Raw genomic sequence first — 72089 nt, 5'->3', positions numbered from 1 at the left:
CTTGACTCATATCACCTTCCAAAACCAAATCCAGAACAGACAGACTTCCTAAACAACGTATTACCTTTAACAAAATTGAAAAAGTAATTTAAAAAATTCTCCCCCCAAAAAAGTCCAGGGATGGAGAAATGACTTGGCAGTTAAGGCACTTGACTACAAAGCCAAAGGACCCACATAAGCCAGATATACAAGTTGGCACATGAATACAGAGGTTCTTTGCAATGGCTACAGGCCCTGTCATACCCATTTCTTTATCTGCCCCCTCAAATAAATTAATAAAAATAAAATTTTAAAAAATACTTTAAAAAATTTCCATACCCAAATGGATTCACTGCTGAGTCCTACCAAATGAAAATTCCACCAAATTCTTCACAGAGATTGAAAAAATTAGTCTCGAAATTTATATTTAAGAACAGGAGGCCTCAGATAGCCAAAGATATCTTTAACAAAAGAAATACATCTGGAGGTATCACCATACCTGACTTTAAGATGCACTACAAAACTCTAGTAACTAAAACAGCATGGTAGGCACAAAAACAGACACATTGATCTAATAGAATAGAATATGGGAGTAGAACAGAAGACACATCTCTAAATTCAAGCAACAACAACTACCTGATCTTCTACAAAAAGGCCAAAAATACACACTGGAGGAAAGATAGCATCTTCAACAAATGATGCTCAAGAAATTGGATAACCACATGTGGAAGAATGAAATTAGACCCACTTCTCTTACCTTCCACAAAAATCAACTCTAAATGGAGTAGTGATCACAATATAAGATCTGAAACTCTAAAACAACTAGAAGGAAAATCAGGGAGAGCCAAGCACACTAGCATATGCCTTTAATCCCAGCACTTGGGAGGCAGAGGTAGTAGAATTACTGTGAATTTGAGAGCTCACCTTAGGACTGCACAGGGAATTCCAGGTCAGTCTGGGCTAGAGCTAAACCTTATTTTGCAAAACCAAAAAATGAAAAAGAAAAAGTAGGGAGAACATTCCATGATATAGTTGTAGGGAAAGTCTTCCTTAATGAGATCCCAGTAACACCGATCAGCACTCAATCACTGAGACCTCATGAAACTAAAAAGCAAAAAGTAAACCATCAACAGAGTCAATACACATCCCATAGAATAGGAGAAAATCTTCACCAGCTATAATTAGATAGATAGATAGATAGATAGATAGATAGATAGATAGATAGATAGATAGATAGATAGAGATATAGGCTTAACCTTAAAACCAGGGAATCTGGCAGGTAACTTCCAGATCCAGATTAGATGCCCCCACAGCTAGCTGTTGGCCAGGGTGACCCATTAGGTCCCCAAAACAATGCAGGTCATTGTCAAAACACTTGGTTACCTGCCAAAGCTAAAAGATAAGACCCTATTGCTGAAGACACCACAGGCTACAGTCACAGAACATCAAAATATCATGCTGGAACTAAAAGGAAAACTAGCTTTCTCCTAGATAGCCTCATAAGGCTGGAAATCTCAATGGGAGTCACTGAAGGACAATGGTCACCAACAGCATGAATAAACAGGGGACCCTACAGACTACAAAATCAATAGCTGGACAAAAAATACATACTTGTGCAATAGTGGCACAAAGCCTCTGTGGGTAACCGACTGTTCTCTGATTGAACATGAAGCCCCCTCAGTGGGAAAGAACTCATATCTGGTAATGGCAACCAAGTCAGAAGCCCATGATCAGAAAACTCAGACTTCATAAAGAAGCCCCCCACTTCCCTCTGGAGAAAAGAGGGGGCTTACACACCAAAAATCTCTCAAATAACTTTGCATACCACCTTTAACTCAAGCTGCTCTCACTCTTGGTTGGAGAATTTGCTTTATTTCACAGATAGCAGAGACAACAGAGGAGAACCAAAATCCATTGCTAAAACAAGAAAATAGCCAACTGCCCACCAGGAGACTTGTCACCTCTACCACATCTGCCAGGGCCCAGGAGAAATTGCAAAGGAAGTGGTGACATGAACACTGCTCTTACTGCTAGCCTGACAACCAGCTCCAGCATGATGGTAACAGACATGGTGATCACTCAAAAGCCTATCAAAGCAGAAATCCAGAGTCTACAAAGAACTCAACACTAAATCAGACTGCCAACAGCCCTGCTATGGCTCAGGGAACATTGTGGAAGAGGGGGCAGAAATATTTTAAGAGCCACAGAGTGGGTAGGAATATCCTGAGGCACGGTCCCTCTCTATCCCACAGGGACTAATGTAGGCCTCCTTGATCCCAGAGTGCAGACCATTACCCCACTGAGGAAGGGGCCCCAGGGTAATGGGAGATGGGGTAAGGTGATAAAACATTATAACGTGTTATTATATATAATATACACTTTTGTACATATATGCGTATATGTACATAAGTGTATAGTACATTATATATTATATTATAAGTGTATATTACATCAAGTAAAAAGCGAAAAAAGAGAAGATATTTCTAGGGCCAAGAGAGTACATGTTTAGATATTTTTTCTAAATTATAATCTTTTTTTTTTGTTAAATATTTTTTGTTCAATTTTTATTTATTTATTTGAGAGTGACAGACAGAGAGAAAGACAGATAGAGGGAGAGAGAGAGAATGGGCGCGCCAGGGCTTCCAGCCACTGCAAACGAACTCCAGACGCGTGCGCCCCCTTGTGCATCTGGCTAACGTGGGACCTGGGGAACCGGGCCTCGAACCGGGGTCCTTAGGCTTCACAGGCAAGCGCTTAACCGCTAAGCCATCTCTCCAGCCCTAAATTATAATCTTAAGATGAGACATGACTCCCAACACAGGTTTGGTTTTTTTTTTTTTTTTTTTTTTTTGAGTCAGGATCTCACTATGTAACCCAGACAACCTAGAACTCATGATCCTCCTGCCTCAGCCTCCTAAGTGCTAGGATCAGAAGTGTTAGACACCATATCTGACTGGTTTTGTTTATATGGAAAATAATAAAAATGTATTCATGACAGAAATGGCAGGCAAGTATATCCAGTTTTTCTATACTTAATAAAAAAAAATGCTGCTTTGTGGGGCTGGAGAGTTTGCTCAGTGGTTAAAGGAACACACCTGCAAGCCTGACAGCCCCAGTTTGATTCCCCAGCACCCATGCAAAGCCAGACACGGCAAGATATGGGCAATGGGAGATGGAGCTGATAGACTCCTGAAGCTTGTGGGCCAGCCAGACTGTCGCATATGCAGTGGCAAAAGCAAGAGAGACCCTGTCACAAAGAAGGTGGAAGGAGAAGACAACCATGTGCTACGGTACGTGTGAACCCATGCACACACACACACACACACACACACACACACACACACACGCATACGCCATACACATCCTCATGTACATACACACGTAAATAATGAATAAATACACTAGCCTGCATTTACAATTCCATACAGGTGGCAATAATGCCTACAAGTTGTATTGTCTTTACTAGTTCTTGTCTTTACTAGCGTTTGCCCACTTTACCTTATACACATACTTGGCTGAATTGAATGTTTCTTAATAAAAATGAGATCACGTGACTAGTTGCAATTTGTAATGGGCCTACAGATCAGCTTTCCATCATTCTAAAGTCTCTGACCCAGGCTACTTATGAAATTAAGACAAGCTTATTTCACTCACAGTGTGGTAAGTTCAAATGCCAAGATCAAGCAGCCCTAGTGGCTTGGTCTTTGGTAAGGGTGACAGATGTTGCCACACCATCATAAGGGTCCTGACTGGAGCAAATGATCACATCTCAAGCTGGCGACAGAGAGCAAGAAAGGTCCCATGGGGCATACCCTCAGTGACCTAAAGACCTGCCACCTCCTTAAGGTCCCAATACCTCTCAACAGGGGTAACCTGTGGACCAAGCCTTCAATTGCCATGGGTTCTTGGAATATAATTAAACAATTAGATCACATCCAAACCACAGTGGACTACAATGACCTCTTCATGCATCATAGGTAGTTACATCTTCAAACTTCATTGATAAAGCCCTAATTTCTCAAGGATCCTTGATTTTCTTGAGCCAAGCAAGCGATTTCAAAGTTGTAGCCACTGTGGATGAAACATTGCAAATTTATACCAGCTCATTTGTTTGTTTGTTCTGGTCGTTTATGATTCTTTTCAGTGTTGGGGTGGAACCCAGGGCCTTGTACTTGCTAGCGAAGCACTCTAACCACTGAGCTAAATGTCCAACCAAGTCCCTGCACATATGTGAATAATTCTGAAGCTGTGTTGATACAGTGTAATTTCAAAGCTTTATTTGATGAGAATCTATACACAAACTGACTGTATTTGTCAAATTCTAAATTACTTGCAGTATGAACTAATCATTCCAAGCATTAACACCTGGCCTTGGGATGAAATTAAAGGAGAAACACTGGGGAGTTACCCTAAATATAAGATTGCTAAATCCATAAATACGTTCCTAAGGGAAACTAGGAAAGTATCAGTTCCTAAGCAGAAAAAAAATAATAATATTCTGGGACCATAGAAAATACACGGGTTTCTGCTGGAACATTGAATTATGTTTTCTCACCTCTCATTTTCACTGTAACTAATGTTTGATAATATAGTCAACAAAGAAATGTAAAATAGAAATATGCCTTACAAGTCTCTGACTTATCTACAGACTAGCTAAGGGAACTGTCCAGATACACGGGGAGGTATTACTGGGGTGTCCCTGACCCAAATACACAGGAGGCATTTCTGGGGAATCCAAGGTGTCCCAGCAAAGGAGTGCAAGAGGGAGCAACCAAATGACCTTGACCTTCGCTTGCAGCATTCCCTGCGTGCCAGGCAACCTCCTATTTCCCTTTCAACACTCAACTCTAAACCAGGCATAATGGCACATTACAGGTGTCCAGCCTGAGACCCTTGCAGGGGCACCTGGCATTCTCTTCCTCTCTGCTCCTGTTACCCAGTGTGATGGTTTATGGTGACTGTCAATTTGACAGGACCTAGAATCACCTGTGAGGGACTGTGTAGCTGAGGTTAGCCTCTGTGCATGTCTGTATGAGAGTACCTTGATCAAGTTAAGTAAGGTGGGATGCCCACTTTAACTGTGAATGGTGCCATTCCATGCGCTGGGAGGTGGCTCAGCAGTTACGTGAACTTCTTGCTCAAGCACAGGACCTGAGGGGGCTGAACTGTCTGAGCTCAAATCTCCAGATCCTGTGTAAAACAGCTATGTGTGGCGATGCATGCCTGGAACCCCAGGCCCACAGAGACCAGAAAGCCTTCAGATCCCCCTAAGCTCTGAAAGCCGTGAAAGGTGAGAGTCCAGCTGGAAACAAGACCAGGTGGAAGAACGCTGGAGCAGTGTGCCGGATGATCCACTCCGGCTGCCACAGCGACCCCTCCACTGCGGGCAAGTGACCCCGCAACAGATGAGCATGTAGGGTGCAGCGAGGGCACATGCTTACCTACACTTACCTACAACACACACAAGCAAAAACAAATAATAATAATAATAAAAGAACAATACCCTCGGGTGACCAAGCCAGCCTGCCTAGATGCTTATGGTACCAGCTTGCTAACCGTTGCAGACAGTGGCTTTCTCTGCCTGAGGTCCTTCCGGTTCTCTTTGTTAACTCCCACACTGCGCCTCGCATTGCAGCCAAGGCCCGCTTCAGGCTGACTGCACATATCACTGTGGCCACACTCCCCTTTGGACCCTGCATTTCCTTTTTTCTTTTTTAACGTTTATTTATTTGAAAGACAGACAGAAAGCTGGGCATGGTGGCACATGACTTTAATCCCAGGCAGAGATAGGAGGATCGCCATGAGCTCAAGGCCACCCTGAGACTGCAGAGTGAATTACATACAGGTCAGCCTGGGCTACAGTGAGACCCTACCTTGAAAAACCACACACACACCAAAAAAAAAAAAAAAAAAAAAAAGTACTGAAAGAGAGAGAGAGAGAGAATGGGTGTACCAGGGACTCCAGCTACTGCAAACTAACTCCAGGAACATGTGTTGCCTTGTGCAGCCAGCTTTAAGTGGGTATTAGGGAATTGAACCTGGGTCCTTAGGCTTTGCAGGCAAGTGCCTTAACTGCTAAGCCATCTCTCCAGCCCTGCACCCTGCATTTTCATCCCTGCCTGGCCCTTCAGGAGATGCTCCGTTGACAGAATGCTTTCTGTGTTCTACACCATCATTGCTCCCATTTGAAAGCCAGGCAGGTCTGCTAAGGAACCAGGAAATGAAGGCAGCTGCATCAAAGCTGAGGCATCACTACCTGAAGCCTGGCCAGGTTCCTGCAGTCATAAGACACCTTCTGTTTCTGGAATCAAAGTGAACTTGTCACAAATAAACTTTGGAAATTTCAAAACTAAAATAAAAATCACTAATTGGGCTAGGCTAGCTGGCGAATGAACACCAGGGGTCCTCTGCCTCCCAGTGCTGAGGCCACGGGTTCCGTGTGCCTTCTAGGGATCTGAATTCAGTCCCTCATGCTTGCACAGCAAGCACTTTAAAACCGAACCATCTCCCCAGCCCCTATTCCATATCTTGATTTTTTTTTTCACTTAACAATATTCCTCAGAATTCCTTCCTCATCTGTTCCAGAGATGCCATCGTCTCTTTTACAGTGTCCTTTGTGTGGCAATGTCAAAGCTTCTTTAACTAGTTCACTGTTGAAGACCATTACTTTGTTTCCCATTTGCTGTGGCACAACGTTGCAATAAATATTTTGCCATACATCATTTGTTCACAAGGGCATGCAATCATAGTAATGCCCAGACTTGGAATTGCTGTGTCAATGGGTATGTGCTTTCTAATTTCAATATGAGGTATTGCCCAATGACTTTTGACTGGCCTTGTATGAATTTAAAATCCAACCAGAATTGTATAAGACCACATCTGATCATGTGCAAGTCTCTTTTACACATCTGCCATCACGATAGTCTAAAGATTCAGCATTATTATAATAGCATTATTCACAAAGAAGCCATGAAGACAGCTCTGATAAATTTAAAAATAAAAACCAGGGGCTGGGAGATGACTCAGCAGTTAAGGCACTTGCTTGCGAAGCCTGACAGCCTGACTTTAATTGCCCAGGACCCACATAAAGCTAGATGCACAAAGTGGTGCATGCATCTGGAGTTCATTTGCAGTAGCAAGAGGCACTGGCACACCCATTCTCTCTCCCTCTCCCCCACTCCCTTGCAAATAAATTAAACATATTTACAAACTGGGTGTGGTGTCACATGCCTTTAATCCTATCACCTGGGAGGTGCCATGAGTTTGAGACTACATAGTGAATTCCAGGTCAACTTGGGCTGGGGGAAACCATACCTCCCCCAAAAAAAATATTTATAAGAAAATGGATGAGCTGAAAGAGAAGGGAGGGATGAGCAAGCAAGACTAGTGTGTATTGTTATATGTAAACAGAAGGAAGGGAATACAGGGGAAGAGAATTGGGAGGAAGAGAAGGCGGGGTGGGAGAAAAAATGAAAAGCAACACAAAGCCACAATGTGATACCACTTTGTACTCACTGAGCCAACCATTACAAAACAAACAGAAAATATGTGCTCGTGAACCCTTGTGTATTTCTGGGAAAGATGTAAAATGATGAAGACACTTTCAAAACAAGTAGTGTCTCAAAAAATAAATAAAATTACTATATGACCCAGAAATTCCACTCCTCAGTATATACTTAAAGGAACTAACAATAGATGTTTAAACAAAAACCTGCACATGGAGGTCTGTAAAAGCATTATTCACAATAGACAATAGACACATTCATCAAAAGATGAAAATAACTTAAATATCCATCAAATGGAAAGATAAACAAAATGGGGTATTACCACATTGAAATATTACTCAGTTATAAAAAGAGATTCTGGGGCTACGGAGAAGCTCAGTGGTTAGAGGTGCTTGCTTACAAAGCCTGCTGGCCTGAGTTACATTCTTCAGTACAATTCTTCAGTAAAGACAAATGCACAAAATGGTGCATGTGTCTGGTGTTCATTTGCAACAAGAGGCCCTGGCATGCCCATTCATTTTCTTTCTCTCTCTCATAAATCAATAAAAATATTTTTTTAAAAAACTCTGAGACATGCCACAACCCAAAAAAACCTCCCTCAGAAAAATAAACTTGCGTCAAGGCAAAGAAGCCAGACATCAAAGATCACATGTTGAAGCCAGGCATGGTGGTGCACGCCTTTAATCCCAGCATTTGGGAGGCAGAGGTAGGAGGATCACAGTGAGTTTGAGGCTACCCTGAGGCTACATAGTGAAATCCAGGTCAGCCTAAGCTAGAGTGAGGCCCTACCTCAAAAAACAAAAAACAGGGCTGGAGGGATGGCTTAGCGGTTAAGCGCTTGCCTGTGGAGCCTAAGTACCCCGGTTCGAGGCTCAATTCCCCAGGACCCACATTAGCCAGATGCTTAAAGGGGTGTACACATCTGGAGTTCCTTTGCAGTGGCTGGAGGCCCTGGCGTGCCCATTCTCTCTCTATATCTGCCTCTTTCTCCCTCTGTCGCTCTCAAATAAATAAATAAAAATAAACAAAAAAAACTTAAAAAAAAGATCACATGTTGTATAGTCGCATTTGTAGAAAACTTTCAAAATAGTAAATGCATTGAGATAGAGACAGACTTGTAGTTGCCAGAGACCTGGGGAAATTGTGAATGGCCACATGAGGAGCATAGAGTTTCCTGCTGAGATGATGAAAATATGTTGGAAGGGGAGCGAGGTGGCAGATAGTATTCTGTTCATTTTTTATTTATTTATTTATTTGAGAGCTACAGACACAGAGAGAAAGACACATAGAGGAAGAGAGAGAGAATGGGCCAGGCCCTCCAGCCACTGCAAACGAACTCCAGACGCGTGCGCCCCCTTGTGTATCTGGCTAACGTGGGACCTGGGGAACCGAGCCTTGAACCGGGGTCCTTAAGCTTCACAGGCAAGCGCTTAACCGCTAAGCCATCTCTCCAGCCCCAGATAGTATTCTGAATGCACACTGAGCAGGACAGTCACATGAAGGAAGAGTACCCAGGGCCCCTGTCCCCAGTATTCTTGCCCACTTCTTTCTGAATCCCTCACTGTGAGCTGCTCCTCTGCGATCCCGCCCAGGTCAGTGTACACAGAAGGCAGATGGGATGCGTACTGGTAAGGGAAGTCACAAATATTAGTTAATAGCACATGCCAGTGTCTGTTATAGGGGAAACCAACTGCTCTCTGATTAAATTTGAGGCCTGCTCCATGGGCGGGAACGCATGCCTGGCACTGAAAACATATGGCTGGGGAAGTCATAAGCCCTGGGGGGAAGCTACTACCATTGTTTGGCTAAATGGATACATCATGCCCACCAAATTGTGCTCTAAATATTTATGTTTATGCCCATATATTAATGCTCTCTCTTAGAGAAGCTTCTCTTTTCAGATGATAATGACAACTGGGAAGACTCAAAACTCACTGAAGCGCGCATGGCTCAGCAGCTGAAGGTACTTGCTTGCAAAGGTAGGGTTCCTGAGTACCCACGTAAAACCAGATGCATCTGGTGAGACATCCCGGATTATCACACCCTCCAAGACTCAGGAGCACTGGGGAAGAGGTGGTGGAAAGAATATAAACTCCAAAAGAAGGGGAAGAATGTGTTAGAATCCATCTTCCAAACGTTAAGTGGCCTTTGCACTGCTGACCTCAGAGTGGTTGATAGCGTCTACACCACACCTGCATAATGGGAGGGCAAAAAATAAGGATGACATCAAAATAGAAGAGGGTCTAGTTGGGAAAAAGAGGCTCAGTGGAGAGGGGATAGAAAAGGGAGAACAAAGGAAGGTGGTAAGAGGAGATTATGATAGGGTCCAATGTGTATATGTATGGAGGTTGTCCCTGAAACGTTAAAAAATAAATAAAAAATAAAAACCGGCTGGGTGAGGTGGTGCACGCCTTTAATCCCAGCACTCTGGAAGCAGAGGTAGGAGGATTGCCATGAGTTTGAGGCCACCCTGAGACTGCATAGTGAGTTCCAGGTCAGCCTGGGTTAAAGTGAGACTCTACCTTGAGAAAAAAAAGGAAAACCTGAGCCAGGCATGATGACACACATCTTTAGTCCCAGCAATCAGGTGATTGAGGTAGGAGGATCACCATGAGTTCAAGGCCAGCCTGGGGCTGTAGAGTGAGTCCCAGGTCAGCCTCGGCTAGAGTGGGATCCTACCTTAAATAAATAAATAAATAAATAAATAGGGCTGGAGGGATGGCTTAGTGGTTAAGGCATTTGCCTGCAAAGGCAAAGGACCCAGGTTCGATTCCCCAGGACCCACATTAGCCAGATGCACAAGGGGGCACACGTATCTGGAGTTCGTTTGCAATGGCTGGAGGCCCTGGCATGCCCATTCTCTCCCTCTCTCCTCTCTCTCTCTCTCTCTCTCTCTCTCTCTCTCTCTCTCTCTCTCTCCCTCCCTCTTTCTCTGTTAAATAAATACAAACTTTAAGGCCAGGATTTTGGCTCAGTGACCATTTTTCTAGTGTATACAAAAACCTGGGTGCCATGACAATCACCACAGACCCCCAAAAAAGAAAACTAGAGGAAAAAATTCCCATTGTTCTATCAATCTTTCATTTTGTTTTGTTGGGAAGGGGTACTTATATATGACAGGATCTCATTCTGTAGCCCAAGCAATCCTAAACTCACTATGTAGACCAGCCTGGCCTTGAATGCATGGCCATCCACCTGCCTCAGCCTCCCGAGTGCTGAAGTGTGAGCCATGATGGCCAGCTTCTACCAATCCTTACAATATACACTCATATCTCATTTAAAAACATCTTCTCAGGCTGGGGAGATGGCTCCATGGTTAAGGTGCTTGCTTGCAAAGCCTACTAGCCTGGATTTGATTTTGTTTTTTTTTTTTTTTTGGTTTTCGAGGTAGGGTCTCATACTAGCTCAGGCTGACCTGGAATTAACTATGTAGTCTCAGGGTGGCCTCAAACTCACAGCGATCCTCCTACTTCTGCTCCCAAGTGCTGGGATTAAAGGTGTGCACCACCACGCTGGGCTTTGGCCTGGATTTGATTTCCCTGTCCCCACATAAAGCCAGATGCACAAAGTGGTGCATGCATCTAGAGTTCATTTGCAGCTGCAAGAGACCCTGGCATGCTCATTCTCTCCCTCTCTCTCTGTCTCTCTTTCTCTCTCTCTCTCTCTCTCTCTCTCTCTTCACAAATAAATAAAAATCTTTAAAAATATTTTCACTTAAGCCGGGCGTGGTGGCGCATACCTTTAATCCCAGCACTCGGGAGGCAGAGGTAGGAGGATTGCCATGAGTTCAAGGCCACCCTGAGATGACAGAGTTAATTCCAGGTCAGCCTGGACCAGAGTGAGACCCTACCTCGAAAAACCAAAAATATATATATATATATATTTTCACTTACAAGCTTCAGGTCCTTGGGGCACCTGCTATATCCCACTTACAGCAGGCATTTCCCGGAAGTACCACGGCCCCTGTCTTGCTCTCCTGTTTAACAACATGCATGAGTTCGTGGCATGTCATAAGCGCCACACAAATCATGTGGCTGTCAGTAGTTGGAGCGAATGGAAGAAGAATTCATAGCATTCTGACTGAGGCCTTATGAATTCAAATCAAGATGCTTGATTGAGATACCCTCACCTTGTTCCTGATGTGACGTGTAGACGCTGGAAGGCACAGCATATACGCAGCTGCGCATCCTGGGCCTGCCAGCCCCCTGCTTTGTGATTGGAAGCTCAGTTTCTTCACCCATAAAATGGAGTTGCAAGACTGTAAGAAATTTTCCAAAGGAAATCGGACCTCGTGGCGTGCACCTTGAACCCCAGCACTCAGGAGGCAGAGGTAGGAGGATTGTCCTGAGTTCCAGGCCCGCCTGAGAATACTAGCAAATTCCAAGCCAGCTTGGGCTAGAGTGAGACCCTACCTCGAAGAAAAAAAAAAAACTTAAAAAGGGTCTTCAATACTTCATGCAAAAAGCATTCATTAAGTGGGGCTATAAAATTAGTCAAAAGCCCAAGGCTGGGGGGCGTCATAGGCCCTAGTGGGGGACCCACTACTGTTGTTATGCTAAAGGAAAGGTTGTCAAACTGCCTCCTGTATTTACGTTTATGCCCCTAGATTCATGCTGCTCTCAGCCTCAATCAGAGAAACTTCCTTTTGCAGTGGGCAGAGATGAATGCAGAGACACATATCTAGGCAAAGTACTAAAAAGTGACAATGGTATGCTCAGCCCTAAACAGAATGAAGAACCAAACTAGAGTGACAGACACCATGACAGGCCTCAGAGTCTTATGAGACCTAAGTTTCTGTTTCCTAGTCAAGACACAACAGTTACTGCAAAAACCACAAACTGCCCCACACCCCTAGTATGGGCCAATCAGAAAGGACCAAGAAGATGTTATACGTTCCTGCAGTTATAGATAAGTTTGCTTAATGTCCTTCAATTGCTATGTAACCAATCAGTTTGTAACATGTACACGCTTGCTAAATGTCAGCCAATCATGTAACTGCCAAGCTGGAAATTCCCTTTTCCCTGTTTGAACCCCAATAAAAGCCTCCCCCAGCCGCCATTTGGGGCTCTTGGATGGACCCACTGCATTGGTAAAGTCTGGAGGCTGAGCTTAAGCCCAAAATAAAGCTCTTTGCTGGTGCCTACGGGTCTGACTCTCTTGGTGGTCTTTGGGGACTCCGTGATCTGGATATAACACAGAACATCTGTAACCCCTGCTTCAAGGCTCAGGGAACCTCGCTAAAGAGGTTGTAGAAAGAAGGTAAGAGCCGGAGGATGGGGATAGATGGTGTGGAATACTGTCTACTGGACACGACCTGGACATGGCCATTACACTCATGACCTCACAGCAGCTGCGGTCACCTGCATAAGACTGAGCCCAACAACATTCCATCATGGGTGGGGGAGGGGCTCTCGAGGTCTCACCGTTTTCCTGGAGGAGAGATTGGCAGTTAGTGATCGCCAGTGGGGAGTCGTGTTCTCGAGGGCATTAGCCACTGGTAAGCTGGCCACGCTCCAGCAGCTGACCCCTCCACCTGCACTCATGCAAACAACATCAATTAAACTTGGTGACCAAAGAAACAAAGAGGGAGGGAGGGAGGGAGGGAGGAAGAAAAAAGACATGAGGGCTGGAGAGATGGCTTAGCGGTTAAGCGCTTGCCTGTGAAGCCTAAGCACCCTGGTTCAAGGCTTGATTCCCCAGGACCCATGTTAGCCAGATGCACAAGGGAGCAATGCGTCTGGAGTTCGTTGGCAGTGGCTGGAAGCCCTGGCGCACCCATTCTCTCTCTCTCGCTCTGCCTCTTTCTCTCTCTGTCTATCACTCTCAAATAAATAAATAAAAATAAATGAAAAAACATTTAAGAAAAAAGACATCAAAGTAGGAAGGGGTCTAGCTGGGAAGAAGGGGTTTAGCAGGAGAGGGAGAAGATAATTGGGAGTAAATATAACCGAAACACATATTCATACATATAAAAAAGATTTAGTTCCTATAAAAACTGAAATAGAGGGCTGGAGAGATGGCTTAGCAGTTACAGCACTTGCCTGCAAAGCCCGAGGGCCCATGTTCTACCCTTCAGATCCCACGTAAGTCAGACATACAAGGTGAGGCAAGTGCTTACGGTCACACATGCACACAAAGGTAGCACATGCGTCTGGAGTTTGATTGCAGTGGCTGGAGGCCATGGCGTGCCAATTCTCCCTCTCTCTCTCTCTCTCTCTCTCTCTCTTATAAACAATAAATAAAATAGAAAAAAATTAATTTAAAGCAGCATCTGCCAAGCATGGTGGTGCACATCTTTAAACCAAGTGCTTAGAAGGCAGGATCACTATGAATGTGAGGCCAGCTTGGATTATGGATTGAGTTCCAGGTCAGCCTGGGCTAGAGTGAGACCCTGCCTCAGAAAATGAAAAATTAAAAAATAAGAAATAAAGTAACATCCTTGTGAGCTTTAAATTAATAAAACTACTTGCATAGCCCTTAACAATATTCACTAAAGACCGACTGTGTACAAGGCAGCATGCTCATGTTGTTTATGGTTTGTTATTTGTTTGTGATACAAGGTTTCACTCCATACTTCTGACTCATAATCCTCCTGCCTCAGCCTCCCAAGTGCTAGGATTACAGGTATGCACCACCATATCCAGTTTAGCATGTACTATTTTTTTATGTTTATTTATTTATTTATTTATTTGAGAGTGAGACAGAGAGAGAGAATGGGCATGCCAGGGCCTCCAGCCAATGCAAATGAACTCCAGATGCATGCACCACTTTGCGTATCTGGCTTATGTGGGTCCTGGGGAATCAAACCTGGGTCCTTTGGCTTTGCAGGCAAGTGCCTTAACCACTAAACTATCTCTCCATCCCTATTTTTTAAGGTAGTTTTTTTTTTAATGTAAAACAGGCAATAAATAACAGTACAATTCAGGGCCTCACCTATTATTTGTAGTGACAAATATCTATAAGAAGCCTTTCTGAGGGCATGATATTGGCCCTGAGACTGAAAGATAAATGTTTAGTTGGAGGAGGTTGTTTCAGTGAAGGGTACAGTAGATACAAAGACCTTGTGCGGGAAATGAGCTCAGCATTGTGGACCTGAGCAAAGGCCCACGTGACTGCCAAGACTCCCAGGGGAAGAGGGGGAAAGAACTGGCTGCCAGCTACTCACTACCAAGCTCACAGAATAGTCACCTGGTTCTTCTCATCTCTGCAGCCACCCTGAAGTCTCTTACCACCCCTTTAAGCATCCCTCTGCCAGCAAATTGCCACAGTGACTTTTTAAAAGAAGTGTCCAGGGTCCACATGCCTTCCATAGCTACCTAATGTTTCCTGGAGACTCTCCAGACATCACCCTCATATGGCTGTGAATGGTGGATTCCTATCACCCCTGGCCAGTAAAGGAAGCTGCCCACTGTTAGCTCTTGCCTCCAAGGCAGCCATAGATTGGCAAGCACACTGGCACAGACCCAAGGAAGCTTCCTGATGGTCCAAGGCTATGGAGAAAGTGTGGAGGGAACTGGATGAATTAAAATGTCTCTCTCAGGAGTTTTGAAATTAAAAAAAAAAAAATCCACGACAATGACAAGAAATGGAAAAGGTGCCGTGATGTCAAGCCAGGGCCTTGAAAAGACAAAGCTGAGTGAAGCCTGACACCAGGCAAGAACAAATACTCCCACTTAACAAGACAGGAGGAGAGAGAGAGAACTGGAAAAGTCACAGGGAGAAAGAGATGGGGGTTCTTGTCCCAGGATGCCTCTGCTTCTGGTAGCCCTTAACTTTTGCCCAAACTGGGCAGCTCTGACCCAAATTAGCCACAACACTCTTTTCTGTCTTACCAATGCCCAGCACCAATTTCTCATGCTTAAACTAGCCTGCAGCTCCTGCTGCTTGTACCCCTAATGTCTAAGACAGACAACGCCTGGCTTAGAGTCCAGCCTCTTACACCTTATCATCTCAGCCCACAGCTCACACTCACTGTATTCCTTTTGAGGAAAATGAGTGAATGAAATTTTACTCCAGAACAGTAGCTGGATAGAACAGTGCCTGATGAGACATTTGGGAATTGTTTTTCTCATTAAATATCGGTGTTGTTTCTTTTATTTACTTTTGTGCATATGTGAGGGGTGCACATGGCATGAGACCTGCATAGAGGTCAGAGGACAAGATGACTCTGAGACGTCTGTGGTCCCCCTTTTTGGAGACAGTCTTTTGCCAGCGCAGGGGGAACTGTCAGAGTGCAAAGGAATGTCAACCTTGCTGGCCGGGCTGCTTTGGGTTTTCCTGGCTCAGCTCCCATTGTCACAGGCGCACAGGGATCTTAGCTGCATCTTGACTGGGACGGGCCGCTTCGCATTAGGTTTTACAAGGGTGCTGGGAGATTCAGAAATTGAACCCAGGCTTGCAAGCTTTGCAAGTAAGAGCCTTTTAACCACTGAGCCATCTCTCCAGCCCCAAGTGCTAGGATTAAAGGCGTGTGCCACCACACACGGCATGGATCAAACTTTCTAAACTGAGACAGTGAAAACACAACTGCAGCCTGCCTTATATCCCTCTCTTGTCTCTCTCTCTCCTCTACAGTTTCATGAGAGCACAGCCACAGGTGGGAAAGAAAGGCTTAGTGTACATGTGGCTGGACAAAAACAAGACTTTTGTGCATTGAGTCATTGAAAATCCTGGGTTGGTGTGTTAACAGCAGCATCCAGCCTGCCCAGTTCCTTCCTTCTCCGGACCTCACGCTGCAGGATTATATGTGAATCACTAGAAGGTAGGAAACAGCCTTCTGGCAAGGAGTTTGCAGACGAGATTAGGAGCCCAGAATGGTAAATATTCCACATCCAGCAGAGTTGGCAGATGGCTATACCCAGCATTCAAACAACCAGCCCCCACACAAGGGCAACGTTTACATGTGAGAGAAAACCAGGTAAGGCCTGGCAGATATGATATCACTGAACGGGAGGGGTGAGTGTGCTGCTCAGTTGTCACACCAGCTTCTCACTTGGTGAGAAAGCAACGTAGAGGAACAGTGTAATGAGCAATGGATGACAAGTGGAGCTCTTAATATTTATTTATTTTATTTATTCATTCATTCATGAGATATGGAGAGAATGGGCATGCCAGGGCCTAGCGACTGAAAATGAACTCCAAATTCATGTGCCACCTTGTGCATCTGGCTTATGTGGATTCTGGAGAGTTGAACCTGGGTCCCTGCTTCACAGGCAAGTACCTCAATCACTAAGTCCTCTCCCCGGCCCAGTAAATGGAACTCTTTTTCCACTTATCACCCAGCTTTACAATTACCATCATCTGACAGGGCAGTGATTCCCACTCCATGCCACTCTTTCCCTGCGGTGCTTTTGGATTATCTAATAACCAGCTAACATCCCAGATAATTTTGCTAGTTGACGATACCTTTGTTGTTGTTGTTGTTTTTGTTATTATTTTTGAAGCAGAGTCTCACTGTAGCCCAGGCTAGCCTTGACTCCTGGCAATCAGCCTACCTCAACCTCCCAAGTGCTGGGACTAAAGGTATGTACCACCATGTCTGGATATCTACATCTTTTTATAGTTAGTTTGTTCTAACCAGGACCCAACCAAGATCTGAATATTGAATTTTGTTGCTATGTCCTTAAAGTCTGTTTGTAATAATGGGGCACGATGTCATATACCTGAAATCTCATACTAGGGAGGTAGACACAAGAGGGTCAAGAATTCAAGGCTGGCTTGTGCTACTTAGCAAAAACTTGTCTTAACAATAAGTAAATAAATAAATAAAACTTGTTATAGCTATAATTTATGCATACATACACACTTTTTACCTTTTTATTGATAATTTTCTTACATGTACATAATGTTTCTGATTATAATCCCCTCGCATTACCTTCTTTTGTTCCTTCTTCCCCATCCTTGTTCTTCCCAACTCTTCTTCTTCTGTTTTTATTTCCTCTTTTGCCCTCTTCCATTATCTGTGGTGACATGTTGATGGTCCCAGTATTGTGCAGTCTTGTGCATGTAATGACAGCAGCTTTGAGGTCACACTGGCCACTACTTCTTCTAGAAGACATGTTTCAAAACATTCCTCCCACCCTCTGGCTCTTGCATTCTTTCTGTGCCCTCTTCAGCAATGTTCTCTGAGCCTTAGAGGACCAGCCATGCACATTTGTAGAAGGCATATATACATAATGTCTTCATCAGCACAAAGTAATGCACGTAAAGGCCTTGTTTACTCTCACATAAGGGAAAAAGACATCTTGTACATTAGCTGAAATGCCAAGAACCACCAAATCAAGTTGGGTTTACAGAAGACAAACAGGAAGGTGTCCAATCAGACAGCATACAGCAGGCATGCATGACGTGATGTGTGACTCCTCAAGACAGGGTGATTGAAGGATCCATCTCCTTAGCTTCTGAGATACATCTCAGGTGCCACCCTGAGACATGGGAACCATAAGGAGAGTGTGCCATGCCATGTTATGACCTCGATCCCCATTGTTGACTCTCCCCAGAAAGAGGCCACTTCTTTGGGGCAGGAGTGGGGCAAGGCATTTGGCCTGTGCTTCTGGAAAGGAGTGGCTGCCATGTTAAGGCTGAGCCTTTGGCATAAAAACTGTTCTGCTACCAACCAGGTGGGGTATCGCCGTCAAACTGCCTCTCAGCCAACTCACATTCAGATGATGACTGTGTATTGTTAGTGCAGAATGGGAGAGGGGTCTGGAAGCTGGGAGACAGACAAAGGGGAAGGTATAGAGGACAAAGGAAGGGAAGAACTGCCGGTTGATGGAGCCTCACAAGAAAGCAGCAACGGTAGCGAGAAGAAGCCAGCGGGAGGGCTGGGCAGAGAGCGGGCGGACAGGAGGCAGAAAAGCACAGGGTGGAGGCAGACGCCATTTTTCTAGGTCTGACAGTCTGCTAAAAAGCACGATGTCAGGAGAAAGTCACAGGTAAGTCACCACCTCCCTGTGATTTCACACAAAGAACACTTCCCAGCCAGCTTTGTGGATCGCCCATGCTGTGCTCTCAGGATGGGGTTGAGCAAGCAGCCTTTGTTCTGTTTCCCTCCAAGGTGGAAGGGAGCAGTCAACATGGAGCACAGAAGACATGGGTTATTGGTTTCAACGGGGATCCAAATCCCAGAAACCCCGCCAGAGAGAAAGTGGAAAGGGCAGAGGAGAGAGCAGAAGGCAGTTCTGGGGGATGTGCCAATTAAGTCGCCTTGTTTGGAGAGACCACATGGCAATGTGATCAGGGCACGCAAATGATCAAAAGCTTAAGCTTTTGAATGCTGTTTTAGTAGTGGTCTCTTACAATACATCTTAAGGAACATTTATACTGTGTTCACTGTGCATTCAACTGTGGCCACTTCAAAGGTTTAGCCAAGTATTTTATGGCCATGGTAAAGGGTTCTTATTGATTTAAATTACGAGCTTGGCTCCTGTCAGCTCCACTTGAGGGCAAAAATGCAATAAAATATCCCACAGCACAAGAGACAGACATATCGCATTGAAAATCTTCTGAGATCCTTTTCACCATAATCACTTTCAATGATATTTATTTATATGGGCAAGGTTATCAGAGAGATTTGTCTGCAATCTTTAGACTGTGGGGATTTGTCTTGATTTGGGTGTTTGCTTTTTGAAATATCTAGTCAAAAAAAAAAAAAGAAAGAAAGGAAAAAGGTCATAAGTGCACCTCTTCCTCCTCTTCCTAGCTACTGAAGAGTGGCTTTTTCTAAGAACAGCGACATTAACATACTGGCCATCATGGCTGAGGGATTATGGTTTTCAGTCCTCTGATCATTTGCATATCCAGCAAGCCAGTCTCAGATGAATGAGAGTTGTCAAAGCATGAATGACAAGCCTATCAAGGCGATGGAAGGCTGTCCCCAGATTAACTGTCAGGGAGACAAACTTCACTCTGGAGACAGACAAGAACATGCTTTCTGTTGGAAGACTGAGAAATTGAGAGGGTGGGGGGGAAAGAAGCTGTCGATATGCAAGCCTGCTTCGGCTACTCAGGAAACCCTGTGATGACCAGCACAAAAGAAGTCGCCTGTGCTAAGAAAGAAGCAGAGAGCCGAAGCAAGGTATTCTGGTCCGCTTCATTCCTTGGTTCCCTGATAATAATTTGCCTGAAACATACCCAAGATGGAGCTAACCCCTGGACATCCACAGAAAATAGCAAATGACTATTATGTATCTGACATTTGAAATAACATGTTTCTGGAGGGTTGGCATTACAAGAGTCATTTCACTTCAAAATGTTATTCCTAATGTAATTTTTTAAAATTCATAAGAGGCACTTGCCAGAATTCAGTGTAGCACTAAAGTCACTCAAAAGACAGAGGTCAAATTCATTTCATTTCTTTTATGTTTTCTTCTCTCTGCTAGATGAAATAAATGATTAAGCCTAGAACACTTGGCAGTTCCGCGAATGTGCTCCGTGGCACCATTACAAGATCGATTTTCTCAATACAGGAGTCTTTCTAGGGTGCACATTGCTTAGCTGACATCTGTCGCCGTTGTCATGGTAGCGCTCTCTCCAGCATAGTGAGAGGTCAGGCCTGACAGGGAAGGCCTCGCCAGCTCTACCCCAGTCACTTCAAGGTTAACAGCCAATGGACCAAAGAAATAGGCAATTATAGTACAGTCAATTCCAGTTAAGGAAATATCTGAGAAGTAAATATGTCTGATAAGCGGATGGAAATGAAATAGCCAATGCTATTGGTGCAATCCCATAATATCAATACCATTTTGTGGTGCAGTTTGGTTGTTCCTTGTAAAATTCCCACAATCAAGGAAATCCAGTGGGAGAGATGAGTGAAACTTCATTTTGCTGCCAGTAGCCTCTGCACCTGAAGACTGGAATGCTCACAGACGAATAGATGAACCAGAGAGAAGCTTCTTGAAGGGAAAGCGCATGAAGACAAGCCCTGGATTCTGGCCCTGGTGGTTAGGTCCCCTCATAGCTCAGCTGTGTGTCCAGACTTCCCAAGTGAAATTGACTTCAATAGTTCTCATTGCTACTTCACATTTACTAATCCTTCCTGCAGCTCCAGTAACCCTGAAAAACATCAGATTATTACAAAAACTTCAAATCATCAATGTGCCAGAATTGATAACTTCTAATATGCATTTCCACTAAAGTGTTTAACTTTTGATAGAGAAAAGATACTATTATAAAATATATATTTGTTGACTAGAAGTAGAAAACTGGCAGGCAGACCTAAGATGTAAAGAGTTCTCAATGACAAGTAGCTTGGGAATTGAGTTGCTGACACTGTCTCGAGATAGCAATGTTTGATTTTTTTTTTTAATATTTATTCCTATTACCCATCTCTGATTAGGTCCTATAATCTTTAGGCATCATCAGACATTTGAAAAAATGCCCAATGACTGACCTTTGGCTGCTAGATTTTGCTGCAAAGAAAAATGAGAAGTGATGAATCTATGTTCATAAAAAAGAATGTATGTGCATATGAATATTTTATCACTATGCTTACTATCTCAGATTTTTTGGTAAATATTTTATTTATTTGAGAGAAAGAGGCAGAGAGAGAGAGAGAACGAGAGAATGGGCATCTCATGGCTTCTAGCCACTACAAATGAACTCCAGATGCCTGTGCCACTTTGGGCATCTGGCTTATGTGGGTACTAGGGAATCAGACCTGGGTCCTTTGGCTTTGCCAGCAAGTGCCTTAATCTCTAAGTCATCTCTTCAGCTCTCAGATGTTTTGATCATGGTATCTAGCCTGCCAGGTAAGTATCATGTCAGGATTGTTGTAAACATTTCTCAGCTGTGGTCAGCATGGACCATGGTGAGTGCTGAAGTCTGTGGTCCACCTTAGGTCACATCAAGAGGTGAGTCCCTGTAAAGTTTACACTTTGCCAACTTGTTTCCACAAGTCCCACTTGCAGACTGAAGCCACATGACTTCCTTCCATCCAGGGTCTCTTGAGAACCCATGGTTCCATCTGAAAACTCAACAATATTCAAGAAGGCTTGTGTGGGGGTGTAGCAAAGAATAACGGATGCAAACTAGCTTAAGAGTAAAGAATTGTTTTAATTTTTTTAAATATTTTTGGTTCATTTCATTTATTTATTTGAGAGTGACAGAGAGAGAAAGAGAGAGAGGCAGATAGAGAGCGAGAGAATGGACACGCCAGGGCTTTCAGCCACTGCAAATGAACTCCAGATGCGTGCGCCCCCTTGTACATCTGGCTAACGTGGGTCCTGGGGAATTGAGCCTTGAACCAGGGTCCTTAGGCTTCACAGGCAAGTGCTTAACCACTAAGCCATCTCTCCAGCTCAAAAGTAAAGAATTTTAACATAAGGGTATAGTAGGCAATTCTGCAGGAAATTGGAAACAGATAAGAAGCAAATTCTATGCAGGCCAAATTAGGAGTGAGAACTGGAATTGGAGCACCAGAAAGCAGGATTGCTCTTCCTACATATTTCGTCTCTGCCATGTCTGCCTTCTTTCTTCTTGTCCCTCCTGACCAGCTTCCTCTGCTTTGAGCATGGCTAAACTCATGACCTTTCAGCTCTGGTGCCTTCTTACCTAGGTCAGTTACTCAATATGCTAATTCCAAGTTTCCAAAAGAGGGAAGCAGATCAGTTCACTCAGAAAATGATTTGGTTTTCCCACCATCACATACCTAGTTGGATTTAGTCAGCTGTGATGGGGTAAGAGAGCATAAGGGGCTATAAGCAGGGTCATGTAGCTTAAATGTGACTCCTACGCCCACCCTTGAACAAATGCAAGACACATACTCAAAACATATGTCTTCTACAAGAAACAATGGTAGTACATGACTTTAAAATTCTCCATGTTGGGCTGGAGAGATGGCTTAGCGGTTAAGCGCTTGCCTGTGAAGCCTAAGGACCCTGGTTCAAGGCTCGATTCCCCAGGACCCACGTTAGCCAGATGCACAAGGGGGCGCATGTGTCTGGAGTTCGTTTGCAGTGGCTGGAGGCCCTGGCGCGCCCATTCCCTCTATCTGCCTCTTTCTCTCTATCGCTCTCAAATAAATAAATAAAAATGAACAACAAAAAAATTTTTTAAAAAAATTCTCCATGTCCAGTGCTGAGATCATCGTGAATCTGTTATGTGTGACTTGATGCACCATCAGAGTGATCCCTACCAGTATACAGCTCCTCATTAAGGAGAAAAGCAGAGCAAACACAGAAGAAAGGCAAACAAACAAAAATCTCATTCCTTGGGCTGAAGAGAGGGTTTCACGGTTAAGGTACTTGCCTGAAAAGCCAGAGGACCTAAGTTCAATTCCCCAGGACCCTCGTACGCCAGATAGATGTACAAGGTCTAGAGTTCATTTGCAATGGCTAGAGGCCCTGGTGCGCCCATTCTCTCTCTCTCTCTCTCTCTCTCTCTCTCTCTCTCTGTCTCTCTCTCTCCCTCTCCTTATCTATCTCTATCTACCTCTCTCTCCCTCCCTCCCCCCTTCCAGTCCTTGCCCTTCACAATGAACCTAGGAAAGCTTTGCATCTTAATGTCCCACTGCCCCCGACAGCTATACTGAGCTGCTTCCTGTTCCTGTAGAAATATTCCATCCTTTACTCTTCTCTGGGTCTCCCTCCACACAACATTGACAGTCTGTCTTCTCCCTGGAATTCTCCCTAGAATTAAATTAAAAATAAATAAATAAATAAATAAATAAATAAATAAATAAATAAATAAAAACACCTGAAAGCTTCCAAAGAATAACCAGGAAGTAATGAATGGGCTCTGGAAATGGTATTTTCTCAAGCAAGCAGAGAGCTTAAGTGAACACGGGATGTCACTTGTTAGGAAAGTAAATAAATAAATAAACCATGTAGGGCCTGTCCTTGTGGGCGAGCTTCCTCACAAAGCCTTCCCTTGACTACCCAGATGAGAAACCAATACTCCTTTCTCAAAGAAAGCATTTATTGTCTCTATTGCTGGTTCTCATATGTAAGAACTTGTAGAGTCTTAGAAAACAAGCTCCTCACACCTGTCTGAGATGCACTGCATTAGAGGTAAGCCCAGTCATTCAAGGGGCCATCAGAACCATGTCACATCACACGCTCAGGACCAGAAAGCACAAGGCAACTCTAAATTGTTGGTCTGACATACAGACGACCCGGCATATTCCTACACTATGCAGATGGTCAGCAAAGCAAAGGCACAAATCTTCAGCACCATAACTCAGCTTTACATTCCTCACTTGTGTCCTCTGACATGGCCAGAAGGTTCTCACTCCACATAGGCCCACGTGAAATTAAGTAGAATCTACCTGCACCATTCCAACCAAATTGACCGTCGCTCTGCCTTCTGAAAAACCAAAGCACCTTGACAATCTCGGCAAATTATATATCTTCAGTTTCCATTGAGTCAAGGCCAAAGATCCCAGACTTGTTTGGTATAGTGTTAAATTTCTAGCTTGTTCACTCATAAACCTTGTCAAAACAGCCCTCCTGATCCTATGTATGCACCTGTGATTCTAGGTACATCTTCTGTGCAGGAATCACTGTAATTTGCTCAAGCACCAGTACAAACAACTAGGGGCTGAAGGGATAACTCAGTAAGTACAATACTTAATGTTCTGGTTGGATCTCCAGCACCTACATAAAAGCCAGGCCCAGCAGTTCATGTCTGTAATCCCAGCACTGGGGAGGCGGAGACAAGACGCTCCCTGGAGCTTGTTGACTAACTGGTCTAGCTGAATCGGTGAACTCCAAGTTCAATGAGAGCCCCTGTCTCAAAATACGATGGACACACTCTGCAAGCTCAGGGACTGTTTGCCAAGAGGTGGTGGAAAGAGCTAAAGGGTAGGAGAGTGTTTTGGAATGCTGCCTTGCAGACACAAAGTGCCTGTTGCACTCATGACCTCATGGTGACCGTTGCTACCTACACAAGACCTGCCTAATATGATGGTTTAAAAAAAAATGATACAATTGGCTGGGCATGGCGGCACACGCCTTTAATTCCAGCAATCGGGAGGCAAAGGTAGGAGGATCACCATGAGTTCGAGGACACCCTGAGACTACATAGTGAATTCCAGGTTAGCCCGAGCTAGAGTGAGACCTTACCTCGGAAAACAAAACCAAAAACAAACCATATATATATGTGTGCGTCTGTGTGTGTGTGTGTGTGTGTGTATATACATATATATATATATGCAATCAAAATAAAAGAAGGACTTGTTAGGAAGATGTAGGGGTTCAGTGTGGAGGGGTGTCAGGGGAGAGGGTGATTATAGGAGAGGATTATGACCAAGATACACTGTGTATACAAATGGAGATTGGAAAGAATAGTTTAAGGCTGGAGAGATTGCTTAGTGGTTAAGGCACACTTACCTGCAAAGCCAAAGGACAGGGGTTCAATTCCCCAGGATCCATGTAAGCCACATAAACACAAGGTGGTGACTACGTCAGGAATTCATTTGAAGCAGCTGAAGGCCCTGGTATGCCCGTTCTCTCCTTATCTGCCTCTCTCTCTCTCGTTCAAATAAATTAATTAAATAAATAAACATTTTTAAGTTTAAAAAAAAACTGTGCATGGTGGCACATGCCTTTAATCCCAGCACTCTGGAAGCAGAGGTAAGAGGATCGCTGTGATTTCAAGGCCACCCTGAGACTTCATAGTGAATTCCAGGTCAGCCTGGGCTAGAGCAAGACTCTACCTTGAAAAACCCAAAATAAAAAAAGCTTAAAAAGAAAGCAGAGAGTTGGGGGAGGGGGAAAAGTAGGAAAGCAGTAAAAGAGTTAAGGAAAGCAAAAAAAAAAAAAAAGTTTGAAAAAAACATAATAAAATAGTTTAAAGGGCTAGAGAAATGGCTTAATGGTTAAGGCACTTGCCTGCAATGCCAAAGGACGCATGTTTGATTCCCCAGGAGCATTGTAAGGCAGACACACAAGGTGGCATATGCGTCTGGTATACATTCAGTGGCTGGAGGTCCTGGAGTGCCCATTCTTTCTTTTTCTCTCTGTCTCTGTCTGCCTCTTTCGCTCTCAAATAAATAAAAATAAAATAATTTTTTAATTAAGACAAAATAAAGGTCTGGAGAGGTGGATTGTTGGGTAAGGCATTTGTTTGTGAAGTCTTAGGACCCAGGTTTAATTCCCCAGTACCCACATAAGCCAGATGCACAAGGTGGTGCATTTGTCTGGAGTTAGTTAACAGTGGCTGGAGGATCTGGTGTGCCCATTCTCTCTGTCTATCTGTTTCTTCTCCTCCCCCTAAAATAAATAAATGAAACTATTATCGAAAATAAATGCCTTACACCGGCCATGGTGGTGCATGCCTTTAATCCCAGCACCCAGGAGGCAGAAGTAGCAGGATCGCTATGAGTTCAAGGCCACCCTGAGACTTCGTAGTGAATTCTAGGTCAGCATGGGCTACAGTGAGACCCTACCTTGAAAAACCAAATAATAATAATAATAATAACAAATAGATAAATAAATGGCTTAGCGGCTAAGGCACTTGCCTGTGAAGCCCAAGAACACATGTTCAAATCTTCAGGTCCTACGCAAGCCAGAAATAAGTGAAGCAAGTGTGCAATCTTGTACACACACACAAGGAGGCACACACGTCTACAATTCCTTCACAGTGGCTGAAAGGCCCTGGCATGCCCTTCCTCTCTTTCTCTCTCTCTCTCTCTCTCTCTCTCTCTCTCTCTCAATAAATTAAGTTAAATAAAAATAGGATGGAGAGCAATCGAAGAGGCCACCCAATGTGAACTTCTGACCTCTAAATGCACGTGCACCCACATACATATGTATGCACACAGAGTTCACAGTTAAAATAGGGGATAGATAGACTTGCAGAGACATTTATCATACCAATAACTGGGGGCTAACGCCACAATGCACGACCTATTTTCATTAACAAGGAGGGTCTAATGGGAAGGGGTAGATCACAGATAAGCCTAAATAATGGTACCAAACTGCCTGTATTTACGGAAAAGAAAACTAATAAATTAAATTTAAAAAAAAATAGGGGATAGATAGACAGATAGCAGACAACTACTTTATATGCTCTCACAGAGTAAAGAAACGCAGTAGTGCCTTCCCCCCTGGGAAGTCGGCTTCTTTCTCTCTAGTCAATGACAAAGTATCTTGTGCTTGAGATGCGGAATGGCTCCCACAAGCTCATGCGTAAACACGTTCTCGTCGGCTGGTGGCGCTGTTCTGAGCGTGCGGAGCCTCTAGGAAACGTGGCCCAGCTGCAGGAAGGAGGTCCCTGAGTGGGCTGGTCCTCTGGGCTATAGCTCAGCGCGCTTTTAGATCAAGCACTCTGCTTTCTGGTTGACATTCTGTAAACACACAGTTGCTACTTGTTTCCCCAGTCACGGCGCTGCAGGCTCCTGTGCCTTTCTGTCACAATAAACAGTGTCACCTCAAGCCTTCTGCTCTAAGTTGTTTCTGTCAGGTATTTGGTCACAGTACATAAAAGTAACTAATACAATTATTGTGGCAGAGGTAGAGATGAATGATTTTTATCCTCTGTCTTAATTATTCTTCTGGGAGTGTCTTTGATAGATTTGTATAGCGCTTTTTTTTTTGCATCTTTTATTCAGTATGTAAGATGCCAAGAACTGTACTAGACATCTGAGAACACAAATATCTCATAGTCTAATGGAAGAGGCAGATGTGCAAATAGATAATGCAGTGGAATAAATTCTAAAAACAAGGTGTGTATAAAAGAGAAAGAAGGGCTGGAGAGATGGCTTAGCGGTTAAGCGCTTGCCTGTGAAGCCTAAGGACCCCGGTTCGAGGCTCGGTTCCCCAGGTCCCACGTTAGCCAGATGCACAAGGGGGCACATGCGTCTGGAGTTCGTTTGCAGAGGCTGGAAGCCCTGGCGCGCCCATTCTCTCTCTTTCCCTCTATCTGTCTTTCTCTCTGTGTCTGTTGCTCTCAAATTAAAAAAAAAAAATTTAAAATTTTTAAAAAATTTAAAAAATTTTAAAAAAAGAGAAAGAAAAATATTAGTACTCAGGCAGTTCAGGAGCATATCACAGGCAGATTCTTTTGAGTTCAGGATTATATTAGTTACACATCTTCACTGTCTAAGATGTTACTCCAAAGCATAGCCGTTTATTCCTAAATGTTTTTCTTACAGTTTCTGTGGCTCAGGAATTCAAAGGTTGGCTGGCTCAGTTTCTCCTCAGGTTGTAATCTACCTCTCACATGGCTATTGGTTGGAGGCCTTGGCTTGTCTTATGTTGACTTCTTTATAAGCTTGCTTGAGTCATGTTCATGAAAATTCAGCTGCCCTTCCCCAGAATGAGAGGAGAGGGAGAAGAGACATGGTGTTTTGCATGCCATAATGTGGGACATGACTAGCCTATCATTTCTGCATAATTTACTCATCCATAGTTACTAGGATGTCAGCCTAGTGCTACAGGCCTAAAATCCCAGCTACTGTAGATGCTAAGGCAGGAATATCAAGGACTACCTGGGGTACAAAACAAATTTAAAGCCATCCTGAGCAACTTAGTGAGACCTTATCTTGAGGCCTCTTGGTCCCCACAATGATACCAATAACCCCATTGAAAACCCTCCGAAAAATTGAGGTGTGGAAGGGGTCCATGTGTGCAACCTTTTTATTTAAAAAAAAAAATTAATAAAAAATAAAAAGCTTGTGGACTTCCAGGTAAGCTTAGGAGCCATGCCAAACCAGCCTAGGGAGGGATTTAAGCAAAGCCCCAGCAAAATACACTCTTCTTCTGAAAAGTGAAGGAGTATAGGTTACTCTTAGACACAGCGGAGAAACCAGAGAGACCAAGACCCACCAGGAAGGAGGGAAACGGCCCGAGCCCCGCTCAGGCGCTGGCAGCCGCGCTGTGCCCTCCGGCCCGGGGCAGACCCACCACGCGCTCCACGCAGTAGCAGCAGAGACCAAGCAACAGGTTTTTCAACTCCATCAGCCTTCTTGCAAAGCTAAGAAATCTGAAGCAAAGACAGCTGGGATCAACCTAGGAGCCACTGAAAGTGCGAGCAACTCCAGAAGTCTGAACTCTCCCATCCCCGCCATCAGAACCCCCAAACCTCCAGCATTCAGCCCCCAGTGGCAGTGCAGCCAGTAGAGCAGATCAGAGGCACAGTGCACAGCACAACATGGAGGGATCCAGGTGGGCACTCAGCATTGGGGAGATTGGAAGCCACCCCAAAAGGTAACCAGGATGACTGACAAAAAAAAAAAAAAAAAAAAAAACAGGTATACGGTCCTGCAACTTGTCAGGGCAAGTTATGGAGTTATTCTTGGTTGGCTTTACCATTTTCAAATAACCTGTATTTGAGGGTTGAATTTTATTGTCTTTGGTGCTTTCATATATTTAGGGCCTTTGTTTATTTTGCTTCTGTCATTATTGGGGGCAGGGTCTGTTCCAGATCCAGGTTGACCTGGAACCCAATTCAGAACAGAAATCTCCACCTCCCAGCTGACAAGATTAAGGGTGTAGAACAACACACACCCTTAGAAATTTTGGCTTTATATGACTATCACTTTGTTTTAATCCCCACAATTGCATACTTTGTGCTGGTTTTTGTTGATTGTGTATGTTACTTTGTTGAAGTTTAGAATTTGCCAGTAGCTTATTCCACCCAGTCCACTAGAATACTTGCTTAGCAAGCAAAAACACCTTCTGTGGCTGGATTAGGGGACAAGAGCTACACCTGGCACCTTGGACTCATATCCTGAGGGTATATAGAGGTGGATTGCCATGTCTAGGAACACTGAAGATAAGTAGAAAACCCAAGCATCAAATCAATTCAGGATGCAAAAGTCACTACAATATAATACAAGAAACTCAAAGAATCAAGACAATACAGTCCCACCAAAAACTATAAACCCATCAGAAATGATCACCAATGAGACTGTTTTAGATGAAATGCCTGACAAAGATTTCAAGAAAATGATGGCATCTATGCTTAAAGAAATCAGAGAAGAAATGAATGGAATCAAAGAAGAAAACAAAGGAATTAAAGAAGAAAACAAACTTCTGAAAGAGAACACAGGAAACAAGCTTAATGAAATAAAGAGGTCATTACAAGACATAAGTAAGGAAATAGAAATACTCAAGAAAAACCAGGCTGAAATCCTGGCTCTGAAGAATACAGTCAATGAAATTAAAAAAACTCTGTGGAAAGTCTCACCAGTAGAATGGATGAAGGAGAGAACAGAATATCTAAACTGGAAGACAAGGCGGCAGATCTAATACAGTCCAACAAAGAGAAAGACAAGCTAATAGCAAGGTATGAATGGGAATTTCAAGATATCTGGGACACTAGGAAAAGATCAAACATAAGAATTCAGGGTATAACATAAGGATAAGAATTTCAATCCAGAGCCTTAGTAGGTGTTTTCAACAAAATTATAGAAGAAATTTTTCCTCAAATTGGGGAAAAAATGCCAATGCAGATACAAGAAGCTTTTAGAACACCAAGCAGACAAAATCTGGAAAGAACTGCTACTTGCCATGTTATAATTAAACTACAAAACACACAAACCAAAGAAAATATATTGAAAGCAGTTAGAGAAAAGAAGCAAGTCACCTACAAAGGCAAGCCCATCAAAATTACTGCAGATTACTCAACACAAACTTTTAAAGTCAGAAGGGCTTGGAATGATGTATTCCAAGTTCTGAAAGATAACAACTGTCAACCAAGATTACTTTATCCTGCAAAGCTGTCTATCCAAATTGATGGACATTCCACAACAAAAACAGGCTAAAGAAATTTATGACAACTAAGCTGCCCTCCACCCTAGCTCCCTTCCTTCCCAACAGCCCGCCAATCAACATTCCAAATCAGCACCAAGTCTCCCTCCATGATGAATCTCTTTTTTTCTAGAGACTGTTCATCTCCCAGTCAAAAAGCAGACTGATTCCCCACTCGTCCCTGAGGGCTTCATCCTACCAAGTGTTCCCTTGACACCCTGCCTGGGACGCCACTAGGACCTGCACAAGCAAGGATCACAGGGCAAGGCACGAAGTCACCTTCCCTCAGCCCACGACAAGCAGTCCAGGGCTGACCAGGAGCGACTGCAGCAGCCACCACTCATGATGCACAGCTGCCCAGCCTTCTGGAGCTGTGACTTTGCCATCTTTGGTTCACTTGATTTTTTCATTAGAGGGATTCTTGTTTCTGTGATTCAGGGTATGGCAGTGGCCTGGGCCTTAAATGTTTGTTTCTGCTCCCACCATCCTGAGATACCCAAGCAGCATGGGGAGGCCCTGGCTGCTCTGCCAGTCTTGAGCCAGGCACCACTACTGTAAAGAAACACCTTCAGAAATCCATTGGTTTCTAAAAAAAAAAAAAAAAAAAAGAAAGAAAGAAAGAAATTTATGACAACTAAACCAGCTCTTCGGAAAGTACTTGAAGGAATTCTTAATGCTGAAGAGAAAGCAAAACACACACACAGGAGGAAATAGGAAAAAATAAACCACACTCAAATAACAGTTAAGACAAACAAATAAAGGGAAAACAATAAACACTAAAAAATAAGAAAACTGGCGAGAATAAATGCATCCCTTTCAATAATAACTCTTAATATCAATGACCTCAATGCACCATACAAAAGACACAGGCTTGCGGACTGAATTGAAAGGCAGGATCCTGCCATTTGGTGCCTCCAGGAAACTCATCTCTCAATAAAAGATAGACACTGCCTTAGAGTGAAAGGATGGAAAATGGTATTTCAAGCAAATGGACCTAGGAAACAAGCAGGGGTTACTATCTTAATATCTGACAGGATAAACTTCAAACCAACAGTAGTGAGGAGAGATAAAGAAGGTCATTTTATTCTGATTAAAGGAACATTCCAGCAGGAGAACATTACAATCCTAAACATATATGCACCTAACATGGGGGCTCCCAGTTTCATCAAACAAACACTATTAGAGTTAAGGTCACAGATAACATCAAATGCAATTGTAGTGGGAGACTTCAATACCCCACTCTCATCAATTGACAGGTCATCCTGGAAAAAAAAATGAACAGAGAGACATCTGAGTTAAATGATGTCATGGAACAAATGGACCTAACAGAGATCTACAGAAGATTCTATCCAAATGCTGCAGAATATACATTTTTCTCAGCAGCACATGGAATATTCTCTAAAATAGACCATATACTTTGACACAAAGCAAACCTCCACAAATATAGGAAAATTGAAATAATCCCTTATATTCTATCTGACCACAATGGGATTAAAGTGCAAATCAGCAACAAGAAAAGCTACAGAGCATACATAAATTCATGGAGAGTAAGCAGTACACTATTGAATGATCACTGGGTCATTGAAGAAATCAAAAAGGAAATCAATAAATTCGTAGAATCAAATGATGATGGTAATACAACATACCAAAACCTTTGGGACACAATGAAGGCAGTCCTAAGAGGGAAATTTATAGCTCTAAATGCCTATATTAAGAAATTAGAGAGTTCACAAATAAACAATTTAATGCTCCACCTTAAGACATTGGAAAAAGAAGAACAAGACAAACCAAAAAGCAGTAGATAAGAAGAAATCATAACGCTTAGGGCAGAAATTAATGAACTAGAAACAAACAAACAAAAAAAAAATCCAAGGACTCAATGAAACAAAAAGTTGGTTCTTTGAAAGGATAAACAAGATTGATAAACCCTTAGCAAATTTGACCAGATGAAAGAGAGAAGAGACAAAAATTAATAAAATTAGAGATGAAAAAGGCACCATTACAAGAAACACCAAAGAAATTCAGACAATTATAAAGACATACTTTAAGAATACATATACCTCTAAGTTTGAAAATCTGAAAAAAAAAATGATGATTTCCTTGATTCATATGACTTACCAAAGTTAAATCAAGATGAGATAAACCATTTAAATAGACCTGTAACAAGTACAGTGATCCAAGTAGTTATAAAAAGTCTCCCAAGTAAAAAGAGCCCAGGGCCAGATGGATTCACTGGAGAATTTTACCAGACCTTCATGGGAGAACTAACAGCAATGATTCTCAAACTTTTCCATAAAGTAGAAAAGGAAGGAATTCTACCCAACTCTTTCTATGAAGCTAGCATCACCCTCATACCAAAACCAGGCAAAGACAAAACAAAAAAAGAAAATTACAGACCAATCTCCCTCATGAACATAGATGCAAAAATTCTGAACAAAGTATTGGCAAACAGAATACAAGAATATATCAAAAAGATTATTTACCCCAACCAAGTAGGCTTTATCCCAGAGATACAGGGATGGTTCAACATATGCAAATCAATAAATGTAATACATCAAATAGTCTGAAGGACAAAAACCACATAATCATCTCAATAGATGCCAAAAAAGCATTTGACAAAATCCAACATCCTTTCATGGTAAAAGTATTACAAAAACTGGGACTAGAAGGAACATATCTCAACATAATAAAAGCTATTTATGACAAACCTACAGCCAACATAATACTAAATGGTGAAAAACTTGAAGCTCTTCCACTAAATTCAGGAACAAAACAAAGGTGTCCACGATCCCCACTTTTATTTAATATCGTACTAGAAGTCTTAGCTATAGCAATAAGGCAAGAGACACTCATAAAAAGGATACAAATTGAAAAGGAAGAGATAAAATTATCAGGGAATCTCTCCCATTCACAATTGCCTCAAAAAAATAAAGTGCCTTGGAATAAACAACTAAAGAAGTGAAGGAGCTCTACAATGAGAACTTAAAACACTAAAGCGAGAAATTGCAGAAGACACAAGGAAATGGTAGGATATCCCATGGTCTTGGATTGGAAGAATCAATATTTTGAAAATGTCAATCTTACCAAAAACAATCTATACAACTGAATACAATTCCCATTAAAATTCCAATGGCATTCTTCACAGGAAAAGAAAAAAAATCCAAAATTTCATTTGAAAGCACAAAAAAACTCAAATAGCCAAAACAATTTTGAACAACAAAAATAAGGCTGGTGGTATCACCATACCCAATTTTAAGCTATATTACAAAGCCATAGTAACAAAAACAGCATGGTATTGGCACAAAGACAGACATGTAGACCAATGGAACAGAATAGAGGACCCAGATGTTAATCCAGGCAGCTACAGCCATCTGATTTTTCACAAAAATGCCAAAAATATTCATTGGAGAAAAGACAGCCTCTTCAACAAGTGGTGCTGGGAAAACTGGATATCTATAGGTAAAAAGATGAAAATAGATCCTTGTCTCTCCCCATTAACAAGAACCAAATCTAAGTGGATCAGGGACCTTAATATCAGACATGAAACTCTTAAATTGCTAGAGGAAAAAATAGGGGAAACCTTTCAACATATTGGCATAGGTAATTTTCTGAATATAACCCCAATTGCTCAGAAAATAAAACCACTAATCAACTACTTGGATCTCATAAAATTACAAAGCTTTTGTACAGCAAAGGACACTGTGAATACAGCAAAGAGACAACCTACAAAATGGGAGAAAATCTTTGCCAATTATACATCTGACAGAAGATTAGTATCCAGAATATACAAAGAACTCAAAAAACAGAAGAATAAGAAATCAAACAACCCAGCCCGGCGTGGTGGTGCACGCCTTTAATCCTAGCACTCAGGAGGCAGAGGTAGGAGGATCACCGTGAGTTTGAGGCCACCCTGAGACTCCATAGTGAATTCCAGGTCAGCCTGGGCTAGAGTGAGACCCTACCTCAAAAAAAAAAAAAAAAAAAAAAGAGAGAGAGAGAGAAATCAAACAACCCAATCAAAAAATGGGCTATGGAACTAAATAGAGAGTTCTCACCAGAAGAAATACAGATGGCATATAAATGTCTTAACAATTGTTCTACATCGTTAGCCATCAGGGAAATGCAAATTAAAACTACCTTAAGATTCCATCTCTCTCCTGTCAGAATGGCTACCATCAAGAAAATAAATGACAATAAATGTTGGCGAGGTTGTGGTAAAAGGGGATCCCTTCTGCACTATTGGTGGGAATGTAATCTGGTACAGCCATTGTGGAAATCGGTGTGGAGGTTCTTGGGACAGCTGAAAATAGATTTACCATATTATCCAGATATAGCACGTCTAGGCATATATCCTAAGTACTCTTTTCACTACCTTAGAGATACTTGCACAACCATGTAATTTCTGCTCTATTCACAATATCTAGGAAATGGAACCAGCCTAGATGTCCTTCCACAGATGAATGGATAATAAAGATGTAGTACATTTACACAATGGAGTTCTATTCAGCAGTAAAGAAAAATGAAATTATGAAATTTTCAAGGAAATGGATGAAACTGGAAAGGATTATACTAAGTGAGGTAACCCAGGCCCAGAAAGCCAAATGTCACATGTTCTCTCTTATATGTGGATCCTATCTAAAAATGCACAGACTTCTGTGTGATCTGAAACCAATAATCAGTAGCAGAGGCCCATAAGCTAGAAAAAGGCTATAAGGGAGGGAGGAGAGGGAAGGTCTTAAGAGGATGGTATTGTATATATGTAAGTAGAAAAACATATTACAGGAAGGGGAAAGGCCTAAGCAAGGTCAGAGGAAGAGATTGTATAAAAGAAAGATGGGGGAGGGTCAATCAAAATTCAAGAGATTCTGAATAAGACATATGAAAATCTACTTTTATAAATAGTGGCACATCCAGAAGCCATAGGTTGCTACTAGAAAATTTTCAGTCCCTGGGATGGGATACCTCCCAGTGAGTCATTGGCCAGGGTGGTCTATGTTGCCACCAAAACATTACAGGCTATTGCCAAGGTCCTTGGTTCCCCATGAGAACGAGATGGTAAGACCCTATTTCTGAAGACGTCACATGCCTGAGTGGCAAAGTCACTGAGAAATCAAGATGATGATGAGCAGAAAATCTTCTCCCTGTAGCCCAGCAAACTGAAAGCTGGAAAAAGCTGCACTGTATGCCATCTTATGGGAGACAGATGTCATCAGTGGTGAAAACAGTGGACACTGGAAATCTCAAGTTTGGCCAGACAGGCCAAATGTCTGAACGAGTGCAATCGTGGTATGTCTGCTCTGGGGGAAATCAACTGCTCTCTAATTGGACTGAAGGCCCACTCTATGGGAGGGAATATGTGCCTGCTGCTGAAAACCTAATCAAAAGCCTATAGCAGGAGAGGTCATGAGCCTTAGGGGTATAAAGCCTGCTCTTGTCTGGATAAATGTATCTATTAGTCTCACCTAATTGCCCTGAAATCACTACACTTAATGTTCATACTCATATATTAATGTTACTCTCACTTCTGGTTAGAGAAGCTTCTCTTTTCAGATGGCCATGACCACTGGGATGACCTAAAAGGCAGCTTAGTGCTGAGAAGAATGGATGGAGGAGTGTCCAGCACTGAAACATCTCACACCCTCCAAAGCTCAGGGTACTTTGTGAAAGAGATGGTAGAAAGAATGTAAGAGCCAAAGGAAGGGTACCACTGCCTACATTCAACTGTCCAGACAGAATTTCACCTCGATATCCAAGACCTCACAGTACCTAGCAATACCCACACAAGACCCTCATGATAGGAGAAAAAGAAGATGACATCAAATTAAAAGAGAGACTAATGGAGAGAGGGAGGGGATATAACGGTGAGCAGAGCTATGAAGGAGAAAATGGGAGAGGGGGAAATACCATGGTTTGTTGTCTGTAAGTATAGAAGTTATCAATAAAAATATTTAAAATAAGGGCTGGAGAGATGGCTTAGCGGTTAAGCACTTACCTGTGAAGCCTAAGGACCCCGGTTCGAGGCTCGATTCCCCAGGACCCATATTAGCCAGATGCACAAGGGGGCGCACGCATCTGGAATTCGTCTGTAGTGGATGAAAGCCCTGGTGCGCCCATTCTCTCTCTCTCTACCTCTTTCTCTGTCTGTCGCTTTCAAATAAATAAATAAAAATAAACCAAAAAAATTTTTTTAATATTTAAAATAAAAGACAAGCTCTTTTTTGGCTTGGCATCTCTCCTGAATTTCCAAGTCCCTGCTCTGGTAAGCACTTCCCCTCCCCGCGCTGTGCGGTCTGAGCCCCACCAGGTTGAGATGGGGGACCACTACCCCTGCTCCCATGTGGGCTCCCTACCCCTCCTGCCTTCCACATGGCAGAAGCTCTCTGTACTTTCTTTTCCTTTTCCCTGAATAAATGTAATAATTTAGTAATTACAAAACAAACTAGGGGTGCATCTCAGTGGCAGAATACATGCCTAGAATGCACACATCCCTAGTTTCCATTCCCCTGTATTGAAAAAGAAATCGAGAGGGAGTCAGGTAGCTTTGTCAGGCAGTTGGGGTGACTGGGCCCATGAAAGTAAGAAGCAGGAATGTCTCTGGGCCTATCCTTGCCGTCTCCACTTTGCTAGAGAGCAAAGGATGATCTGATTCCTCATCTCTTGATTAAAGGAGATTTTTTTTTTCCATAAACCACCTGGAACCTACTGGGAGGGAGGTCTTTCTTAAGATTTAAATCTAATCCTAACATTGTGGCTGGTCTAAGACCCCAAAACATGGCATCATGGCTGGCCTCTTCCTGAGCCAGCCTCTAGCCCAGACCGATCAGCTGTCTCTCCGGCTCACCTGAGCCAGAAGGTGACACCCACCACCATAAGATTATAAATAAATGCGTGTGAGGGGTGAGCCTCTCTCTGGGCTGCCTGACCATTTGTGAATCCCTTATTTCTGGTGAGTTTCTCCTCATCGCATCCCAGCTGGGATGAGGGGAGAAACCCCAGACCCCTACTTTCCACATGGGTTCTCGACCCTCTCCTGACCCCCACATGGCAGGAATTCTTCGTTCTTTCTTTTCCTTCCTCTTTAACTCTCTCTTTATGGTTTATCCAGGCCCACCCCATGGGTTCTCAGACCATGTGGGTGTATTTGGTTCTATACTTCCCTCAATAAATATAAGTATCCTTCTCAGTCTTATTTTATTCAATTCTTTGCTTAACAGTAGACATAACCCTAGGGCTGGGCTTCAAGGATTTTCCTGAACCCCTAACATCTCATTTCAAAATGTCCCTAAGTATAGCCTATACTTAAGAGCATCACCACTCGGCCCCACATTCTGAAAGAAGATGAATTTGTAAGTATATTGTAAAATCACTATGAGCTCTTGGGTTCTGGGGGGGGGGGTCCTTAAGCCCTTCCCCCACCATGATAGAATATCGACAGGCTCAGTCCTGCTGAGTTTATGAGTGTAATGACAGTGTCAGGTCCTGAAAACAGTATTCCAGAACACCCCCACCCATTCTGCAGCTCTTACTCTTTTTTTTTTTTTGTAAAATATTTATTTATTTACTTATTTACTTATTTATTTGAGAGTGTCTGGGTGGAGGCGAGAGTGCCAGGCCCTCTTGCTGCTAAAAACAAACTCCAGGCACATACACCACTTTGTCCATATGGCTTTACATGGATACTGGGAAATCAAATCCAAGCCATCAAGCTTTGCAAGCATGCATACTTTTAATTTTATTTTATTTTTATTTATTTGAGAGAGAGAAAGAGGCGGGGAGGGGGGGCAGACAGAGAAAGAATGAGAGAGAGAAAAAAAATGGGCACACTAGGGCCTCCAGACACTGCAAACGAACTCCAGACACATGCGTCACTTTGTGTTATCTGGCTTACGTGGGTGCTAGGGAATTGAACCAGGATCCTTTGGCTTTGCAGGTAAATGCCTTAACCATGAAGCCATCTCTCCAAGCCTACAAGCAAGCAAGTACCTTTAACTGCTGAGACTTCTCCTCAGCTTTTTACATTCTTTCTGCTCCTTTCTCTGCAATGTTCCCTGATCTTTGTTGTGGGGGATAAAGTTGACCCATTGAGGGCTGAGTTCATGATACTCACTTATTCTTAGACCTTTGTCAAGATGTGCATCTTTTGTTTATTTTTCTTTTTGGTTTCTTTCAAGGTAGGATCTCCCTGTAGCCCAGGCTGACCTGACACTCACTCATTATTCCCAGACTGGCCTTAAAATCATGTCAATCCTCCTACCTATGCCTCCCAAGTGCTGGGATTAAAGGCCAGCCGAGATGTGTGTCTCTGCATTAACCTCTGCCCACTGCAGAAAGAAAGTCCTCTGGATAGTTGCATTTTTAATTTTTTTATTTACTTGCAAGGAGAGAGAGAAATGAGAATGAGCACACTAGGGCTTTTAGCATCTGCAGACAAACTCCAGATGCATGTGCCACTTCGTGCTCTATCTAGCTTTACGTGGGTGGTGGGTCCTTAGGCTTTGCAGACAAGCACCTTAATGACCAATCCATCTCTCCAGCCGCTGATATTTGCATTTCTAAGACATTTTTATTTATTTTACTTGCAAGCAAAGAGAGAGAATGAGTGCATGTTGGCCTAGAGCCTCAGCAAACAAACTCCAGACACATACGCCACTTTGTACATCTGGCTTTATGTAGGTGCTGCGGAATCAAATCCAGGCAGGCAGGCTTTGTAAGCCAGTGTCTTTAACCGCTGAGCCATCTCCTCAGCCCCATATTCTCAGTTTTAAAGGGCACTGCCTCACAGCCCAGCACCCCTCCATTGGTGAGACTTGGATATTAAATACAATGGTGAGCTTTAGTTTGTGATGTTTTCAGGAAGGGGGACTATGCCTTAGGCAGGTCTGCCTGCTCCTCTTATTTTCTGAAGGCAACGTCACTCAGACGTGAGTGGCTGTCGCAGACTTCGTTACTCTCGGTTCTGATATTTTCTTCTCCTCTCTGTGCTCCTGAAGGAAATTGAATTTACCAGGAGCAGAAGATAAATGTCTGAGTTATGATTTACATTTCATTACATGACAAGTGTTGCTTCCCATTTTGGAATTTACTCCTTGGGCCATGTCTTTAATGATTTTTTGCCTGTTTGTTTGTTTTGACAATAAGAATGGCATACTTCAACATGAAATACATCTACTTTGATTTAGGAAGAGCTTATTGATTTGGCTCTTGTATTGGAGTTTCCTATGAACTTCCTTGTTGTATATAAACAAATTATTATCTTGAGAACAGTGTTATTAATCACCTCTGATACATGTTTACTTTAAAGACAGATCATGGTCTGGAGAGATGGCTTAATGGTTAAGGCTCATGTCAGCAAAGCCAAAGGACCCAGGTTCAATTCTCCAGTACCCACATAAGCCAGATGCACAATGTGGCACATGTGTCTGAAGTTCATTAGCAGTGGCTAGAGGCTCTGGAACACCCATTTTCTCTTCTCTCTCTCTCTCCCTTTTTCTCTCTCTCCTTCTCTGCCTCTTTCTCCTTCATTCAAATAAATAAATAAATAAAATAAAGACAGATCATAAGCTATAATAGCCTTTTCCATCCTAGTTAGATGTATGCCCACACAGATTTAAAAAAAAAAAAAAAACCCGGGCGTGGTGGCGCACGCCTTTAATCCCAGCACTCGGGAGGCAGAGGTAGGAGGATCACCGTGAGTTCAAGGCCACCCTGAGACTACAGAGTTAATTCCAGGTCAGCCTGGGCCAAAGTGAGACCCTACCTCGAAAAATCAAAAAAAAAAAAAAAAAACACAACTTTAAAAAAAAAAAAAAGAGGAAGTTGAGAACTGGCACATATAAGTGACCAATCTGATCATTTGGACAAAAAATATATAGTTTCAAAGATGTTTTTGTGACAAAGAGCAGTAGTGTTGGACTGGAGAGATGGCTTAGCTGTTAAGGTGTTTGCCTGCAAAGCCAAAGGATCCCAGTTCAATTCTCCAGGACCCACGTAAGCCAGGTGCACAAGGTGGCACATGAGTCTGGAGTTCATTTGCAGTGGCTGGAGGCCCTGGTGCACCCATTCTCTATTCTATTCTCTCTCTCTCTCTCTCTCTCTCTCTCTCTCTCTCTCTCTCTCTCTCTCGTTCTCATAAGTAAATAAATAAATAATAGTTTTTAAAAGTAGTGGTGTCTACATGCCTATCACAAAGTTTCACAATGCACATGAGTCATAAATATGCACTTTAACATTTAATTCAAAAGTTTTCAGTGAAGAAAAAGCTTATGAAACCCTCCCCTTGCTTAAAGTCCCAGCCCATTTCTCTCAAGTGGCCCTTTCAGCCCTGATCCCATGCTCAGGGGCTAGGGCACTAGTCTGTGGGTCTTCCATTGCAGGATATACAGCAATCTGACCAAATGATACTCTACCTCTTGGAACTTTTGTTTGTTTTCTAAATGTAAGTGTGCAATGCCATATCAAAATAATATGGAGGGGCTGGAGAGATGGCTTAGTGGTTAAGCGCTTGCCTGTGAAGCCTAAGGACCCCGGTTCGAGGCTCGGTTCCCCAGGTCCCACGTTAGCCAGATGCACAAGGGGGCGCATGCATCTGGAGTTCGTTTGCAGAGGCTGGAAGCCCTGGTGCGCCCATTCTCTCACTCTCTCCCTCTATCTGTCTTTCTCTCTGTGTCTGTCGCTCTCAAATAAATAAATAAATACAATTTAAAAATAATAATAATATGGAGACTTCTACTCACAAACATTCACAAATATACTACCCTACCCACTGCCTCGCCAGGCAAGGAGGTGGGCTTACTTTCCCTACATTACAAAGACGCTGGCCAACCTGTTGCCCAGCTGTTCGTCACTCTCGTGCCTGAGACATATCCTGCTTCAGGCCGCTTCTCTTTGCTTCACCCTCCAGGCGTCCCTTGTTCACTGCATCGGCCTCTACAAACCGTCCACAAATGTCTCTGCAAGCCAGAGAGCTATAAATCTTAAGTTTAAAACACAACAAGGCAATGGCACCTCTGAGACTAAGACCTAACTCTCCTGATTACAGGTTTGGTAATGGAGCATCCTCTAAATGGGCCTTCAATCCATACTCGGCGCCCATTATGCACCACGGACAGGAGCTGCAGAGAGAAGAGAGCCTCCAGGTCTCCCTCAGCGCTCACATACGGCAAGGAGAACCCGACCCCAACACTGGCCAGTTCCCCCAGCCCAGCCCCCGCCCCTCCCATGCAGCCGCCCCCAGCTTTTCTTTGCATTATTTATTTATTTCCAAGACTTAGAGGAGGGGGAGGAAAGAGAGGAAGAAAGGGAAGTGATTTTTCTTCTTAATAGGTTTGCTCTTCTTGCTCTGGTGGAATCAATGTGAGTGGGATTGAACTCTCTCCCTAGTATCCCCTCCCTTCCAAACTGCTTCCTTCCAGCGTAAATAATTCAAACAAAATAAAATAATCATGTGCTGGTAATTACCACTGCCCCCTCCCCCCCCCAAATAGTGCAGTTCCTGAAAAGCCCCCTCCCCCGTGGAAGCTGTCGAGGGCCATCATGGCGCCCTGCTGGTGGCCAGTCGACGCTGGGCTGTGTGAAGATGATGGCCAGGGGCTGTTCCATGGTCATCTGAGCAAAAGGGCAATGAAAGAAGCCACTGCGCGTCCATGGCAGAGGCTGGTGCTCTGCTCAGAGCCTGAAAGCAGCACACATTGAAAAGGGCTGTCTGGGCTGGAGAGATGGCTTAGCGGTTAAGCGCTTGCCTGTGAAGCCTAAGGACCCCGGTTCGAGGCTCGTTTCCCCAGGTTCCACGTTAGCCAGATGCACAAGGGGGCGCACGTGTCTGGAGTTCGTTTGCAGTGGCTGGAAGCCCTGGCGCGCCCATTCTCTCTCTCCCTCTATCTGTCTTTCTCTCTGTGTCTGTCGCTCTCAAATAAATAAATTAAAAAAAAAGAAAAAGAAAAGGGCTGTCTAAAGCAAATTATCACTTTTCATTCAAATGTTCATAGTTTTATTTTGGTGCATAGACATCAAGCCTTTATGACCAGCTGTAAGGGGGGAGCAGGCACCTTTTCTCCCATCCTCATCTCCTCCTAGAATTTTCATTCAGTGGCTTTTGTCTTTGTCTAAACACGCTGCTCAGCTGTGCAGGCCTCCTTAATGGGAATGTGTAGAAGCAAATGGCTGTTTTGCTTGGGGACATCAATAAAGGTCAGTCCAATACGGCACAAGAGGCATCCAGGAATAAACATTCTCTGTCCTCTACAAGGAAGTGGTGGCAGTTCATGGGGGGGAAAGGAAGAAAGGTCTCTTAACAAATGTATGAGATGTGGGCTGTGTGGTAGATAGCTTCTCATTTGGATACTGGTAATTTACCAGTAAATCTCTGCTTAATAATAGTTCCCTGTGAAAAGATTCTCTGCGGACTCATCATCTTCATAGAGAATGAAAGGAGCGATAAACAATCATTTTAAGATCAGCATGGATAGGACTGTTATGATTCCAGCTTGTTATAGATAAGTAAGACGCTAGGGAAAAAAGAGACCGGAATTCATAAGCATGCAGACAAAAATCCTCGACGCAGGCTGGAGAGATTGCTCAGCAGTTAAGGCATTTGCCTGCAAAGCCTAACAGCCTGTGTTTGATTCCCCAGTAACCACATAAAGCCCAGATGCACAAAATGGCACAAGCATTCTGGAGTTTGTAGTGGCTACAGGCCTTGGCATACCCATTCTCTCTGTGTGTCTCTCTCACTGCTTGCCAATAAATAAAATTATTTTTAAAAACATCCTAGATCTTGCACTGGTAAATTCTACATACTCCTGTTAATAACGCCCTTCTCACTCATACTTCTATAAGCAACCCTACTTAAACTCACAAAAAAATGGGGAGGAAGCCCAGCGTGGTGGTGCACACCTTTAATCCCAGTACTCAGGACGCAGAGGTAGGAGGATCACCATGAGTTCAAGGCCACCCTGAGACTACATAATGAATTCCAGTTCAGCCTGAGCTAGACCTACCTCAAAAATCCCCCCCCCAAAAAAAAAACGGGGAGGAAGAAAGACATGAGCTGGGGAGATGGCTAAGTCTATAAAGTGTTTGCTATACAAGCACAAAGACGTAAGTTTGATCCTCAATACTCACATTAAACATGCCAAGTGTGCTGGGTGAGGTGACGAACACTAATCCCAGCACTCAGGAGGCAGAGGTAGGATCATCATGAGTTCGAGGCCACCCTGAGACTACATTGTTAATTCCAGGTCAGCCTGGGCTACAGTAAGACCCTACCTAAAAAAAAAAAAAAAAAAAAAAAGCAGGTGAGGTAATCCCAGTGCTGGGGAGGCAGAGACAGGCGGGTCCCTGGAACTCTCTGGCCCTAGTCTACCCTAATTGGTGAGCTCCAGGCCCATGAGAGACCTTGCCCGAAAGGGGGAGATGGCATTCCTAAAGATGACATCTGAGGTTATTGTCTGGCCTCTCCATGCACAAACACATACATGAATATGCACGTTGGCACACACATTAAATAAAAAAGACACGAAAGGTGAAAGGTGGCTGTCATGCCACCTGCTCCACCAGACAGAAGCAGGCCTAGCCTGAGCTTTCTGCCCTACCTGGTCCTCTGCTTCTAGAATGTCCCTCCATCACGTGTCCGGGACTGTGGCTGGCTGTGAGGTGGTTGGATATATAAAAATACCAACCCCATCATTAACCCAGGAAGTAGGAAGTAAAAGCCCAGGACATCCCATAACTAGGGCTCACAGCAGGGGAGGCAGCAAGTTAAGTAAGGCCTCAATGCTACCAGCAACTCACTAATACGCTTCAAGGTAAAGATTCCAATTTCCGCTGGACATGGTGGTGCACACCTTTAATCCCAGCACTCGGGAGGCAGAGGTAAGAGGATCACTGTGAGTTCAAGGCCAGCCTGAGACTATATAGTGAATTCCAGGTAAGTAAGACCCTGCCTCGAAGAAAGGCGGAGCTGTGGTGCATGCATGCATTCCCAGCACTCGAGGTCAGTCTGGCTACATAGCAAGACCCTGTATCAATAAACCAAGGAAAGCTGGAGAGATGGCTCAGGGGTTAAAGGCACTTGTTTGTAAAGCCTAATGGCCTGGGTTAGATTCCCCAGAACCCAGGTAAAGCCAGATGCACCAAGTAGCGCATGTGTCTGGAGTTTGTTTGCAGTGGCAGGAGGCCCTGGCACATCCATTCTCATTCTCATTCTCTTTCTCTTTCTCTTTCTCTTTCTCTTTCTCTTTCTCTTTCTCTTTCTCTTTCTCTTTCTCTTTCTCTTTCTCTTTCTCTCTCTCTCTCTCTTTGTTTTGTTTTATTTTTCAAGGTACAGTCTCACACTAACCCAGGCTGACCTGAAAGTCACTATGTAGTCCCAGGGTGGCCTCGAATTCTTGGCAGTCCTCCTAGCTCTACCTCCAGAGTGCTGGGATTAAAGGCTTGTACCACCATGCCTGGCGCTGTCTCTCTCTCTCCCTCCCTCCCTCTCTCTCTCTTAAATAGATAAATACTTAAAAAAAATATAAGCCGAGGGTTTGGAGATGTAGCTGAGTAGTCGAATTCTTGCCTAGCATGCAGCATGCAGGGTTGAATTCCCAGCACTATAAAAATAATCTAGGGCTGGAGAGATGGCTTGGCGGTTAAGCGCTTGCCTGTGAAGCCTAAGGACCCCGGTTCGAGGCTCGGTTCCCCAGGTCCCACGTTAGCCAGATGCACAAGAGGGCGCACGCGTCTGGAGTTCGTTTGCAGTGGCTGGAAGCCCTGGCGCGCCCATTCTCTCTCTCTCCCTCTATCTGTCTTTCTCTCTGTGTCTGTCGCTCTCAAATAAATAAATAAAAATTTAAAAAAATGTATTTAAAAAAAATAATAATAATCTAACTTTTTGAGTTTAAAAAAATGTTTTTATTTATGGGTGTGTGTGCGTGCACATGCGCATGCACTTGGGCATTTTCAGGGCCCCTTGCTACTGAAAATGAACACTGGACGCATGCACCAGTTTTTGCATCCTGCTTTACATGGGTGCTGGGCATTCACAGCCATCAGGCTTTGCAAACAAGCAGCCTTGACCACTGAGCATCTCTCCAGCCCTTTTTGGGTCTTGTTGTTGGTGCTTTTGAAGTAGAGTCTCCCTCTAGCCCAGGCTGTCCTGGAACATACTGTGTAATCCCAGGCTGGCCTTGAATTTACAGCAATCCTCCTACCTCTGCCTCCTGAGTGCTGGGATTAAAGGTGTGCGCCACCACACCCAGCCCTACCCTTTGTGGTTTTTTCTAAATGCCACATTTAAATAAGAGATATGAGATATTGAAATGTTTAAGTAATGTGGAATATAAAATATTGGTTTATTAAATTTGATAATTTATTTTTAATTTAATAACTTAACATTGCCATCACTACAGAAAAAGACACAGTCACATCTTTTTTATTTTTATATTTTGAATAGGAGTAGAAATTTCAGAAGGCTTCTTCAGACAGCCAGAATGTCACACTATCACTCGAAAAGTGTTAGAACCAAATGTCTTACGGCACTTGATATCTGACATGGCTTGTGTTCACAGTGATTTTTCACTTCAGTATCCTGAGCATTTATTTGACCATTGTGCATGTGTGCATGCATGTGTGTGTGTACGTGTGTGTGCAGAGTCCAGAGGACAGCCTCAGGTGTTGTTCCTCAGGCACTATTTACTTTACCTTTTTTTTTTTTTTTTTTGACAGGATCTCTCACTGGCTTGGAACTCACCAAGCAAACTGGCTGGCTGCAAGCCCCTGTGATTTGTCTCTTTCCGTCTCCCAGCATCAACCACCACACCCATCTTTACACATAAATACTGGGAATCAAATTTAGGTCCTCATGCTTGCAAGGCAAGCAGTTCACCAACTGAGCATTTCCCCAGCCCTGAACACTTATTTTCCTATGTCCTTTATACCTGTATACGTCCTTTCTTTTCAATAAAAGTATGCAGCATGCCTGCTCTAGCAAGGCACATAGTGAGACTGTGGAGATTCAAAAACACATCAAAACCTAGCAAGCAAACTAGATAAGATGTTCATGCTTCCTTCAATCATCTTCTTTTTATAAGTTTTCATATTTAATTTTTATTTATTTATTTATTTGACAGAGAAGGAGGGAGAAAGAAAGAGAGAGAGATTGAGAGAGAGAGAGAGCCAAGGGTGGTGGTGCATGCCTTTAATCCCAGGCAGAGGTAGGTGGATTACAGAGAGTTCGGGGCCACCCTGAGACTACATAGTGAATTTCAGGTCAGCCTGAACTAGAGTGAGACCCTACCTTCAAAAACAAAAAAAAAAAAAAGAGAGAGAGAGAGAGAGAGAATGGACACACCAGGGCCTCCAGCTACTGCAAACGAACTCCAGATGCATGTGCCCTCTTGTGCATCTAGCTAACATGGGTCCTGGGGAATCAAACCTGGGTCCTTTGGCTTTCAGGCAAACACCTTAACCACTAAGCCATGCCTCCAGCCCTCTTTTATAAGTTTTGAATGACAACTTTCTTATATATACATACTATCCCACGATCACAAGCCTCACTCTTCGCCCTCCTTTGTCCCCCTTTCCCTGTCCGCCTTCCAATGATTCACTTCTTTTCAACTAGTCCCTGGTCTGCTTTGTCATCATTTTCCCCTCCCAACATGCAGGTCGTAGGTAGGTGACATCAGTCACTATGAGGTGATGAATGCCATGGCCATTTTGTTTCTGGAAGCAAAGCACCCCTCCCCTTCCTTTGGTTCTTACATTCCTTCCACCAGCTCTTCCAAAATGGTCACCAAGTCTTAGATGATACAATTTTTTAAAAAAAAGTCTAAACATTCCACTGTCTCTTCTCCACACTTTGACGAGTGCATCTCCTTAGTGGCCACTGAAAAGAGAAGCTTCTTTAACCAAAACTGAGAGTACCATTAATGTATGGGCATTTACTTAGAGGGCATTTTGTGGGCATAACATATCCATTTAACCAAACAACAATAACAGATTCCCCCCTAGGGCTTATGACCTCCCAAGCCAGAGGCTTTTGGTTATGTTTTTAGTACTAGGTAGAAATTCCCTCCGAGGGAACAGGCCTCAAATCCACTCAGACAGCAGTTGATTTCCCCCATAACAGACATGCCACCATTGCGCCAGTTGGTACATTTGGCCTGGCTGGCTGAGCCAGAAAGCTTTCAGGGTCCACTGCTAATTAAGACCATTAAGGATTTCTCATCCCCCCAGTCCCCCCCTAAAAAAAAAACAACCTGCTTTCTGCATAGGTCTTTTTGGCATCCTGACAGCTAATTGGCACTGAGGAGGCATCCAGCTCATCTCCAACTTGACTTCTCAGTGACTTGCAGTCTAAGCATGTGCTACCTTCAGCAGTAGGGCCTTACAATCTAGTTCTGGTGGACAACCAAGAGCCTTGACAATGGCCTGTGATATTTGGGGGGCAACAGGGGTCTCCCTGAACAACAACTCACTGGAAAGGTATCCCACCTCTGGCACTGAAATTTTCTTGTAATAATCTACGGCTTCTGAGGCACTTCCCACCCTCACGAGTGCTTCTTCCTTAACATATAGTTTTTATCTGGTCATTTTCCAAACAGGACTGGCACTGTTGATGGCCACAAGCTGGGCACCAGGCTGGTGTGCAATTGGTTGATCCTTTTTCCCAAGCAGGGCTGGCACTGATGATGGCCATGAGCTGGGCATCAGGCTGCTGTTCAACTGGCCTCTTGGAAGGTTTGTGGTCTCTAGGCAGAACTAGGTCTGGTTGATATGTAAGAGCTGCACCCCCAAGGCACTTAGGAGAAACAGGGGTGGAGCAGATGCTGGGGCTGGAAGCTGGGAAAGCAGGCCAGCTTCACAGAGGAGTTAGCCTGCAAGCCGGGCTTCGAGGGAAAAGTCACCAGAGGCATGTCAAGCTGGGGAGAGAGAAACCCTGGGCTTTCCCATTCAGCTGGACAGGAAGCTGAGTAAGAGAGTGGTGGGAGAAAAGCCAGGAGGGCAAGTCAGCAGACATGACAGGGAACCTGCAGGCCAGGCAGGGCCGGGAATTCACAGGCTTCATACGTCCTGGCCAGGTCATAGCTGAATGCAGACTCCTCACCCCGGCTAAGGAAGGCAGCCGCTTTCCTCAGCCTTGTAAATACTTAAGCGCCTGTCTATCACCCACTCCCTGATTGGTGCTACTTGTTACAGGAGGTAATTACGTGATCAGTTATAATGCCAGCTTGTCCCACACTGGGATCTACTTACATTCCAACTTTATTTCTCTCCTGGCCTTAAACATTTACCTGATAGTTCAATTCATCTTCCGAGTGAGAGATATTTCACAAAAGCTGCCGAGTGTCACAACCAGCAGAGCTGTGGAGTGTGGTGGTGGAAAGAAGTGCAGTAGGCTGGTCTGTCTCTACCACTTAGCTGTGGACATTGGGAAGAGCGTGATTACCCTGAACCATGGCTTCTCATCTCTCTGCAAAATAAAGATATAATAATGTCTGCTGCCACCAAATGATATAAAATACTGGAAAATGATAACTAGCATTCTTTTTAGATAAGAGTTTAGACTAGTTAGTACTGATCCAATATCGGACATAGCAAACCAGAATGATGTTCTCTTTGTGAATGTTTTTTTTAAGACATTTATTTCTTTTTTGTTCATTTTTATTTATTTATTTGAGAGTGACAGAGAGAGAAAGAGGCAGAGAGAGAGAGAGAGAGAATGGGCGTGCCAGGGCCTCCAGCCTCTGCAAACGAACTCCAGACGCGTGCGCCCCCTTGTGCATCTGGCTAACGTGGGTCCTGGAGAATCGAGCCTCGAACCGTGGTCCTTAGGCCTCACAGGCAAGCGCTTAACCACTTAGCCATCTCTCCAGCCCAAGACATTTATTTCTTTATGAGAGAGAGAGAATGGGTCCACCAGGGCCTGTTGCCACTGCAAATGAACTCCAGATGCATGTGCCACTTTGTGCATGTGGCTCTACATGGGTGCTCTCAGGCTTTGCAAGCAAGTGCCTTTAACTGGTGAGCCCTCTCTCCAGCCCTGAATAACATTCTTTTGCTTCTCAATTGTACCAACTTTCTTTCACACATAAAGTTATCATGTCTTCTAAACTACTTGCTTTGTAATGGGTTCTTAGAAGCTGCATTTGCTAAAAAAGCATTGAGCCTTCACACGGACACACAACATCTGACTGCATTGTGTCAGCCTCCGTTGCTTTGGCAGACCCCGCTAGACTGCAAAGCATGAAGGTCACTTCACTTCTGTCTACCAACCTGTCTCAAACTGCTTCTGAACTGAACCTGAAGTTACCCTGAATTCCAGGAACAACACGTACTCACGGGACAGACCATCCCCAGGATAGGAACAATTACTGATGATGGAGAGGCTATAGCCTAATGCAGATCACCTTGTAGGAACCAAATTGGTCCCCTCTGGCAATGACAGAGATTAACAGATTAATAATTTATCTGACCTCTTGCAGGACTGGAGGTGAGGCAATGAGGGGCAAGATCACACCTTGACCAGATCTGCTTCATTATGCATGCCTCTTTACCCCTGCCCTGTTCTCCCTCGATTTAAACCTAAAACTCACATCAGTGCCTACTAAGATGAACTGGGAGTCAGTGAACCCCTTCCTTGCTCCTCTTCCCAATGACATTGATTAAAATCTCCTTTGTCTACTTTTCACCATCTTTTGTCTCTTTAACTGGGAGACAGGTGTGGCCAAATCTAGCCTGTTGTATCTGCTGGAGCCAGGGCTGCCCTGCTTACACTTTAAGATAATCTCTTTTGCTTTTTTCTGATTTTTTTGTTTGTTTGTTTGAATAATTGGTTAGTTTGGTTTGGTTGACAAATAGGGCTGGCCGTGAATTCCTATTCTTCTTGCATCTACCTCCCAAGTGCTGAGCTTACGGGTGTGTGTGCCCCCACCCCTGGTTCTGTTTGTTTGGTTGGTTGGTTTTGATTTTTTGAGGTAGGGTTTCACTCTCAAGCTGACCTGGAATTCACTATGTAGTCTCAGGGTGGCCTTGAACTCGTGGTGATCCTCCTACCTCTGGGAGTGCTGGGATTAAAGGTGTGCACCACCACTCCTGGCCACATTTAGTTCTTGATTTTTCTTCCCCAGATTTTTCTTCTTCTCCTCCTCCCCTTCCTCTTTCTCCTCCTCCTTCTTTTTTTTTTTTTTTTTTTTTTTTCTTCTTCCAGGCATGGTCTCACTCTAACCCAGGCCGATGTGGTACTCATTCTGTAGCCCTGGGCTGACCTTGAATTTGCCTAATGATGATCCTCTTACCTCAACCTCCCGAGTGCTGGGATTAAAGGTGTGCACCACTACACCTGGTTCCCAGCTTTTTCTTCTTATTTCAAGAAAGAGGCAGCAAAATGTTTACTTTACAGTTTAGATGTTGAAACCTCTCATGAACTTCTTTAGTACCTACTATGTGTTTCAATTATATTCCCCACCAAGAAGCACATACAAACATCCTGTTGAGGATGCACGTGGTGGCTTGACTCAGGTGTCCCCCATAAACTTAGGTGTTCTTGAATGCTAGGTTCCCAGCTAATGAAGATTTGGGAATTAATACCTGCTGGAGGGAGTGTATTGTTGGGGATGGGCTTATGGCTGTTAGAGCCAGTTTCCCCTTGCCAGTGTTTGGCACACTCTCTTGTGGCTACTGTCCACCTTATGTTGGACAGGGGGTGATGTCCACCCTCTGCTCATGCCATCATTTACCCCTGCCGTCATGGAGCTCTCCTCAAGCCTATAAGCCAAAATACCCCTTTTTTCCCAAAAACTGCTCTTGTTCAGGTGATTTCTGCCAGCAATGTGAACCTGACTGCATCAGGGCATAAACCCATAACCCCAGCAGTTAGAAGGTGGAGGCAAAAAGAATCAGGATTTCAAGACCAGTCCCTTCTATTTTGTTGTTGTTGTTTTGAGGCACAGTCTCACTCTAGCCCAGGTTGACCTGGAACCCACTCTGTGGCCCCAAGCTGAATCTGAACTCATATGATCCTCCTACCTCAGCCTCTTGAGTGCTAGGAATAAAGGTGTGTGCCACCATACCTGGCCAATCTCATATATGCACAGTGAAGACCCTGTCTCAAAACAAAACAGAAAATAAGAAAGTATGCACACATGTGGGTCCTAACTGAGAAGATTTTACAATCTACTTAAATTATGTTGTTGTATTATGTATATATTAGGAACGCAAAATAAACGACTACAAGTTAAATTGTATACTAGGAATATATATATATATATATATATATTTTTTTTTTTTTAAAAAAAAAGGCAAACCCATTATGGGCATGAGCTACTGGGAAAAAGCTTCTTGCAGTAGATGAGTTCTGAGTAGGCACTGAAAGCTGTGAAGGATTTGGTTAGAATGGAGATGAAGGAAGAGAGGCTACAATGATGAGCAGCACGTGGCTGTGGCCATGAGAAAACAGACACAAGAATGTCAGAAGCTTCCAGAGTGTTTGCATGTTTTTCAATGAGTTTTTCCTTTTTTTCTCTTTTTGTAACTTTGTTAAAAAATTTTTATTGATAAGTTCCATAATTATAGACAATAAACCATGATAATTTCCTCCCCTCCAACACTTTCCCCTTTACAAGTCAACTCTCCATAACACCCCCTCTCCCTCTCAATAAGTCTCTTTTATTTTGATGTCATCATCTTTTCCTCCTATCATAAGGGTCCTGTGTAGGTAGTACCAGGCATTGCAAGGTCATGGATATTGAGGCCATTTAGTGTCTGGAAGAGTGCATTGCAAGCAGTCCTACCCTTCCTTTGGCTCTTACACTCTTCCCACCTCCTCTTCCGTAGTGTACCTGAACCTTGGAAGGTGTGATCGAGATGTTTCTGAACACTTCTTTGTCACTTCGTAGCACTATGGTGCCTTTTGAGTCATCCCAAAGTCACCACCATCTGAAAAGAGATGCTTCTCTAACCAAAAGTGAGAGGAGCATTAATATATGGGTATGAATGTTAAAAGAAGTGCTTACTGGGCAGTTTGGTGAGCATAGTATATACATTTAGCCAGACACCCACAGGCATTACACCCCTAGGGCTCATGACCTCCCCCATGATAAGTTTTCAGTATCAGGCATGTATTCTCTCCCGTGGAGCAGGCCTCCAATCTAATTATTGAGCATTTGGTCATTCCCCCCACCCCCTCCGCCCAGCCAAACAGATATAGCACTATTGGACCCACTGGCTCATTTGGCCTGGCTGGCCAAACTTAAGGCCTGCAGTGGCCACTGTTGTTTATCTACTTTTTGTAACTTTTTATTTTGAGATAATTTTATACTTACAGAAAACTTTCAAAACATAATTGACAATTCCTTGACCCAACTTCCCCTAATACTAGAACCCTGCATAATCATATTACCAAAACCAGAACATTTTTTTGGTAAAGCACTTTAAAATAAAAAATATTTATTTATACTTTATTTATAAAAATATATTTATAAAAAATTTAAAAATACTTTAAAATAGGTTTCACCAGTTGTTGTTGTTTTGGTTTTTTTTTGTTTTTTTTTTTTTTACTATTTGTCCTGATGTTCCAGAATCTGATGTTGTTGTTTTGCTTTGTTTTTTTGATGATTAAATTAATCTTTCAGTAATAGTAATGCTTGTGTCTGTGAATATAAGGGATATTCCAAAGGCAGAAACTCCAAAAAGAATAAAGAGCATTTGTTCTTCTGTGTTTTTTTGGTTTGGTTGAGGGTTTTTTGTTGTTGTTTTTTAATCATAATCCCCTCCAGTTGCTTTCTCTTGACCTACACTCACTCCCCATCCTCCCTCTATGGAATCTCTTCTTCCCAACTAGTTTCTTTTATACTTCAATGTCTTTTTCTTATGTGAATACATGACTCACAAAGTGTAATCAGGGTTGAGAACATGAGCAGGGGTGGGGGGTTCTTACCAGAGTCCATGCCATCTACAATTGGCTGTACCATTGCAGAAAATATCTCCTCATCCCCCAGCACCCATCAGCCGCCAGTAACTCCTCAGGGAGGGGACTGGAGTCTCATGCCCTCCTCCATCATCCATGACAGAATGTTGATGGGCCCAGTACTGTGCAGGTCTTGTACAGATGACAACAGTATCTAAGAAGCTGAGAGGTCAGAATGCCATGGCCATATCATATCAAGAAACAGCATTCCGTAGCACTCCTCCCCATCATCTGGCTCTTACATTCTTTCTTTTGTTTTTATATGTTAATTTTTATTTTATATTAATTACAACAAGTTATTCTCTTTTATCTTCTCACCCCAGCTCCAATTACCCTGGAGACCCTTCTCAGTGGGGTTATGGTATTCACTGAAGAGTCACGAAGGCCTTGGTCAGTCCCTGTGGGGTACCAGGGGTGCCATGGCTCTTATATTCTTTCCACATTCTCTTCTGCAATTTTCCCTAAGACTCAGAGAGTGTGATAGAGATGTCCCCTTTCGTGCTCAGCACTCAGTGGTCACTGATTCTCAGCACTTTAACAAGTTTTGAATCTCTTCAGTAGTCACCACCATCTGCAAAAAGAGATGAGAACAGCACTTATCTATGAACATAAACATTGATATTTAGAGAACAACTTGGTGAATACAAAACATCCATTTAGCTAAATAATAGTAGTGTACCTCCTAGGGCTTACAATCTTCCCAGCCATAAGCTTTTGACTAGGTTTTCAGTACCAAGAGTTCATGCCCTCCCATGGAGTAAGCATCAAATCCAGAGAGCAGTTGGTTACCCCCATGAGTTTCATGCCACTATTGCACCAGAGGGCACACCATATGTAGCATACAGAGTCCACCACTGAGTAAGATTGTTGATGATTTTTCTCTAACAGCAGGCAGCAGAGCCCCTTCTATCACCATGGCAGCTAGCCAACAGAGGGGAAGCTTCCTGCTCAGTGCCAGCTTGATTTGTCAGTATCCTGCAGCCCGAGAAGGTGGTATTTCCTGCAATAGGTTCTTATCATGTAGTTCTGGTGGGCAACAAAGAGCAGTAGCAATAGCCTGTATTTTGGGGGGCCTCTGTGGTCTCCCTGATCAGCAACTGGCTGAGAGGTAAACCACCCCAAGTACTCAGTTCCTATAATGTTCCTGTGGCTTCTAGGTAGAATCCCACATTGTTTGTTTCTAATCTCTCCCAAACTTTGACAGTTTCTTAGTCTTCCTTGATATTTTTAAAGAGGACTTATCACTTATTTTACAAAATCTGTTTGTTATTTTTTCATGATTAGAGTAGGATTGTGCATTTTAGTAAAATATCACAAAAACAATGATGTGTGTAGGGAGCAATCTCTTATTACTCATGACATTAACCTTGGCCACTTGGTTAAAAAAGCATCTGCTGGAGTTCATTTTCCAATTAGTGATTTTCCTATGTTATCAGTAGCCATCTTGGTATAAATACTTTGAGATTATACAAATGCTGTTTCTCTTCAAGCCTTCACCCACTGATTTGAACCTTCTTTGGCAGAACTTGCCTGCTACAATTAGGATTGTGGGACATATCTCATAGCTGCCCACACACCTGAAGCTAGAGGGTGCCTCAATGAACCCTCCCTTTGTGCCCCACCCCTAATCAGACCAATCATGAGATGTGAACTAAAAAGGTCCTGTTCTTTGGGCTGTGAGGATTCTCAGCCACAATTTTCTAGGCTGCATTCCAGGGTCCAACAAACATCATTGACGCATCGTGTTTAGAAGGGGGCAAGGGTAGCAAGCAGCTCACACCAACCTCTTGCTATTTGAGGTAGGAAAAGCCACCGTGTAGAACAGAAAACCATGGGACCCCAGTTAGCACAACCAGTGACTCAACTTACTGAGCCAGCTGCCTTGCTTTCCACTTGTAGTTAAAGTCACAAAGAAACAGTCTCCTCGGGAGCGCCCCTCCTAAGCCAAGCCCTAGACAACATCATCATTTTCAATAACTCTTCCCCTTCATCTCATTCTGCCTCATGCCTAATACACTGATTGCTATTTACTTTGGACCAACAGCTAATCTGTTAATGATTGATTTTAAATTTTTATAGTCATTTGTCTCTGGCAGGACCTGAGACTACAAAAGCCAGTTCTTTCCTACCTGATGAATTGGCTTTTTCTTTAGGAGGTGGAGGGAAGAAAGAAAGATTTAAGTCAAGTCTTCCTGGTTGCATTCTGCTGACACGTCATTGACATTTAAAGAGAAATCTCAGAGAAAAAGACAAGATAGTGACTCTTCCTGTGAAAATCATCTGCCTTTGAAATTGTCAGCAAATAAGTGGACATTTTGCTAATGGTGCCATGGGATAAAGACTGTCTTCAATATGAAGTAAATTGTAATTGTACTATAACTTTAAAGAGCCTAAAATTCTTAATTAACCAAATTGATGCTCATTGCCTGGCTAGGATAGAATATCTAAACTAAAGCTATTACAATCCTTTAAAACAATCTAAATTGCACACCATATGATGTATGTATATATTTGTAGGAAATATGCAGAAAAGTGAATTTTGCTTTCCATTAAAAAAAAAAAAGAAGGCTATTGAGTAGAGAGTGCTTATTTTAATCGGCATCACACAGCAGTGCTCTATGATTTAATCACTGCTTCTAAGTATGGAACCATGGACAACCACTGTGTTCTGGGAAGTGGAAAGAACACCGAGCACAATGCTACGTGCATTTATGAGCGCTGCTGCTTCCCCAAGTCAAGCTTGCCTCTGAGATGCCGCTCTAATTTTGTAAGTAAGAATGACCCCCAAGGCTAGCATTCCCATCAAATATTTATTAAAACGCACCCCAAGACCTCTCATCACGAAATGGAATTAAACGCATCCAAGTGTCTGTGAAAGATGAGAGTGATTTAACATGTGAACCAGCACTTGGGCTGAATGGAGGACACCGGGAAGGTGGGCTTTGGGTATCTGGGAAGGTGGCAGATCTTCCTGATGAGCCAGTGTCATAAATTCATGGATGAGACATTTTACAGAGCCTCTAAAAGGAAAGGCTAAACTATTTGAAGGCTAAAAGCCCAATCTTATTAATATTTCAGATCCTGCAAGACTCCAGGTCTCCATCAGACGTCAGCAGAGCGAGAGAAAAACTAGAGGCAGCAGGGGAAAAGAAACTGTGGCCTCCCCCCAATCACCCCCCCAAGTCTGCCAACCTTCTAAAGAGGCAGATATCCTATGACAGGGAGTGCCTGTCTCAGCAGACACTTGCAAAACAGGAGAGAGTTCTAACTATAGCCAGGTAGACAGTGATGAATTGACATGCTGAAAAATCGAACGCTTCAGTAATGGGCCTAAGGATCTGATATCAACAACATTTTTCAGTTTTGTCCAAATTCATTGAAAGGTGTACTTTAGCAAGTTCACTTCTCATTGGTAAGACCTTTCATCTTTGTGCTGCTTTTCTGATTGGATTCGGTGTCATTATCACTTTGTGTGGCTCTGTGTGCTGGAAGCAGACAGTTTGCTTCTGAGAGAAGGAAGGCTGGGATGAGTGTGATATAAATGGGTTTCCTCCACCATTAATTAAAAAACGATTAAGTATCTATCAGCATAGTTGTTTAGAAAGAATTATTAAAGCCATGCTATATGAAAATGCATCAGGTACTGTGTGCCAACAGCACAGGAAACCTGAAATATTGAAATATTGCCCTCTATTTTGCAGGAAGAAGAAGCTATGATAACTATAATTCTAATTATAGAACTCTAATTAATGTCAACATGGCTTCAGATAACTTCATTAAATCTTTAGAATATTTGTATTATCCTAAGACAATCTCTATCCATTAAAATAAAGAAATCCTTTAAAATAACTCTCTTAAATGCTGCAGATGGGCTTTTCTTTTTATGAGACAAGTAAGTCATAAAATTTGGTTTAAGGTTTCATCCATCTCTATAACAGTATTCCAAAAATTCTTTACTCAAAGACACTTCTCTCTCTCTCTCTCTCCCTCCCTCTCTCTCTCTCTCTCTCTCCCTCCTCTCTTTTTTTTTTCTCTCTCTCTTTCTTACTATAGATGTAACACGGCTGTCAACTAAGATCACTCCCCCCCTTAAGCGTAAATAGAAACTGGCTTGAGCTTTCATCCCACATCCTGTGGGAAGGCCAGTGTCTTCGCCTAGATGTCTGAGAATCTTGGAGAGCTTGTGTTCTCAGGGTCACTTGTCTCTCATCAGTGGTGAGACATTTGATCTCACGTGTCTCTCATCCCCCATGTGAATCTAGATGTTGAACACAACGCTTTTCTGCCCAGATCTCACTCAAATAAAGTAGTGGGGAGCAGGGGTCCCACTTTGCTAAGTCCCTCAGCGATTCCCTTCACTTTTGTCACCATCTTGCCTAATCCCTCACCCTAACTCTCTGCTCTCTCTTTCTCCTCTGCTCCCTCCATTCCCACATTCCTGTCAACTTCCTCCTCAGAAAAATTTGCTATCTCTCAGCCTAGCTCCAGACTGTCCTGGAAACGTCCTAAGAGCCTTATCTTCATGGCCAAATGCTTCCACTAAGGTGGCAGACAGCCTGCTCTCTGAAAGGAATTCCTGGGCAGCTCTTAAAATAACAGCAGGTTACCCATAGAGTGTAAGAACATCTGACTCATTCTTGCAAGGGCTCAGGAAAAGAACACAAAGGATAGCTAATTTGATGATAAGAACCATAGGAAAGTGTGGGAGGTCTACAGCCAGCTGGGTGCGAGCCTCTGCTTTCACACTCACCCTGGGAAGGACCAAAGAAAGGCCTGTCATACACGTTACCCTGCATCACCTTGCACCAAAATATCACTTTTGAAGTGGTCAACAGGCAATTCTACACACTTTTGCTCAGGTAGCTGGGTAGGGTACATTCTCCCCAACCACTTCAAAATGCATTTCCCTTATTATCACTTAATGTCTGCTAGAAAAATTAAGTTAAATAAGTACACAGTCGCATTTCATGCTGTCTCCTTTGCATACTTTCAACTCTAAGCAACAGAAAACCCTGCCTGATTCAACTTGCTAAGCCAATGAGGTCATCAATTATTTCAGGGATCTAGACGTTTCATTCCACCAGACCATTACTTTCATAGAACAAATGCTTCCCTTTACATGCATTTGTTCCATTTATTTTTGCTTAATCATTTCTTCCTTATTAATACTCCAAAGAATAGGTATATGCAACTATCTTTACTGCTTTTTCTTTCTCTTTTTGACAGAGGCCCAATCTGCTTAGATGTGTACTGTTCCCATCATGAATGAGGGTCAATTCCAACTGGTCCAACCTGGTTTAAATAAATGCAAGTGAGCGAAAGTCAGCTAGGGCCTGGGAAGGGGGCTTAGAGGTTAAAAGCACTTTCTTGCAAAGCCTTCAAGCCCAGGTTCAATTCCCAAAATGCCCATACAAACTGATATAAAAAGTGATGCAGGGCTGCAGGGATGGATCAGCGGTAAAGGCATTTGCCTGCACAGCCAAAGGACCCAGGTTTGATTCCCCAGGACCCACATTAGCCAGATGCACAAGGGGGCACATGTGTCTGGAATTTGTCTGCAGGGGCTAGAGGCCGTAGCACACCCATTTTCTCTTCTCTCTCTCTCTCTCTCTCTCTCTCTCTCTCTCTTTCTCTCTCTTTCTCTCTTCCTCTTTCTCTGCCAAATAAATAAATGAATAAAAAGTGATGCAAACGTCTGGTGTTCGTTGCAGAAGCATGAAGCCCTGATATGTACATTGGCACACACCCGCACATGCAATTAATTAGAATTTTTAAGGTCGGCTAGAGGATTTCTGGAGCAGGCTTCACCACTCCTAAAAAGACCTAAGACAAGGTCTTCTCTACTTCTCTATGTTGACAGGCTCTTTACATCCAAATGTGACACCTGGAGCTACAAGAGGTGATCGTAACCACGAGGGCACCAGGCCAGAGCAGAAATATGAGGAGCTGAGGTGGGTGAGATTATTGAGCCATCAGCTTAACCAAGTCAAGAAACCCTACTTCCAGACTTCTTGTATGAAATAATAGATGTCCCACCGGTCTGACAAGCAGGATCAAGATTTTCTGTCGCTTAGATCTGGAAGCGCAGAAAGGAGACAGCAGGCAATGTGTCCAGGTACTTGTCTTGTGCAGCAAATGTTAACTCACCATCCATTATCGCAGGTGCTGTGCTAGAATTTGGGAACAGAGTAATAAAGATAACAGGCAAATCTTTGCCTTTGTTGAGACCACGTGCTAGTGGAGCATTCACTCAGTGCATTACCTTGTGCATTTAGCACACCACAAAGTAGGAGAAAGAAAGAAGAGAACCAGCCCGGCGTGGTGGCGCACGCCTTTACTCCCAGCACTCGGGAGGCACAGGTAGAGGGATCACTGTGAGTTCGAGGCCGCCCTGAGACTACATAGTGAATTATTCTCGGTCAGCCTGTAGCTTGGGCAAGAGCAAGACATTACCTCAAAAACAAAGAAAAGAAAAGAAAGAGGGGGCTGGAGAGATGGCTCATCAGCTGATGCACTTGCCTACAAAGCCTAATGTCCTAAGTGTGCTTCCGCACTATCCATATACAGCCAGATGCACAGGGTAGCACGTGCATCTGGAGTCTGTTTACAGTGGCTGAAGGCCCTGGTGCACCTATTCTCTTTGTCTAGCTCTCCTCTATGTCTCAATGCTGGTTGAATGGGAAGAAAGTCACATTTACTGGATGTCAGAACACATCTCAAGAATCATCTCATTCAATCCCCATAGACCCGTGAAAGGGTCTGTATGATGAGGGTGCTGGGAGTGAGCAAGCTTAAGCAGAAGAACCAGGGTGAGAACCAGATTAGTCTCCATCTCTGGCACTCTTTTAGCCCTTGGGGTCCAGAAGGATAGGCACGGGTCAGCAGTAGCAGCAGATCCCAGTATGCCAGATGTGAATATATCAGCAACACCCATCTCCTACCTGATCTCAGGCCACTGTATGTCCTGTGACAATTGTAAACAGGACAAGGCAGTAAAATTCAGGACAATCCCAAACAGATGGACCCTAGCAAATGTGAGATAAACACTCCGAACTTTGACACATGGGAAACAGGGCAGGAGGCGCAGAATTTAGTGCTCCAAATGGCCTGTGATTTCCTGGCCTGCCATGCCTGGTCCAGCCTGCCCTGGAAGGGGTGTGGCCCTGAATTTCATAAAAGCAAACAGCTTCTAGACAGAGAGGGGCTGAGGAAAAGCCAAAGTGCTGCTTCGCGTCACAGTTACATGCTATGCAACAAGAACAAGGAATAGCAGTGATAAAGGACACTGTCCGACAACTTCAGCGTGGCGTCGTTTAGTGCCACAGTGATCGTTGAATCCATTTCATGCCAGACAATGGGCTAGACTCTTTATTCCATTATTACTCTCATTTCTACAAACTCCAGAGAATTTTTTGTTTTAGTCTGGCAAAAGGTCTCAGAATAAACACAGGACAGCATTAAGGTTTCAGCAGAGCCTCAAGGCCACGTGCCTGCATTCTGCACTCTGACCCAGGACAGTGCTTCTCCGTGCATCCAACATGTCTGTTTGGTCCAACGCAGGGCCCTCATACGCCCAGTACATAAGACTCATAACCCAACCTGCTCCAAGACCACCCCGTGACCACCTAGACAATACAGCAATAGCCAGTCTGAAGGTTTCCAACTCTCAGTTTTACCATCTGTCTCATTGTGGAGCAGCAGACAGTCCAGAGAGAGGCACTAGTGTAGACCAGGCAAAGCACCGACCGGGTGTACTTAACCTGCAGCCCCTTCACCCCAGACAGGCAATGAGTGCTCTGAGTCATGGCCAGTGTTTGTACACAGAAATACTTCTCCAAGAAAGTCCAGCCCTCAAAGGTCTAAATAAGCGGCTGCAAGTACAGCTTAGTGGTAGAGTGTTAGACGCGGGGCTTAATCCCCAGCATGGGACAGAGGGGCAAGGGCGTTGCTCATTAGAAGGGCACATGTACAGCCCTGGAGGAGGTCTTGCTGCATTCAAGCTTCCACCACAAAATGTCATCAACTGGATGGCTTAAAAAAATAGACATTTGGGGGGGGGGGCTGAAGAGATGGCTTAGTGGTTAAGCACTTGCCTGTGAAGCCTAAGGACCCCAGTTCGAGGCTCAATTCCCCAGGACCCATGTTAGCCAGATGCACAAGGGGCACATGCGTCTGGAGTTCATTTGCAGTGGCTGGAAGCCCTGGTGTACCCATTGTCTCTCTCTCTTCCTCTTTCTTTCTCTGTCTGTCACTCTCAAATAAATAAATAAAAACAAACAAAATTTTTAAAAAAAAATAGATTATTTGGGGCTGGAGAATTTGCTCAGGGCTTAAGGTACCTGCCTGCAAAGCCAAATGACCCAGGTTCAATTCCCCAGTACCCACATAAAGCTAAATGCACAAAGTGGTGCATGCATCTGGAGTTCATTTGCAGTGGCTAGAGGCCCTTCGATGCCCATATTCTCACTCTCTCTCAGTTAATTAATTAATCAAAGTAGATATTCGCTATCTCTTGATGCTAGCCACCCAGACCCAGGTCCTACAGGCAGTCCTGATAAAGGCTTGCTTTGTAGTCTGCAGACAGATGCTTTCTCCCAGTGTTCCTCCCACAGCAGTGAAAGAATGAGCTCTCCCCACCTCTTCTGATCAGAACACTACTTATGTCCAACGTGAGCCTTGTGCTTAGGACCTTACTTACCCATGGTTACATCTGTGAGGGTTCCATCTCCATGCAGTGACACTGGGGACTAAGGCTTCAACAGATAAATTTTGTCTCAAAAAATAAGGTGGAGAAGGAAAGTGGAATCTACACCTTCCTGGGCCGTGGTAGCAACTGCAGAAGCGCAGGAGACAATCTTCCTGGACCAGGCTGAGGCTGGGTGCTCGCGGGGGTCGGCCCGGTGGAGCCTGCAGAGTGGCGATGGCACTGCGCGTGGACCAGCGTGCTCTTGGAAGACTATTGCCCAGAAGAAAAGATGTTTGGTTTTTACAAGCCAAAGATGTACCGCAGTATAGAGGGCTGTTGCATTTGCAGAGCCAAGTCCTCCAGTTCTCGTTTCACTGACAGCAAGCGTTATGAAAAGGAGTTCCAGAGCTGTTTTGGGTTGCACGAGACTCGCTCAGGAGACGTCTGCAATGCCTGTGTGCTGCTTGTGAAAAGATGGAAGAAGTTGCCAGCAGGGTCAGAAAAAAACAAACTGGAATCATGTGTTAGATGCAAGGGCAGGACCCAGCCTAAAGACAACATTGAAACCAAAGAAAGTGAAAAGTTTATCTGGAAACAGGATCAAAAGTAACCCGATCAGTAGACTGCAGAAGGAATTGAAACGTCACAATTCTGATGCCCACAGTACCACCTCCAGTGCCTCGCCAGCCCAGTCTCCATGTTACAGTAACCAGTCAGAGGATGGCTCAGACACAGACATGGCTTCCAGCTCTAACAGAACACCAGTTTTTTCCTTTTTAGACCTTACATACTGGAAGAGACAGAAAATATGTTGTGGGATCATCTACAAGGGCCGATTTGGGGAAGTCCTCATCGACACTCGCCTGTTCGAGCCCCGCCGCAGCGATGAGAAAGCGGTGGCTGAGGAGCCGGAGGAGCAGGCCGGCGCCTCTGCCCCTCCCCGCTCAGGAGTGGAGGCTGAGGTCCTGCAGGAACCGAAAGCAACTTAAATTTTGAAAAAAGACCACAAAGCAACAAACTGACCCTTCTATTTTTCACTTGGATACCTGCTATTCTGCCAAAAGACATTTTCTAGAATAAATCTGAATGGGTTGTGCCCCTTCCCCAGTCCCACAAACTCTGAAGCCAGTGTCTAACTTACTGCAATGAAAAAGAAGTGTACGTGATATTTAAGATGCTGACTATTTCACAGGAAAGCCGAATGCTGCTGTAAAGTGCTCTTTAAGTCTTTTTAACAGTCCCCTTCTAGTGACTGGACTTTGGGGACTTCAGGGGACAAAGGTGGGATTTGTTGTATGATAACCGCATGTAGTTTAGTCCTTCTGTGTGGAGAGGCGGTGGTTGGGGATGGCTGGCTACACTTTTTCCTCATGTGGATCATTTGTCCTAACAGTAGCATGACCTGCCCCTAGAGGTAGTTAATAGTTTTAAAGTACTAAGGTCTTGCCAAGGTTCTGATTATTCAATCCTGTACTACTGATTATTAAGCGGGACAGAATGAGCTTTTCTGGTACAAAGAACTTGAAGGGGAATGTAATTTCTAAAGACACAGGTAGCTTAACTGCATGCATCCTGAGTCACTCCGCTTCATCTTCACAGTGATAAAAGACCTTGTGTGGACCAGAGCTCCTTCTGAGGAGGTGAGCCTGTGCGATGAACAAGATAGGCAGGTAGTACCAAAGCGTCACCACACGTAGAGAACATGCTCGGTTAGAAATGCTAAACTAGCAAAATGGACTGACTGCTTAATTCTGGTTGGCAGAGGAACGCAGGTGCGTGGTTCTCGGGACAGCTTCTTAGAGGGCTTGCAGTGTGTAAATAATTGACGATGGTGTTACAGAACTATCTGGGGACGTCATTGAAAGCCGCACAATTCAGTTTTAGCTCTGGATTACCTCAGTTGATCTTTGTGGAGGTTTTATCTATAGAGTAGTTGGTTGACTTATTAAGCTGTTTGACCTATTATGGTTTTGGGTTTTTTTTTTTCCTCATCTATTTAAGGTGGATTAGAAGAAAGAGGTGGTCACTTGCATTATGTTTGGCTTCTTTGAGTTGGGCTTTCTGAGCACTGAGATGCTGAATGTGGACGTCTTGCGTGTCTAAATCCTCACCTGACACTGCTCAGTCAAACCCAACCCAAAGTTCTCCGATCACCTCTTTTCTTAAAAGTTCAGGAAGTACAATAGCGCCTCTTCAGACTTCTCACGACGAGGGAGGAGCATGTGCCTGCGTTAAGAAACCACGACTCATGCTCACTTGGAAAACTGGATTTGTAAAGTTGAAATTGCGTAAGGAGTGAGCCACTTTCTATGGGCATCCCATTGTTTTCTAGTTCTTAGTCTAGACATTTATATTTCTTCTAAGAAACAGCCTACCTAGTTGAAGCCACCATGTGCACGTGTCAGTTGGCTTGTCCATAGCCCTGGAGGATGGAGCACAAGAATTCAATCATCATCCTCCTGCGTTATTTTGAAATGGGATTTTTTTTGTACATTTTGGCTGCAGTAATGGTGGTAGAATATGCTATAATGGATCATCTCTACTTCTGGATTTATTTATTTACTACTGGATCTCAACCAGCCTTCTCCCCTTCCACCTCCATGCCTGTAGGATGTACTATATGCAGTATGTATGCAGTCATGCACTTTGTATTAATAGATTAGAAATCTAAAGATCTGTTTATTTACTTTTATACTGTTGGATACTTATAATCAAAACTTTTACTAGGGTATTGAATAAATTTAGTCTTATTAGAAAATAAAAAATAAATAAATAAGGTGGAGAGCGACTAAGGAGCATGCTCAACATTAACCTCTGGCCCACGCACATGTGCACGAGAATCTGCCCACGTACAAACACACACATGCACTAGACAACAGAAAGACCAAAAATCATATCGCCCTAAGTTGTAGGTTGGTAGATTATTTTCTGTTTTATTTATTTATTTGTTTATTTACAAGCAGACAGAAAAGGGTTAAAAAAGAGAGATAATGGGAGTGCCAGGGCCCTGTTGCCGCTGCAAACAAACTCCAGATGCATGTGCCACTTTGTCAATCTAGTCTTATGTAGGTACTGGGGAGTTGAACCCAGGCTATCAGGCTTTGCAAGCAAACATCTTAAACTGCTGAGCCTTCTCTCCAGCCCACTAGATTATTTAAATTAGTATCTTACATTTATCTTGTTAAAAAATATGCTGAGCCAGGCGTGTTGGCGCATGCCTTTAATCCCAGCATTTGGGAGGCAGAGGTAAGATTGCTGTGAGGGAGCTGAAGAGATGGCTTAGCGGTTAAGCGCTTGCCTGTGAAGCCTAAGGACCCCGGTTCAAGGCTCGGTTCCCCAGGTCCCACGTTAGCCAGATGCTCAAGGGGGTGCACGCGTCTGGAGTTTGTTTGCAGAGGCTGGAAGCCCTGGCACGCCCATTCTCTCTCTCTTCCTCTATCTGTCTTTCTCTCTGTGTCTGTCGCTCTCAAATAAATAAATAAATAAAAATTTAAAAAGATTGCTGTGAGTTCAAGGCCACCCTGAGACTATATAGTGAATTCCAAGTCACCCTGGGCCAGAGTGAGACCCTACCTTGAAAAACAAAAAAAAAAAATTTAATATATATATACTGATTGTCCCCTTGACTTATTATAAGAAAGTTGTTATGAATTCATTGTCACTAAGTTGCAAATGACGGAAACCTTGTGTTGTGTCCTAAAGAAACATTTACCTCTAATGAGAGGCACAGATCGCTATAGACATTTATTGTCAGATGTCAGTTATGAGGCACACAATAGTACTTTAAAATCAGGTATCACATGAGGCTTTTGAAGTATGTCCCAAGCCTGGTCCCAGCTTTTCTCCTTCCAAATGAAAAAAATAGGTCGGGCCCAGTGGTGATCCGGAGAGGGGGTCAGCGTGGTGGTTCTGAGCTCCAGGCATCCCCGGTGCATCTTGCTGGGAAAGAGGGAAGGGTCGTTCGGAGCCCGGCCGCTTCCAGCTTCCTGGGGGCCACTTGGAGTTCGGTGAGACCTGGAAAGAATGTGCTCAAGGGAAACCTGGGAAGATGCTGTTGTTAGCCTGAAAAATGTCCGCTTTGTCTCTGTGGTTGGGAGTGGGTCCCTTGGGACGAATTTCCTCCACTAGACCAGCTCTTCTGGGCACTCCAGTGTTTAAAAGAGCAAGGCTACAATCCATTTAACGAAGCACTGAACCACCTAGAAGGGTACAAAGGAATCATCTCTAAGTGACCAAGAAGAGTCCTTGCTTTAAAAAAAAAAAAAAAAGATAAAAATAAGATCTTGTTCATGAAAGAAAATATCTACATTTCAGAACAGCTACATTTTATTCAAAAAGTTCCCTATGATTACCCATAATCACAATCTTTTAGTATAGCTAGCACACCTTAAATCCTTATGGAATATGTTACTGAATATACTTTAGATACAGAATAAGAGAAATAAGGTTTGCTTACTTTGCTTTCCACATTTTCCTGGTAGCTTCTGTGTGTGCTTAATCAATGGCTTCACTGGAATAGTATGTAATGGAATAGTAGTATGTAATAAAGGTACGAATTCAGGTGTCATAAACCAAAATCAAAAACAGCAGACTATTGTAGAATGTATCATGCTTGTTGGATTTCATTTTCACTTTTCCTTAAGCAGAGTTTTTGTAGCACATTATGATAATTTATGGACAATTTTCTTTTGAGATAGGTTCTCATTCTAGCCCAGGCTAACCTGGAGTTCACTATGTAGTCTCAAGGTGCCCTTGAACTCATGGCAATCCTCCTACCTCTGCCTTCCAAGTGCTGGGATTAATGGTGTGTGCCATCATGCCCAGCAACACTATGACAACATATCTAATAAGAAGACAAGTCAGGCCAGTATGATGTGCTGTCCTTGTTTCTATAGAGAACCTATACTGAAAGTAACACAAACCAACTAAGTCTATATCCTTCTATTCAAGGCCAGGTCCTCTGAACCCTTACTCCCTCTGCCTGAAAGCTATGTCTTTACATGTTAATGAGGAGATTACCCTATGGCACTGCACTTTTTCTCAAGATGTGAGGGGATCTCAAAAGAGGACTCTCAAGGAGGCCAAAAGTTAGTTTTTTCAGCAAACTAAAATTTGAGAAATTCAACAGTGGAAATTCTCACAGGACAGCAGATGCACGGCCACAGCTTGTCCTCAGTTGAAGCTGATTTTCTTTCCTCTGCTGTGTATTTAGAAAGGGCTCTAAATTCTAAAGAATGACTTTCCTGATATCAGTACCATCCCGAGGCTTAGCATCAGTCCACCAGCCAGACAGCCAGTTCCTGTACATCAGTCTAGGCTCAGCCCTGGAATCACAGGTGTGCTTGTCTTTTTGGACAGGTGTATCATCATCCGATGGTCCTTGTGGTGGAGGGCTTTCTCCATGGCTGCTGAGTAGGGACTAGCCACACTGCACAGGCTCCAGATGATCTCTTCATCCTCTCCTTTGGGACCTTGTTCTTACAGCAGTATTCAGAGTTCACATTGCTAGTTTTTGGTCAGATAGAATAAAAATGGTGCATTTGGCTAGGGCTGCCTCCCCTGTTGTAAAGTAGGGCTGGCACAGATGACGGAGAACACTTTGTTAGGTACAACCCACTGCTATGTTATTTATTGGTTTTTTGAGGTAGGGTCTCACTCTAGCCCAGGCTGACCTGGAATTCACTCTATATTCTCAGGGTGGCCTTGAACTCACAGCGATCCTCCAACCTCTGCCTCCCGAGTGCTAGGATAAAAGGCATGCGCCACCACGCCCGGCTCCCCACTGTTATTTTTAATGATATTAAGACATTTTGGGCTGGAGAGATGGCTTAGCGGTTAAGCGCTTGCCTATGAAGCCTGAGGACCCTGGTTTGAGGCTTGATTCCCCAGGACCCATGTTAGCCAGATGCATAAGGGGGCGCATGTGTCTGGAGTTCATTTGCAGAGGCTGGAAGCCCTGGCACGCCCATTCTCTCTCTCCGTCTATGTGTCTTTCTCTCTGTGTCTGTCACTCTCAAATAAATAAATAAAAATTTAAAAAAAAACAAAAGACATTTCACTTTTTTTGAAGAGTCAGTATAAATAAGAACTTGCTGGTTTATATAACTGAAATACATTTATTGTCTTCAAGGTAAAGCAAATTATTATATTAATAAAATATAAATATTAAATGGTTGCTTAAAACTTTTAAGTTGAGGCAAAAAAAAAATATGACCATGTGACCAAGTATATACAGATGGCTGCCTTGTCCGCCCACTTAGGAATCGTGTGTGGAAGATCTTAATTATTTAAGCTTTAAAATCCAGTTACTTCATAACAGAATTTGAAGACCCTTAGGAAAATAAAAACAATTCTATTAAAAACATTCTAGGGCTGGAGAGATGGCTTAGTGGTTAAGCGCTTGCCTGTGAAGCTTAAGGACCCCGGTTCGAGGCTCGATTCCCCAGGACCCATGTTAGCCAGATGCACAAGGGGCACACGCGTCTGTAGTTCATTTGCAGTGGCTGGAGGCCCAGGCGTGCCCATTCTCTCTCTTTCTCTCTCTATCTGCCTTTCTCGCTCTGTTGCTCTCAAATAAATATAAATAAACAAAAAAATTTAAAAAAAAAAAAAAAACATTCTAGATGAAGCCGGGAGTGATGGCACATGCCTTTAATCCCAGCACTTGGGAGGCAGAGGTAGGAGGATCACCGAGAGTTTGAGGCCACCCTGAGACTACATAGTGAATTCCAGGTCAGCCTGAGCTAGAGTGAGACCCTACCTCAAAAAACTAAAAAAAAAAAAAAAAAACAATTCTAGATGAGATGTGGGGATGTCTCAGGTCACTAATATGCTTAAAATAAAAACAATTCTATTAAAAATATTCTAGATGAGCTGTGGGGATGTCTCAGGTCACAAATATACTAGCTCCACAAGCATAAGGACCTTAGTTCAGATCCCTACCACTCACATAAAAGCTAGGCACAGCCCAGTGCTAGGGAGGCAGACCTCAGGACTCACTAGCTAGCTAGTCAAGCCAAATCAGTGAACTCCAGGTTCAATGTAAGACCCTGTCTCAAAAACTAAGGTGGAGTTAAGTATGGTGGTGCATGCCTCTAATCCCAGCACTGGGAAGGCTGAGGTCAGAGGATTACTGTGAGTTTAAGGCCGGTCTGGGCTAGAATGAGACCCTGCCAAAAAAAAATAATAATAATAATTAAAAAAAAAAAAGTAAGGTGGGAGGCAAAAACTGAGGAAGACATCTGACATTAGTCTCTGGCTTCCACACACACACATGTATGCATGCCCACAGACATATAAACATACATACACATACCACACATGTGCAAATAAAAAAAAGCAGAAACAGTTGACAACAGCCAAAAGATAGAAATTAAAGACATTATTATAGCTGAGCAATGAGTTTTGTTTGCATTTCCCTCCTAGGCGGCAGCATTATATCTTGTGCAATAACAACTTGCTGATTGATTGCATGCCCCATATCCCTTCCCACAGTAGGTGTTCAAAATGAACAAATTTAATTCAAGTGCATCAACTTTATGGCGTAGCTCTCTCTCCCTAAGGAAACTTGAGGAAATCAATACCCAAATTACCAAGGATTTTGTAAATTCCAAAGCAATAGCTTGCTCTGATTATCATTTTATTTTTCCACCAAGCCATTTAAAGCATCTCATGCCCGAATTACATTACATGTTATCGCTTTATAATGTATTTAGAACTCAACAGACTTCCCTTCCCTTCACCTCACCATCAGATGATCCACATAGGTCATATTTGGTGTCAAGCAAATTAAAGTGTTATTTTATTATCCAAAGTAATTGTTTCAGTATTAAAAGGCCATTATTCTGAATGGGTTATGTTGGTGATTATGCCATTAAGGACGTGAGGCTATCAGCAGAGCTGAATGCCCATGTTCATGAAAGTCTTCTTTAGGCTCTCGTATACGTGGCAAATCATTCTTAACTGGGTACTGCAAATGGTCTTTGTGCCTCATACGTATTTTTCTAAGCCATTAACATTGTGAAACTACCCCCTCAACCTCCAGTGAATTATTAATTAACAGGGTAAGAAGGAAGCAGACCTCCCACTGTGATGTGGAGCTCACAGCCAGCCTTCTTCAGGTGAGCTCCCTGGTTCACGGCAAATATGTAATCATAGGATAGGAACACATCTCTGAGAAGTTCGAGGAATCTCAGCATCGTAAGGAATTTTGAGACAAACACATTAGCTTGGCCTTCACACAGCTCCCATATCTGATGAGCCACTAAGTGCTATGCCCGACATTAGGCAATTCAACACTTAAAAATCCCCTTAAAGTTTTCTTTTTTTCAGATAAGGACCAGAAGCTTAGAAAGCCTTTGCTACAACTTGGAAACTATGTCACAGGTCCACATGGGTTTATTTCTGTTGAAGACTTCAGAACATTCCAGCTCTATGCCAGGGAATAGCTTGGCTAAGCATTAAAAACCCCTTTAAAGCCGGGCGTGGTGGCGCATGCCTTTAATCCCAGCACTTGGGAGGCAGAGGTAGGAGGATCACCATGAGTTCGAGGCCACCCTGAGACTACATAGTTAATTCCAGGTCAGCCTGGATAAAGTGAGACCTTGCCTTGAAAAAAAAAAAAAAAATACCCTTTAGAGCCGGGCATGATGGTGCACACCTTTAATCCCAGCACTTGAAAGGCAGAGATAGGAGAATCACTGTGAGTTCAAGGCCACCCCTAAAACTGCATAGTGAATTCCAGGTCAGCCTGGGCCATAGTGAGACCCTACCTCGGAAAAAAAAAAAAAAAAAAAAAAACCACTTTTAATCCCAGTACTTGGGAGGCAGAGGTAGGAGGATTGCCATGAGTTTGAGGTCACCCTGAGAATAATGCCAGGTCAGCCTGGACTAGAGTGAAACCCTACCTCAAAAAAGACAAGCATACAAAAAAGAATCGATAGCTTGGTGTGGTGGTAGACACTTAAAATCCAAGTACATGGAAGAGGATGCAGGAGGATCAGAAACTCAGGGTCATCCTACAGATTACATAGCAAGTTTGACATTAGTCTGGGCTACATGAGATCCTGTCTCACCACCTCACCATAAAAATAAGTAAAAACTATTTGTGAAGCTGGGTGTTGTGGCACACTCCTTTAATCCCATTACTTGTGAGGCAGAGGTAGGAGGATCACCGTGAGTTCAAGGCCACCATGAGACTACAGAATGAATTCCAGGTCAGCCTGGGCTAGAGCGAGACCCTACCCCCTACCTCAAAAAAAAAAAAAAAAATCTATTTGTGATACAGAGAAACAGAGAGACAGAAACAAAGGAATGTTCAAACAAAGCAATTGTGGTTTTTTCCAAGGAAGAGAGAGAGAACGAATAAAAGGAAATGGGTGCACCTCTTGCCATTAAAAATGAACTCCAGATGAATGCACCACTTTGTACATCTAGCTTTATGTAGATAGTGGGGAATTGAACCCAGGCCACTAGGTATTGCAAGCAAGCATCTTTAACCCCTGAGCCATCCTTCCAGCAGAGCGATCATCTTGTATTCTCATATAAGGCTCAAAACTGTGAGGAACTCAATTCTCCCTAACTTAATCAACAGATTTATTTAAATAATTCTAATGAAAATCCTAACTTTTTTCTGCTTTTTGAAGTAGGATCTCAGTCTAGCCCAAGCTGACTTGGAATTCACTATGTAGTCTCAGGCTATTCTTGAACTCACAGTGATCCTCCTATCTCTGCCTCCTGAGTGCTGGGATTAAAGGCATGCACCACCACATCTGGTTGCAACATTTTTTTTTAAGTTCCTCTGAAAGACCATCCAGTAGGAACTGGAGAGATGGCTCAGTGGTTAATGGCACTTGCTTGCAAAGTCTGCCAACCTTCATTCAAATCCCATTACCCACATAAGGCCAGGTACACAAACTGGCACATGCATCTGAAGTTCATTTGCAGTGGAAAGAGGCCCCGGCATCTCTTTATCTATCTACCTCTCTCTCTCTCCTCACAAGTAAATGAATAATTTTTGTTAGTAAAAAGAACATCCAGGAATAGCCAGGACATTTAGTTTCCCACCAAAACTACATGGTAAGACCCTATTTCTGAAGTCTCCACATCTTTGAGCTGAAGTACACTGAGAAATCAAGCTGGAGCTGAGCTGGAAGCCCCTTTGCTATTGACTATATGTCAGGATGCTGGAAAGAGCTATGCAGCCTGTTGGGGGAGAAAAGTCGTCACTATTCTTAATGAGCAGTGGACCCTACAAACTACATGGATGGTGAACCAAGCCAAAT

At 43.5% G+C, this 72089-nt stretch overlaps 2 pseudogenes; both read left to right on the top strand.

Annotated features, from left to right (window-relative positions):
* Positions 1–55831: 55831 nt before the first annotated feature.
* LOC123455326 lies at positions 55832–66062 on the top strand (annotated as a pseudogene).
* LOC123455348 lies at positions 62090–62802 on the top strand (annotated as a pseudogene).
* Positions 66063–72089: the final 6027 nt, after the last annotated feature.

The sequence above is a fragment of the Jaculus jaculus genome, chromosome 16, assembly GCF_020740685.1.
Source record: "Jaculus jaculus isolate mJacJac1 chromosome 16, mJacJac1.mat.Y.cur, whole genome shotgun sequence".
In the NCBI taxonomy this organism is placed as follows: domain Eukaryota; kingdom Metazoa; phylum Chordata; class Mammalia; order Rodentia; family Dipodidae; genus Jaculus; species Jaculus jaculus.
This window is presented reverse-complemented; position numbering and strand designations above follow the sequence as displayed.